The sequence below is a fragment of the Oncorhynchus gorbuscha genome, linkage group LG12 (assembly GCF_021184085.1).
Source record: "Oncorhynchus gorbuscha isolate QuinsamMale2020 ecotype Even-year linkage group LG12, OgorEven_v1.0, whole genome shotgun sequence".
Taxonomy (NCBI): domain Eukaryota; kingdom Metazoa; phylum Chordata; class Actinopteri; order Salmoniformes; family Salmonidae; genus Oncorhynchus; species Oncorhynchus gorbuscha.
Window position 1 is genome coordinate 18,832,216 of NC_060184.1, and position 62,072 is coordinate 18,894,287.

Consider the following 62,072-nt stretch of genomic DNA (forward strand, 5'->3'; position numbering starts at 1 on the left):
AGGTTGAACTGTGTTACATCTCTTTGAAATAATCTGTGCGTGCCATTTATTGTTCAATGGTTTATTTTATTAGCATTGCATGATCATGAATCTCAAAATAATAAAATATAAATACAGCATTGCATTGCTTGCCATCAATTCACAGAATGTTGACAACGAGGCGTCTCTCCATGCAAGTCACGTTCTCGTTATCTTTCCCCGCCCTCCGATATTTGAAGTTATAAATGAGGGCACGCAGCTTCCACTCAATGGAATTGCTCAACCGCATGATACCCTGTTCGGAATGAACTCAATATGGCGGAAACAAGTGGACTAGATCCCAGGTCTCTTGTCCAACCGACACTCAAATATAATGCTGTCTTTTAGATTGTTTAATTAGGAAATATGAGAGGATCGATTCTAAATGTTTTTTTTGCATTCCGGCAGGAAAAATAACGAAAGCTTCAACATTTGGAAAGGACTGTGAGAACCCCACAATGAGCCACCGCCAAGCAACAGGTAACAATCGTGTCAAGTGCACGCTGCAGCGTGATCATTTGTTAAATTTTTACGAAGTTATTATTACGTTGCAATCTAATATCACGTGTTATGGTAGCGCTTTGTTTGTAGTAAATGAAGTGTGTTAAATGTGCTTGCAAATAAGCTCTGTTCTGATGTATTGTCGTGAGGGTAGTTTTGCTACTTATTGGCTGCAGTTGGGTTGGGTGGGGAGGGGGATTGGAAGGCGCCGGACGCTCTGGTTTCTAAGGTTAGTGGAAAAACACCGATGAAATTGTACCCAGGCATGTTTCTAATGTAAATATTCGTTTCGCACAAATACTTTCAGAATTCCAAGTGGCCTCCCCCTCCCTTCCGCTGCCTCCAGATCATGTGTTGAACTCGGGAGCAGTAGTTTTCCCTGGTAGGCTATAATAAACACTCGATTCATTATTTGTATGTTACAATGTGCAAAATGTTTTTTTTTAAAAACAATAACAAATCATGAACTGTAACAATGTGCGCATGAAATGATTGTATTTCTGTCAACAGGTGCCTTTGATCAGCATGGATGTCCTCTGGTTCTGTTCCCTGTGGATTCTCATGGCAGTCTTTCAGATCTAAGCAAATCTGAAGTGGTTGACTTCATACACTACTTTCTCTGTTTGTACAAGTGTGTACCTACAATGTATTGTGTGTTTTTATATTTTTTATGGATGTCTATTTAAGATTGTTCAACTGGAGGTCATGTTGAGCCTCACTGATGCCACTTTGTTTTTTAGTAAGAAACAGGAGAAGGAGAGCTTGGTTTCAGTTGTGGCTGATTTGAGACAAGCCACTCTTAATACAACAAGGTTCATCGCTGAAACACTTCTTCTCCTTGAGGTATCTATTCTATCATTTTGCAGAAAAACATCCATCCAACATCCAATAATTTGAGGGAACATTTCATATTTTGTACAGACAAAGATTTCATGTTTTAGATGGCTTGTAAGGCATTGCTTTACAGTAATGGTCATAGTTGGTTCTTAAAGTAGTGCTATTTAGTACACCTCAATTCACTTTTGCACAATTAAAAATAATAAGTTGATTATGTCTTGGAAGTGTTGACAGTGAGTCTCAGTTTTTTGTATTGCTATGCCCAGTTAAACAACAATGATGTTGTAAAGCACTTCATAGCTCCACCTCGGATTGGCCTTTCTGGTACTCCTAGCTCATTAAGTGTTCTTGTCTGATGTTGCTCTTTAGGGCATAATGCGAAGTGCGTCACTTCCTGCTTGGATGATGGTTATGGGCTAAAATACTGAAGCTGTGGCGGGTAGGGAGATCACATGCTGGATCATATGCCTTCAGTTATTTATTAAGCTCTAGTGGAATTGTATGAGGAATTGCATTATCTGAGCTAAATTGGTTAAGGTGTTTGGAATTCTGCCATACTATTCAGCTGTCTGTGGCTCTTTGTCTGATTACATATCATTTTGAAAATCAAATGGTATACTCTATGTCCACAAGCATACTAATGTGTACATTTGATTTCGTCATTTTTGATAATGGTGCAGTGAGTCTTCATGTCAGTTTGTCCTCATTTGTCATGGCCACTGAAAGAACTGTGGTGCTCACTAAAATTCCAAATTTGGGGAAGACATTTGTGTGCCCCACCCAAGTTGTACTACTAGGTGTGTGATTTTGACTTGTCATTAAGTAATATTGATGAAAATGAACATGAATTTCTCGCCCCATCTAGCTTCATAGGAGGACAGTGCACACTGTATACATAATTCAACCGAAAAAGAAAGATGTTCTGAAACTATTGTTGAAACTTCTGGTACCATCAAAGTCTTATGTTGCTCTCTTTAAGGTAAGATGGGTTTACTGTCTTCACCTTTCATATTGTGTGTGTGGGGGGGTATGTCTAAACATCCTTTTAATACCAACAGAGAGTTCTGCTGAAAGCGGTCTTTGACCTTTCCAACTACATTGATAGAAGCCAGTTGACTGCATCTTTAGGCGGCTACCTGGTTTACTGTCATCGGAGTTGGGTTACCTTTGTCAAGGTTTGTTTCTTACAATCAAATACACGGACTGTTGTCATTTCATCCTGTGGTGTTTTGCTTATTGGTCAAGTGGAAAGTTATGCCAGCTGTAAAATGCTTGTGTCCATTCATTGGCATGTAATCTCAGCAGAATGCTCATGAGTTTTCTTTCAAAGAATTCCATTGACTCGTCACAACTCGTTCTGTAAAATAATCACACTGGACTTTTCTCATGATAAATCTTAGGCAGTACATGACTAGTCATGTCGTGCGTGTAATGTGATTTTCTTAAAAGGACAGTCTTGTTTGCCACAGCGAGCTTTGGCAGTAGATGATCTTAGGATCAGTCATAACTCTACTAATATGTTTAATACACGGCAGCATTGTCCTCCTTTCCCCATCAGGGGTCAAAGGACGACCTCACTGCCTCCTATCCTCTGCTTTTGATTTGTTGTGTGTCTTAAGGATGAAATTAATAAGAGAGCGGGAGAACTCTGCTTCCAATCCAAGATATTTTCTTAATTCTTCCACTAGTGAACATCTGTGGTAGATTCAGTTAATGAATCTATCTGGAGAGATGAGTGTGCAGTTAGTGACTCAACTGTGTCATCTGTGGGTAGAGATTTTTCATTTGTGAATCCATTCATGAGTTTCAGTGATGTGGCCCCTGACCCATTGTTACCTTGGTGAAGCTTGCGCAATTGCAGAGTGCAATCAGTGGACCTCATTACCAAGTGAAAGGCGGCCTCCTAACCATTTGATCATATTCACTCATGTTTGACTGGGTATTCACCCATGTTGACTATTCATTAGTACTGCTGAGGGCAGTCTGTTTTGAGATGCAATGTTTTCTGTTACAATGTTGTGCTGTTACAGTAACTAAATGGACATTCTTGGTAGATTGAGTAGGTGAGCAAACTTTGTTGTTGATTTTGGTTGTCTTTGCCTATTGGTTGGTGTTTGTTCAACTTTGACAAGCATGTGAATAATGCTTTTTTGATGCTGAAGGATTTACTTTATTGTATTTTTCTTTCTACTTAATCTCACCCTCATTATCCTTCTAACTAGCTTCTTGGACTGTTTATGTAGGAGATAGATGGCTTTGTTCAGGAGTTTCTCTCGGTGGTCCAGAGGCTCCCGTCCTCCATCTCCACCCTGCAGACCCTCTCCAGACAGCCTGTCCCCTCTGCCTTCACTGAGCTGAAGGCCTTCTGTTACACCAACGAGGCCAAGTTCCATATGCTTCGGCGGTAAGAGACTCAGTTTTCACCATTGGGCTCTCATTCAATTGGACATAACAAACTACTTTGGGTAGTACATGTGTGCGCCCAGTTGCTCTACATATATATGAAGCTGCTGTACATATGCACACTTTCTAAGTGCTTTCTAAGTGCTTTTAATGGCTTAAGTTACCTGCCTAAAGTTGCAACACCTTTTGAAGGATTTCCTTGAATCTATGGACTCTTGTGCCCCTGCAAAGGCTGAGTGACTGCATATGTACATATTATGTACAGAGGACATGTTGAACTCTACTACCCTTGTGGTGTGTAGGGAGCTGGGGTTGGATGAGCTGTTAAGGCACTGTGAGTGTGTGGTGGAGAAGATGCGCTACCCTGAGAAGAACTCGTGCTATCAGGCCATGGTCGGGACAGCCCTCTTCACCAACACAGCCTTCGACATGCTGCAGAACTACAGCAGGTACTTTACTGTGTGGTAGGCATGGATACTGCTGACGAAGTAAATGTAGGCAGGCTGGCATATGGTGTTTTCCTTAGGAGTAGGGTGTGCATTTTATTTGTTTTTGAAGTATATACTTGCATATTTGACACCAAATTACTTTCTATCTAGACAAATCTGTCAATGGATAGATATTATGCAAGTAATGTACACAGAACTGTTCTATTTCAAGGTTCATAGTATTCTGCTACATTGAGTCTTCTCCCCAGGTTGAAGGTATCTTATTGTTTTTGTTGACAGGATAACTGTGGCTGTGGAAAAAATTGAGTTGCTGTGGCAACAGGCCTTTTCCAAGGCCCACCTCCAGCTACAGGTCTTCCAGCTGCGTAATGAGGCACATCAGGTTTGTTAAAATACATAACAATTACTCTAAAATGTTGTTAATTAGGGCACAAAATAAAAAACATTTTAAAATGCTTTGCAACGGAAAACAAAAATTGGTCTTTAGTCTTTTCCTGTTTGTCAGTTCTTCCATTTGGTGCCTAATGAACATGACCCAGTTGTCTTGCCTTCCATTTTCAGAGGCTTATTTAAATGTTTAATTATTTTTGCTTTATTTACCTCCACTTGCAGTTAACAGAACAGATTAAAAGCCTTCAGAAAGAGAAGCTCCAGCCTTACAGAATAGAGATCTCTAAAGATGCCAGAAGGGCTGAGATGTTAATGTCAGAATTCGAGGCATCGATCTATACCCCTGCCATGGTAAATCTAGGCTACTCTGATATTTTCCTCCTAAGATTGGTGCATTGCTGTATTCGAGTTGCTGTATGGATCCTTAATGACACAGCGGTGGTTTGTCCTCCCTCTTGTCAGGCCCTGGTTCGCTGTTCTGAAGATGTGATCCACACATTAGCTGAGGTTCTGCCTCCTGGTGATGTCCAGACCAGGGAAGAGTGGGTGCAGGATCTGGACAGACTGAAGGAGAACTTCCACGCTGCTGTAGAGCTCCCTCATCAGACCCTCCGAGCAGTCTCTGACTTCTACCACTACTACAGAAAGGTAGTTGTCCACTTGCACTAATGTCTTATGATACCTGATTGTGCATGCCAACTTTATATTATACTGAAGTGGTGATGTAATTGAAATAGACTACAATTAGAAATTCTTGAAATGACAACATTTTACATGTTTAGCTCCTGTGATGTGCATGTGGTGTGTTGTGGTTAGACATTGTCAATTTAATCTGATTTCATAAACTCCATTTCTTTCATCTCAACAGGCCAATAGTTGGTACAACAAAGTCCTGTGTGAGAACTTTCTCCAAGACCTTCTGTGGGGTGTGAACTATGACCCCCTCCCCAGGCGGCGCCACCCGCTGGAGATGCATGGCCCTGTCCCTGTGTGGAGGCAGGCAGTCTGTGACTTCCTGAGAAACAACCCCTCCCCGGACATGGAGGAGCTGGTCCAGCTTGCTCACCTGGCCAACGTCATCCCTGACGCCCACCTACAGCAGACTGGCAAACGGCTATCACAAAGGTGAGAAACTACTGTTGCATAATACTGTTTTATACCACAGTGCAATTTGAAATGGTTTAGGAGGGTATTAACTACAGACTTCCGTAGGTACACTACTCAAAAAATAAAGGGAACACTAAAATAACACATCCTAGATCTGAATGAATGAAATATTCTTATTAAATACTTTTTTCTTTACATAGTTGAATATGCTGACAACAAAATCACACAAATTATCAATGGAAATCAAATTTATCAACTCATGGAGGTCTGGATTTGGAGTCGCAGTCAAAATAAAAGTGGAAAATCACACTACAGGCTGATCCAACTGGTGTAATGTCCTTAAAACAAGTCAAATTGAGGCACAGTAGTGTGTGTGGCCACCACGTGCATGTATGACCTCCCTACTATGCCTGGGCATGCTCCTGATGAGGTGGCGGATGGTCTCCTGAGGGATCTCCTCCCAGACCTGGACTAAAGCATCCGCCAACTCCTGGCCAGTCTGTGGTGCAACGTGGCGTTGGTGGATGGAGCGAGACATGATGTGCTCAATTGGATTCAGGTCTGGGGAACGGGCGGGCCAGTCCATAGCATCAATGCCTTCCTCTTGCAGGAAGGCATCTTCCCCACCTGTGGACGTCGGGCCCTCATACCACCTTCATGGAGTCTGTTTCTGACCGTTTGAGCAGACGCATGCACATTTGTGGCCTGCTGGAGATCATTTTGCAGGGCTCTGGCAGTGATCCTCCTTGCACAAAGGCGGAGGTAGCGGTCCTGCTGCTGGGTTGTTGCCCTCCTACGGCCTCCTCCACGTCTCCTGATGTACTGGCCTGTCTCCTGGTAGCGCCCCCATGCTCTGGACACTACGCTGACAGACACAGCAAACCTTCTTGCCACAGCTCGCATTGATGTGCCATCCTGGATGAGCTGCACTACCTGAGCCACTTGTGTGGGTTCTAGACTCAGTCTCATGCTACCACTAGAGTGAAAGCACCGCCAGCATTCAAAAGTGACCAAAACATCAGCCAGGAAGCATAGGAACTGAAGTGGTCTGTGGTCCCCACCTGCAGGACCACTCTTTTATTGGGGGTGTCTTGCTAATTGCCTAGAATTTCCACCTGTTGTCTATTCCATTTGCACAACAGCATGTGAAATGTATTGTCAATCAGTGTTGCTTCCTAAGGGGACAATTTGATTTCACAGAAGTATGATTGACTTGGAGTTACATTGTGTTGTTAAAGTGTTCCCTTTATTTTTTTGAGTAGTGTATTTGATCTGGTGACTTATCACTGTTTTTGCTTTGACCCTGGCGCTTTCTTTCTTTCAGATGCATGAATCTGTGTAAACTTCTGACCTGTCCAGATGTAGTACCTATCAACGACCTCCAGTCAGCGCTGCAGTGGCAGTATGAGTTTCTGAGAGCCAGCCACAGGGAAGAACCTAGGCCACACATTAACCTGGCTGTAGGCAGAGTACCTGAGGCCAGTCTCAACATTCCAGATGTGACGTTTCGTCACAGTAGAACCTCTGGTTCCAGATCTGACTGCCACACTAAGGACAACATGCACAGCCACGGCTCTCTCTCCAACCTCAAGCACCATCAGGCCCCTCTGGGTACGTCTCCCTCCAGTGCAGTCTCTGGGGCTGTGTCTGCTGTAGGGAAGCCTCCCTCCCTCAGCTCCTTTGACTCTGGCTTTGATGGAGCAGGAAGTGGCCACATGGAGACAGGAGCTGGGCGAGAGGGATGGGAGGGGCCGTCAAGGTTACCAGGCACCAGGGACTCCATCAGGCCCATCACCAGGCAGCCCAAGATCCACGAGGAGAACATCTCCAGCGTGTCTGACGTTGAGGAGCGCAGGGAGGATTTTGACTTTGGCTCCATGGGCAGCACCTCAAGGGCCAGCATTCAGATCATCCCAAAGATAACTGTGGACTCGATGCATTTTGAGATCAAGCTGAAGCGTTCGGCTACCCTGCCCCATAATCCATGGCTCAGTCTGCCTGTGGAAGACCTTGAGAACTCCTACACGGTCACCATCACTCAGAACCCATCACAGTCACCACAGTTACGGGACGTTAAGAACCCAAACCCTTCAGAGTGCTACCACCACAGTGACCAATTATCCAACTGGTCCAGAGACCAGCCCACACAGACAGAGGTACAAACCAACCCTCAGAGCAGAGGGGCACAGCCCAGCGACAGTATCCTACAGGCACAGGACAGCTTTGATGACTCGGAACTGAGTGCCATTCGGGATCCCCTTTCAAGCACCATCACAGATGCAAGAGATGGGCCCAACTACACTGCAGAGAGCAGCCCCACTCTACTCTGGGATACGTATGACTTTCACAACCCCGAACAGGACAGCTGTGAAAGGTAATGACACATTATGCTCTAGTCTCCTGACATGGTCCTCATAGGTGCCCATTGTGCCTAGTAAACTATGAAAGCCAAAGCACTCATCTTGTTGCTGTTTGATTTTTGCAGAATAACCAGCTCCATGACTGAAGTCTCGTTAAATGACTGGGACCTGAAGGAGCAGGAGGGTCTCAGGAAGGTAGAGGAGATCTTGGACCGGGCAGCTGGAATACTAGAGGCATGTTGGTACAAATGTTAAATGGATTGTCTTCATGCCGATGCAATAAATGGTTTGGCTCCTCAGATTTGCACATTACTGAGATTGTTAATAGTGACCTGAACCTAGGGTTGTGAAATTCTAGGAATGTTCAATAAATTCCCTGGTGTTCCAGAAATCCCGGATGGAGGATTCCCAGAATCAGGAGGGAATAAGCAGGAAATCAGAATTCTCAACCAGGATTTCTTGAAATCCAGGGAATTTGAGTTCCTGGAATTTTGCAGCCCTCCCTAAACCATGGTGTAGGCCAATAGCTTGCATTTGTAAACACTTCTCTACCTTTGTTTTTTTTTACAGGAGGAAGAGAATGTGATGGTACAGGAGCAGATATTGGCTGTCCTTCTGAAGACTGAGAGCATGAGCAAACCGTGGGAATCATGGGGCAGTGAAGCGCAGGTAAGTGTGGTAGGTCATGATATAAATGTGTACCTCTAGGTCAGATGTGGATCATGGAACCATTTAAGCTGGTGAACTATGAACAACGTAGACCACTGTCCATACATTACAAATTGGATTCTATAAATTATTTTATTTTTTCGCAATAACTAAATGCCCTTGTCAACAAATTATACCCCCCAGAGATTTGTAAGAAAGTATTGTTTTTAGAAGATTGAAAATTAATTTAATACAAGCTAAGTTTATTTTGTTTGTCGGACTTTAAATCATACTAGATAATCAGCTGATGGGAATCTCCACTTTTATGTTTCTGTTATTAATAATAACAATGTTTTTGTTTTCTAGATGTCCTCCAGTGACCTTAAGGCACATGGTGTCCTGGGCCTTGATGACAGTCTTGCCTCTGCAGACACTGACAACCAGAGTGAATGCAGGTCACCAGAGGCAACTAGTGAAACTGTGGCCTCGGAACACAGCATGGGCCACAATGGACGGCTGACTGAGACTGGGTTGACTGGTCTGATGTGCCCTCAAAGCAGCAGGGGAGAGTTGCTGAAGGAGCTGAGAGGACTGCATGTTCTGGATGAGCTCATCATGGAGGAGAACTTCAAGATCCACCAGCTTCGACGGGCTGAGAAGCAGTGCCTTGATGAAAAGCCCACTCAATCAGTGGTTTCCCGAAGTACGAGCAAGGAGAGGCAGGAGTTTCTATTAGAACTAGCGAGGGAGAAAAGAGAAGTGGAGGGGATGGAAAATAGCCTAGACAAAGAGATGACAAAAGAATGTCAACTCAAGAGGATGAGCAGAACCAGGAAAGTAGTGAAATGCTCAGTAATGGAAAGGACTTCTAAACTTAACTTGGAGGACCGTGCACTCTGTGATAATCTTATATCAGACAATAGGAGCCAACACCACAAAGTGAAGCACTTGCCATCCTTACCCCAACACTCCATAAACCTGGATCCTAATGAATCCCTCAGTATTACTGCAACCCCATGTCCAGATTATGCCAAAACCCCTGTATCACAAACATGTGTTCAAAGTGTAAATGGTCATTCCCCACATGGTGACGTTAATATATCCGGCTGTGGTGATGCCATGGTAGTTGACACCCCCAGCTACTGTGATCTTACTGATCACAATTCACAAGTTTTAACTCTACCACAGATCACTTCTGATTCCAATGAATCTATTGAAGAGGTTGGAATCCAAAGCCACGAGGGTACAGAGAAAGCTGTAAGATCCGGGGAAGCCTTTCAAAGTTGCACACCAGAGACTACCTCCTTTATATGTGAAATGTGCCCTGAACATGGAGCATTTGACCCAGGGGCTAATGCCAACACTTCTGTGCCTAAACCAAGAAAGGCATCTGTTCCTGTGAATGATAAAGGTCAAGAACTCAAAATTCCAACCAAACCCATATATAGAACTCTCTGCCCTGATAGTGATTCTGACCCTAACCCTAGGCTCACACCGCAAGTTGCGCTCAATACTCACCCGAAGCCTAAAGAGCAAAACCTCAAACCTACAAACAGTTCTCCTAATCCTGTTCTGAGTCAAGATGTGAATAAACACAGAAGTGACAACAATGACAATCCCTTCGCTGATCAACAGGCATCCTTATGTAATGACCCTTTGGACTTCCATGAACAGTCAACGCTAGGCGGCTGCTCTATGGGATCAACATTAACGCTTGTTGACTCTGACTGTGTTCAGATAGAAATCCACTGCTCCCAGAAATCTGAGGATGTGTTAACACATTTGGGGTCTAATTCTGAAGAGCTATCTCGTATGTCTGCTGAGGTAACATCTGGATCATGTGAACCAAGTGGAGCTGATGAGTGGAGAGAAGTAGATGTCCCTGATGGGTTTCAGAGGTGTGGTACTGCCAGGAGATCACCTGCCAATCAACCCAATCACCACATCCCCACCAGAGACGTAAGGCTTTAGTTAGACGTCCACATTATTCACCATAGACCTGATTATTATACTTTATCTTTCGGTAAAATGTGAATTGTTAGGCTTTATTTATTTTTTAGATGACCAATTTCAAGACCCCTATTGTGCTGGACACAGGGTCTGGTTTGATGAAAGCAGGGTTTGCCGATCAGGACCTCCCGAATACGATATTCCCAAATATCATCGGGCTGCCAAAATACGAGGTAAGGCAACAGCCAAGTATGTGGCATCTATATTCTTGGGCTGTTGTTTTTCATCACGTTAAGGTTGTATTGGCCACCATGGCTTTCCCTATGTGCAGACTTTCTTTCCAATTTGCCATCAGGAAATAATGAATGGCTACTTGGAACGGGAGACCTATATTGGACATGAGGCTCAACATATGAGAGGAGTCCTGGCACTGAAGTATCCCATGAAGAATGGAATTATACGCAACTGGGATGAAATGGAAAAGGTTGGTGATATATTGTTGACCTTAATTTTATCCAATATTCTGTATGTGCTTTAGTGGTGCGTTTGGGAGTACTGATGAAGCCATAGTATCAGACTGTGGTGGTTTTGACCTCACTGCTCAATTGACTGGTTTCAGATTTGGCACCACACATTCCAGCAGTTGCATGTGGAACCAGACGATCACCCTGTCCTACTGACCGAGGCAGCCATGAACCCACTGGCGGTCCGTCAGCGCATGGTGGAACTCATGTTTGAGTGCTTCAATGTTCCTCTCACCTACGTGGCCATGCAAGCAGTGCTGGCACTTTATGCAGCAGGGAGAACCACAGGTAAAACGAGCACGATTATATACAAATATGTCTAGTCTGTTAACATATTTAAGGCAGTTGTATCCCAGAGTAGAGGACAGTATGCTTTCAAAGACCTGTTTAAAGCTAGAATGAGACTGGTTACTATACATCTACTATTTGGTTGAATCGTTTTGAATATGGCAGATAATCATTAGAGTATCTGTTTCTCCTACTAGGTGTCGTGTTTGACTCTGGGGATGGAGTGAGCCATAGTGTGCCAGTGTTTGAGGGATACTGTTTACCACACGCAGTGCAGCGTTGCACCTTGGCTGGCCATGATGTTACAATGCACCTTAAAAAGGTATTTGATATTAACGCATAATTATCTGTATGTATTTGGGACAGGGATTTGGTCTAAAACAATAGTTCAAAATGATGATCACTTGAAAACAATGTCCATTGCCTGTATTGTGTGCTACTGTCCTGTGTACCAGCTTCTGCAGGAGCAGGGTTTCTGCATGCGCACTTCTGCCGAGATGGAGATTGTGAGGGAGATGAAGGAGAAATGCTGCCTGGTGTCCCAGGACTATGAATATGAGCTAACCTGTGGAGGGTCGGCCAGCAGTGCGATGAATTACACCATGCCTGATGGCCAGGTCGTTCACCTCAGCACAGAGCGGTTCAGGTAACCATCTAACAGGGCCACTGTATCCTCACTCTGAAGACTAAACACTCACCCTAATGAGTTTGGATAATTAAGTGTTCTGCTTTATCTGAGGTAATTGAGACTAAGAACTGTTAAGTGTTTACCTTTGCAAACGGTGCCATTTATTGTTCAGTTTTATGGTGCTACCAAGTAAGCTTTTGGATAGCCACCAAGGGTTGGCTAAGATCTGTTAATCGGTGGTGTCTTCCATCCACAGGGCTCCTGAGATTCTGTTTAAGCCAGAGCTGATTGGACGAGACCATTACGGTATTCATGAGAGTATTTTCAAGTCTATCCTTAGTTCAGACATTGACCTCCGGCGGAGTTTTTTGGGGAACATTGTCCTATCAGGTACATAGTTTTTGTTTTATTAGTTGCTGAATACTTGTCCACTCAACTGCCAATGTCTGAATGTATTTATTTCCCCTGTGAAGGTGGAAATACCCTGTTGGCTGGCCTGCCTGAGCGGCTTCAGAGTGAAATTAGAACCATGGTGCCTACAGACTTGGGGGAGTGTGTGCGGGTGACAAGCCCTAAGGACAGAGATTTCTCTGTATGGTGTGGAGGTGCAGTGCTGGCCAACTTGTCTTCCTTTGCCTCGGCCTGGATCAGCCAAGAGGAATATGAGGAATATGGCCCCCAGATTGTTTTCAGGAAGTGCTTCTGAGCTGGACTCACCTGAAATGTATGGGTGCAAGTTCTTACACATGTGCAATAGAGTATAGTGCCTAGTTTCTACGTCTGTGCTTTTTAAATGTTTTTTTTATAGTTTTCAATTGTGGTGTTTTTGTACTACGTCTTTCATTACTGATGTTCTGCACTGACACTTCCAACGATTTGGTACTTTGAGTGTGATATAAAATGTTTCTAATGTTGTCGGATCAGACAATACTTGAATGTTCTGTTTTATGCTTACTGTGGCAGAAATCCTGTCAAAGGAAGATTAACTTTCTAGCTATAGTGCTTGTCATGAATCCCCTGATCAGGATCTGGCCTTATGTAAAGAAAGGTGACTGATTCTCCTCTGAATGACTCTTAAAAGAGAGTAACTGGGATGGGTGTGCCTCTTGAAATATTAGGGTGTTTTTCTATCCTTTTCTCCACCTTTTTATTTTTAGGAATATGACAAAAGGCACTTGAACCAGGTATTTTGGTGATGGTAGGGAAACCTATCTGTTTTATTTAAGGGCCCATTTTGAGCAATCTTTTCAGTTTCTGAGGAGCTACTACGACAATGCCACTGCTCTAGCAAGGTCAATGACCAGAACTGTATGTAATGCCCCCAATTTGAGTATTTTCTCAGTTCATTTTCCTATTTTAAGTTGAGCTTTCTAAAGTTAATCTTGAAATTGTCTGTAAATATTTATGTTTTAAATTGGCGTTCTAAAGTTGTCTTGAAATAACTTAACCTAAAATGTCCACGTTACATTTTCTGTGTCCACTTGGTGCGATACTGTAGTTTTCCATCCAAGACTTGTAGCTAAATCAATGCAGGTGAAGAGTTTAGTATGTTGATGCCATCATGCCTGAATGGTAGACTGACTGTTCATTTTACTTATCCATTTGAGTTTTCCTTCTGTCTAGAGTCTGCACTTAGTGTTGATTAGGGTATGTTTCATGTACCAAGTATAAGGCCTATATTGCGCAAGTCCTGAATTTAGTGTCATTATTAAGCTGTATACAATCACTGTTTATTGTGCATTGATCCTTAACATACATTTTTGTTTGATTTGGCCCTTGATTCAATGTACTAACAACCTCTATTCTTGACTGGTATGATTTGTTTGTTCACATTTTATTTTCATATTTGACCTTACATGTTTGTTCACAATATATAGACTTTTTTGACTTATGAAAATTGAGTGATCTTTCAACTTTTATGAATGGGTCATATCTGACTTAAATGCATGGTTTTTCTAAGTATTTTGACAGCAAATACCTGAATTTGATGAGTGTTTCATTTTGTTTCATTGAGGCTACCTGTTAGCCATGTTGGCTATGCCCTTACCATTTGATTGCTTTCTTTGACTTTCTATGGATACTATGGACAAGCAATTGGCTTTATTAGTTTTAACTTATTTTTATCAACCCCATTGTATTTACAGTAGACTTACTAGTATCTAGTGTGATTCACTCATTACATAGCTGCCCTTTGATTTTGGCACGATTTTTGCTTGTTCTCTTCAATGTGTTTTTAGAACTGCCATGTTTTTCTACTCTAAAGAAGTGGGGTTGCCATGTGATCTTAATCACAGGTCTTTTTAAATGGAGGTCTGAAGCGTTCCCTGTGGGAAATGAAAAGGCCTTATGAGGGCTGAAATTTGGAGAGGGATGAATAGTCGGCTCATTTGTTAATTCTTGGTGGTCAGAGATATAATTGAAGTCCCCGCCTCTCGTTTTTGATGGTATATTCCATGCTCGAGTCTTGCTATGATTTACTTAAACCAAGTTGTATGTCAGGTCTTTTTTTTTTAATAAATATTTTTTATTTATCTGACTTGCATGTTTCCATTCCATCCTCCATAAAAATTACCTGCAAAGTAATAACACTGAGTTAATGAGAAGATTCACCAGTCAATGTGCATTACATACATACCACTGTTACATCCTGTGGCAGTGTTTCATTGGTGACCATGGCAACAGACGGGGAACTCTGAGTACGCGGTGGGGAATTTGCATGATCTCCGTAGCTTGCAAGCTTGAAACATGTCTCGTGCTCAAGCAGAAAGTGTGATAAAAAACATAATTCGAGAAATCGCCCAAGAATGTGCCGGAAAGGGGCATGCTGTGTCAGAAACATTAGTGGCTTTCATGGTAGGTACCTGGCTTACTAATTAGGAACGTGGCAAGCGTTCGGTAACTAGCCGTGTGTGGTAATGTCGGTGTGTTACGTTGTCTAAATCAATGATTTTTCTATTAGGTAAAAGCTGTTGTGTTGGACCCACGAAATCTATTTAACGTTGATCGGACTCTAACCAAGCAAGATGTTAGGAAACTTGTGGAAGTAAGTGCATTTAATTATAACTAAGACCCTGTGTCCGGTTTGGCTGGTAGCATGCCTGAGATCTTTGCGCAATGGGCTCGACGTCAGTGTTATTCCTTTGCAGTTGTGTGTGGACAAACTCATGGACCAGGGGAGCCCTTCCCTTGACACAATCAAGATGCAAGTCTACTTCGACATGAATTACACATCTCGACGTAAGTGGTTGCTTTAAAATGTTCAAGGAATGCATGAACTTATGATGTATAAGGCGTACTAACTAAACCCTAGCTGTTGGGACATGTGACGTCTAAGGGCATGGGATACTGGTATTGTACTCATTCATCAGTTTAGCCTCAGGTCTTGTTTTGTGTCCCAGGTGAGTTCATTGAGGAGCACCAGCGGGTACTACAGTCAAGGCTAGTCCCAGTGAGTCGAGAAATCACTGACAGCAGAGTGAAAACACGTGAGGATCTGGAGGGCCTTTACCGTAAGATCGTCAGCTATGTTCTGCTGCGCTCGGGCCTGGGTTCTTCCACAGACATCACCACAGTGCGAGAGGCTACAGGTAATCATAAGGACTATTGTATTGTAATTTGTACCACAATTTAAGGATCACTATTCACAAAGGTGGGAAAGGAAATGGTCCATTGTAATTACTGTCCATCGAAGTGAGTTTTTACAATGTGGGAATCATCACATTTTCCAGCATTGATCAGTTTGTTCCTATTTTGCTCACAACTGACTGTGTGTGGTTTTGCAGCTGCCTTACAGAGCGTCTTTCCCCAGTCAGAGCTGGGGACCTTCCTGTCCCTCATCAAGAAGGACAAGGAGCAACAGCTCAATGACCTCAGCATGATTGTGACTGGCATCCGTCTCTTCAACAAAGACAGCAGGAAAGGAGGAGAGGGCATAGACGACTGTAAGTTCCAAAACATCACATATATATTTTTTGATAGGCCTTGATAACTGAAACAATTTTTCAGAGCTCCAAATGTGTATTTCAATTTTGTCCTCGACTTCCATATAGTGCCTGCTATTCTGAATGAAGCCATTCCATCCACCAGTAAAGACATTGAATGGGAGCTGGAGCTTTCTCAGAGTTTGGCCTGGCAGTACACATCCTGGCTGGAGAGGCTCCTGGACCCTGAGGTTGAGACCAGAGAATGTATTGTTCCCCTGGACATGCTTAAACAGGCTCTCTATAATGTACGACAACATGAAGCCTTTCTCAAAGTTATTTTGGTGAGTTAGCTAGAAGGTGATGGGCATCATGACTTCAAGTCAGTACATGAAATTGTCCCTATGAGCAGTTCTTCAAGAGTATTGAGTTGCATAATAATTTTACCCATTATTCTGATTAAATTCCTCACCAGGCAGATGTCATTCTATGTGCAAAGCAAGTTGAAACCCTACAGACTGAACTAGCGACATGTATGAAGCTTTTGAGGGTCACCGTACATTCAAAGACTGCAGTACCCACTGCACAGGTTTTTGTAAGTACAGTATCTTGCACATATATATTTGAGCTGTTTTGTTATGGGGCGGTTTCCCGGACACAGATTACACCTAGTCCTAGACTCAAAAGCTTACTCGATAGATAATCCCCATTAGAAAGTGCTTTTTAGTCCAGGACTAGGCTTAACCTGTGTCTGGAAAAAGGGCCTTTCAATGTCTAAGCCTCAACTCGTGTACTATGTATCCTCTTCCAGCCCCATTTCACAGCTCTGGCAAAGTTCTGGTCAGGTCTTCAAGATGAGATGGTGCTGTTGAGCATCCTGAGTAACATAATGGAGAACCTGCAGCCCTTCCTGGCTGCTCAGTCTCAGCTCTTCCCTGATGGTCAGTTGGAGGACATACTTGGGTTGGAGATAAAGAAGTACGAGCAGAGAATGAAGGAGTCTTCAGGTAAGTACTCTGTGTGCATCCCAAATGGTATACTATTTCCTATGGGACCTGGTATAAAGTAGTGCACTACATAGGGAATAGGATGCTATTTGGGACTGTGGCAGTATAAACTGTGGCGGTATAAACACGGGCTATCACAGCAAAGCACTGCATTTCCTACATCTCTATCATTAGCTAATGATTTTACATGTTTAATTTGTAGTGGATAAATTGTTTTGTTTATTCACCTTGTCAGAAAACCGTATTGACCCCTATGAGATCAAAACACAAGAGTGGCTCTTGCCTGAGACAACAGCCAACTTTGACAAATTACCACTGCAGTACAATGGAATTTGTGGTTATACACTTGTGAAGAAGGATGGGCTTTTACTGCCAGGTATGTGGAGTTTTGGATGTGACAATTGTATACGTTGTTGTACAACTAATGTTCATTCCCCCCCTTATTGAAAATATTCACCAGAAGTGATGTAATATGCCAACTTGTCTTCTAACTGAACATCCCAATGCTGCATATAAAATAAGACTGTTGTTTCAGGCAACCCAAGCATAGGAGTCCTGAAACATAGGGAGAAATACTATGTTTTCAGCTCCAAGGAGGCAGCTTTAAGATTTGGATCCAAGCCAGATGAGTACATTGCCCATGTGGCAGAGAAAGCAAAGCAGTCCCCTGAGCTTATCCAGCTCCTCCAACTCCACCAACAGTTTGCCTGTGTCACTCCATATCCTGAGGTACAGTGCCTTCGGAAAGTATTCAGACCCCCTGACTTCTTCCACATTTTGTTACTTTACAGCCTTATTCTAAAATGGATTAAATAAAAATCCTTAGCAATCTACCTACACACACTACCCCATAATGACAAAGCAAAAACAGGTTTTTAGAAAAATTAGCAAATCTATAAAAAATATAAAACATATTTACATTTACATTTAAGTCATTTAGCAGACGCTCTTATCCAGAGCGACATCATACATAATTTGCTTTGAGACTCACAATTGAGCTCAGGTGTGTGCTGTTTCCATTGGTCATCCTTGAGATGTTTCTACAACTTGATTGGAGTCCACCTGTGGTATATTCAATTGATTGGACATGATTTGAAAGGCACACATCTGTCTATGTAAGGCCCCACAGTTGACAGTGCATGTCAGAACAAAAACTAAGCCATGGGGTTGAAGGAATTGTCCGTAGAGCTCCGAGACAGGATTGTGTTGAGGCACAGATCTGGGGAAGCGTACCAAAACATTTCTGTAGCATTGAAGGTCCCCAAGAACATAGTTGCCTCCATCATTCTTAAAGAAAGAAATTTGGAACCACCGAGACTCTTCCTAAAGCTGGCCGCCAAACCGACCAATCGGGGGAGAAGGGCCTTGGTCAGGGAGGTGACCAAGAACCCGATGGTCACTCTACAGAGCTCCAGGGTTCCTCTGTGGAGATGGGAGAACCTTCCAGAAGGGCAACCATCTATGCAGCACTCCACAAATCAGGCCTTTATGGTAGTGGCCAGACGGAAGCCACTCCTCAGTACATGACAGCTCGCTTAGTTTGCCAAAAGGAACGTAAAGACTCAGACCATGAGAAACAAGATTCTCTGGTCTGATGAAACTAAGATTGAACTCTTTGGCCTGAATACCAAGTGTCACATCTGGTGGAAACCTTGCTGCACCATTCCTACAGTCAAGCATCGTGGTGGCAGCATCATGCTGTGGGGATGTTTTTCAGCGGCAGGGACTGGGAGGCTAGTCAGGATCGAGGCAAAGATGAACGGTGCAAAGTACAAAGAGATCCTTGAGGAAAACCTGCTCCAGACCATTTGGGACCTCAGACTGTGGCGAAGGTTCACCTTCCAACAGGACAACGACCCTAAGCACACAGCCAAGGCACCACAGGAGTGGTTTCGGGACAATTCTCAATGTCCTTGAGTGGCCCTGCCAGAGCCCGGACTTGAACCTGATGGAACATCTCTGGAGAGACCTGAAAATAGCTGTGCAGTAACGCTCCCTATCCAACCTCACAGAGCTTGAGAGGATCTGCAGAGAAGATTGGGAGAAACTCCCCAAATACAGGTGTTTAAAGCTTGTATTGTTATACTCAAGAAGACTTGAGGCTGTAATCGCTGCCATAGGTGCTTCAACAAAGTACTGTAAAGGGGCTGAATACTTATGTAAATGTGATATATATATATTTTTTAATAAATTAACAAACATTTCTAAACCTGTTTTTGCATTGATGTGGGGAAAAAACAATTTAATACATTTTAGAATAAGGATGTAACTTAACAAAATGTGGAAGAAGTCAAGGGGTCTGAATACTTTCCGAAGGTACTGTATGTTCACTAACAGTCATTCTTCCATAGCATCTTCAGAACTTGCAGTAATATTTTTTTACCCACTCTTCACTTAAATGTTGTCTCTGTAGATGCAGTCAGGGGAGAGATTGTTGGTGAAACCCATTACAAAGTGTGACAGCAGCACTCAGACAGACACTCATTTGTTGGAGACCAACATTGTGAAGTCATATGAGTGGAATGAGTGGGAGCTGAGGAGAAAAGCAATCAAATTGGTATGTGATTTTAATTGACTTGAGTGTACTGTTTAATTTTATCAGTGGTAGGTTTACCATGGTCTTCTTGCATGGATCTTTTTTATTCAAAAAGGTTCACTTTTATGTCCTGCCTTTGGCAATGGGCATGTTGTTTTCTTCAGGCCAATCTTCGTAGTAAAGTGACCCACTCAATGCAGACTAATCTAAGTCACATGAGGAGGGATAACGTCACCCAAACCTACCACCTCAAAGATGTTGCATGCCAGAGCAAGAGGGATGGCAATAGCAATGTCCCCAAGCCTCAGGTTTACCTGGCTGGTCTTCGAGGAGGGAAAACCAAGACTACACATATGATAAAAACAAACTTGACCAGATCAGTAAGTGAATAAGTGAATAACTGTCTATCTTCAAGCAATAAAGATAACTTTGATGGAAGTGCCAGTCTATTTGTTTTTTAAAAATAGTTTAACATTGTCCTAGGGGTGTTACTGCCCATAGAACATTGTTGTATGCCAGTAAAAGAAACGGGTCATAGTGTTTGAACTGAGGAAGGATAACATTGTCACGTAGAGTAGGCCAGAAGGCTAAACTGGATAACCTAACCTCTATCAAAATAAAAAGATGGCGGAACCGCAAAAGTTCTTCTGTGCAAAGGTGTTTATTTACAAGTGATTCCGGAACAAAAAAACAACAGTACTGCCATCAACGTCTACCTTATGGGACAGCTTAAAAACAATGCTGCCCCATCCATAGCTCAATCCAAAACAAAAACCTCCACCATCTCTGGCGTTTCTGATGTCCCTTGTGTCTCTGAGACTCCTTGGAGCGGGTGCTGCAGGTTGTGGTGGGCCCCCTTTACGTGCATTAAGATACTGCAGTGCAAGCTTGGCCGCCATAAGCCCGTCCTTGGGCTCGTGCTCTCGGACCCAGGTTCGAATGTCGTGTGGTAGAACTTGTAGAAGTTGCTCGAGGATGATGACCTCCCCGATTTCGTCCTGTGTCTTCTCCCCCGGTCGAACCCATCGTCGGTAGAGACCCTTGAGGCGGTGGTACGTCTCTGTCGGCGACTCACCCGATGGCGTTGATGCAGCTCTGAAGCATTGACGGTAGGTTTCCGGTGAGATGTCAAACTTCACCAGCAGCGCTTCCTTCAAGCCCTTGTAGACATTGGACAGCCCCTCATCCATTGCTGTGTAAGCCTCTAAGGCCTTGCCCGTGAGCAATGGGACAAGCCTGCAGGCCCACTCTACCTCAGGCCACTGCCACGTCTTAGCCATGCGCTCAAACCTCAGCAGGTAGTTTTCAATGTCCTCCCCCTGCTGGTATGAGGGCATCTCTGGCTCCTTCCTCAGGAATGCTGGAAGATGGACGTTAACACTGCTGGACTGGTCTCCTGGTGCTGGCCTCATTACTGCTTGGGGTGCCTGCTGTGGAGTTGAAGTCCCTGCTGCATCGAGCCTTTGTCGTCCTGGTGTTGGAAGACCCAATCTTGGGCTCTCACTGATGAGTTCCGCCTGGTGGGGAGCTGTGAGGATAGATTGGCGTAGGCCACGTAACTCCTGCTTGAGGTTACACTTGGTCAAAACAGTGTCTGACAAAACTGTCCACATAACTGACTGTAGGAGCAGGCATGTGCACAAGACACACAGCCTGTCATAGGCCAAGTTCGAGGGGTATGACCTCCGGTGGCACGGCAAACTCCGATTTGAAAACAAATGCACCCAAAACACCCCGCTCATTATATCCTGGGAGAAGGTTGCAGGAGCTGTCATTAGCGAGCACATTCAGTGACAAACTAGGATCCAACTGCAGCTCTGGATGTCTTCATTGCATCAGTATGCTTTGACCCATTCAGTATAATATATTACGGTTGAATGCTTTAGTATTGCATGTTATGTTTGATTACATTAGGCTGCCAATGGAATAGTGGTCGTACAATATGAATTATAGGACGTACAGTGTCTTACATAATGTTTGCACCAGTATGAATTGACCCGTTTAGTATTATATATTATGGTTCAATGCTTTGGTATGATATATTACGTTAGGTTGCATTACATTAGCCTTATTCTATTGATAGCATATCAATGGAATAGCAGTCGTACATCCTAAAATTCGTATTATAATGTACATTATCCGACATCTTGATTTCAACCATACAAATGCTTAGAACAAACTGTTTGTGTATAGTGGTTAAACGACAATCCAGATTTATTTCTGCCTGTTGGAGTGTTTGTCCGACCTCTAAGGTGTTTTAAATGCCAAAGAATGGGACTTGTAGCGGCTCTGCAAAGGGAAGAAAATATGTGCCAAGTGTGGAGGGGAACAAAATAATGGGGGATGGGATGGATGTATGCCGGGTGCAGTAAAAGGCTAGAGAGGCCCAAAGATATAAAATCACTCATAATGTATCTTATGCAGAGTCTGCAGGGCAGATTGGTGGAACTAAATCAAATGTCATTTTTATTTAACCTGGCAAGTCAGTTAAGAACATTCTTAATTACAATGACTGCCTACCCCAGACAACGCTGGGCCAATTGTGCGCCGCCCTATGGTACTCCAAATCACGGTCGGTTATGATAGTCTGGAATCGAGCCAGTGTCTGTAGTGACGCCTCTAGCACGGAGATGCAGTGCCTTAGACTGATGCACCACTCAGGAGCCCATAGAATTGTTTTTTTGTTATCCTTCAGTGGAATGAGTTTTATTGCTAACGGTCAGGAGTTTAACAAATATGTAATAGATTTAGAGATCAATCCTGATGTGGTATGTGTTCAAAAAACATTGCTTAGACCACATCTTGATTTTATTTGTTCAATCAGATCTGATATATCAACTGCACAGGATGGCAGGTGTGTTACGTACATAAGGGAAGGTGTTGTATATCGTAATATTACTCTCCCATATGAATGTGTGATGGCGGAAATCTACAGTGCAGGTAGTAATAAGGTTATTTGACAAGTGTGGTAAAAATGATCTGTAGCTATATATATACAGTGCCTTGCGAAAGTATTCGGCCCCCTTGAACTTTGCGACCTTTTGCCACATTTCAGGCTTCAAACATTAAGATATAAAACTGTATTTTTTTGTGAAGAATCAACAAGTGGGACACAATCATGAAGTGGAACGACATTTATTGGATATTTCAAACTTTTTTAACAACTCAAAAACTGAAAAATTGGGCGTTCAAAATTATTCAGCCCCCTTTACTTTCAGTGCAGCAAACTCTCCAGAAGCTCAGTTAGGATCTCTGAATGATCCAATGTTGACCTAAATGACTAATGATGATAAATACAATCCACCTGTGTGTAATCAAGTCTCCGTATAAATGCACCTGCACTGTGATAGTCTCAGTGGTCCGTTAAAAGCGCAGAGAGCATCATGAAGAACCGGATTTGGATACAAAAATATTTCCCAAGCTTTAAACATCCCAAGGAGCACTGTGCAAGCGATAATATTGAAATGGAAGGAGTATCAGACCACTGCAAATCTACCAAGACCTGGCCGTCCCTCTAAACTTTCAGCTCATACAAGGAGAAGACTGATCAGAGATGCAGCCAAGAGGCCCATGATCACTCTGGATGAACTGCAGAGATCTACAGCTGAGGTGGGAGACTCTGTCCATAGGACAACAATCAGTCGTATATTGCACAAATCTGGCCTTTATGGAAGAGTGGCAAGAAGAAAGCCATTTCTTAAAGATATCCATATAAAGTGTCGTTTAAAGTTTGCCACAAGCCACCTGGGAGACACACCAAACATGTGGAAGAAGGTGCTCTGGTCAGATGAAACCAAAATTGAACTTTTTGGCAACAATGCAAAATGTTATGTTTGGCGTAAAAGCAACACAGCGCATCACCCTGAACACACCCTATCCCCACTGTCAAACATGGTGGTGGCAGCATCATGGTTTGGGCCTGCTTTTCTTCAGCAGGGACAGGGAAGATGGTTAAAATTGATGGGAAGATGGATGGAGCCAAATACAGGACCATTCTGGAAGAAAACCTGATGGAGTCTGCAAAAGACCTGAGACTGGGACGGAGATTTGTCTTCCAACAAGACAATGATCCAAAACATAAAGCAAAATCTACAATGGAATGGTTCAAAAATAAAAATATCCAGGTGTTAGAATGGCCAAGTCAAAGTCCAGACCTGAATCCAATCCAGAATCTGTGGAAACTGAAAACTGCTGTTCACAAATGCTCTCCATCCAACCTCACTGAGCTCGAGCTGTTTTGCAAGGAGGAATGGGAAAAAATGTCAGTCTCTCGATGTGCAAAACTGATAGACATACCCCAAGCGACTTACAGCTGTAATCGCAGCAAAAGGTGGCGCTACAAAGTATTAACTTAAGGGGGCTGAATAATTTTGCACGCCCAATTTTTCCGTTTTTGATTTGTTAAAAAAGTTTGAAATATCCAATAAATGTTGTTCCACTTCATAATTGTGTCCCACTTGTTGTTGATTCTTCACAAAAAATACAGTTTTATATCTTTATGTTTGAAGCCTGAAATGTGGCAAAAGGTCGCAAAGTTCAAGGGGGCCGAATACTTTTGCAAGGCACTGTATTACACACATACACCTGTTCTGAAAGGCCCCAGAATCTGCAACACCATGAAGACCAAGGCGCTCTCCAAACAGGTCAGGGACAAAGTTGTAAAATAATATCTGAAGATTTGAACATCCCACGGAGCACCATTAAATCCATTATTAAAAAATGTAAAGGATGTCACCACAACAAATCTGCCAAAAGAGGGCCACCCACAAACTCACGGACCAGGCAAGGAAGGTATTAATCAGAGGCAACAAAGAGACAAAATATAACCCTGAAGGAACTGCAAAGCTCCACAGCTGAGGTTGGAGTATCTGTCCATAGGACCACTTTAAGCCATACACTCCACAGAGCTGGGCTTCGCGGAAGAGTGGCCAGAAAAAAAGCAGTATATATACTGCTCAAAAAAATAAAGGCAACACTTAAACAACACAATGTAACTCCAAGTCAATCACACTTCTGTGAAATCAAACTGTCCACTTAGGAAGCAACACTGATTGACAAATTTCACATGCTGTTGTGAAATGGAATAGACAACAGTTGGAAATTATAGGCAATTAGCAAGACACCCCCAATAAAGGAGTGGTTCTGCAGGTGGTGACCACAGACCACTTCTCAGTTCCTATGCTTCCTGGCTGGTGTTTTGGTCACTTTTGAATGCTGGCGGTGCTTTCACTCTTGTGGTAGCATGAGACGGAGTCTACAACCCACACAAGTGGCTCAGGTAGTGCAGCTCATCCAGGATGGCACATCAATGCGAGTTGTGACAAGGTTTGCTGTGTCTTTCAGCGTAGTGTCCAGAGCATGGAGGCCCTACCAGGAGACAGGCCAGTACATCAGGAGGCCGTAGGAGGGCAACAACCCAGCAGCAGGACCGCTACCTCTGCCTTTGTGCAAGGAGGAGCACTGCCAGAGCCCTGCAAAATGACCTCCAGCAGGCCACAAATGTGCATGTGTCTGCTCCAACGGTCAGAAACAGACTCCATGAGGCTGGTATGAGGGCCCGACGTCCACAGGTGGGGGTTGAGCTTACAGCCCAACACCATGCCGGGCGTTTGGCATTTGCCAGAGAACACCAAGATTGGCAAATTCACCACTTGTGCCCTGTGCACTTCACAGATGAAAGCAGGTTCACACTGAGCACATGTGACAGAGTCTGGAGACGCCGTGGAGAACGTTCTGCTGCCTGCAACATCCTCCAGCATGACCGGTTTGGCGGTGGGTCAGTCATTTCTTTGGGGGGCCACACAGCCCTCCATGTGCTCGCCAGAGGTAGCCTGACTGCCATTAGGTACCGAGATGAGATCCTCAGACCCCTTGTGAGACATATGCTGGTGCGGTTGGCCCTGGGTTCCTCCTAATGCAAGACAATGCTAGACCTCATGTGGCTGGAGTGTATCAACAGTTCCTGCAAGAGGAAGGCATTGATGCTATGGACTGCCCCCCCCATTCCCCAGACCTGAATCCAATTGAGCACATCTGGGACATCATGTCTCGCTCCATCCACCAAAGCCACGTTGCACCACAGTCTGTCCAGGAGTTGGTGGATGCTTTAGGTCTGGGAGGAGATTCCTCAGGAGACCATCCGCCACCTCATCAGGAGCATGCCCAGGCATTGTAGGGAGGTCATACAGGCACGTGGAGGCCAATTTGTAAGTCGCTCTGGATAAGAGCGTCTGCTAAATGACTTAAATGTAAATGTTAAATGAGGCCACACACACTACTGAGCCTCATTTCGACTTGTTTTAAGGACATTACATAGAAGTTGGATCAGCCTGTAGTGTGGTTTTCCACTTTCATTTTGATTGCGACTCCAAATCCAGACCTCAATGGGTTGATAAATTTGATTTCCATTGATAATTTTGTGTGATTTTGTTGTCAGCACATTCAACTGTGTAAAGAAAAAAGTATTGAATAAGAATATTTCATTCATTCAGATCTAGGATGTGTTATTTTAGTGTTCCCTTTATTTTTTGGAGCAGTGTATATATGTGTGACAGATCATGTGACACTTAAATAAAGTCCACCTGTGTGAAATCTAACTAATTCCGTGACTTCTGAGGGTAATTGGATGCACCAGATCTTATTTAGGTGCTTCATTGCAAAGGGGTTGAATACATATGCATGCACCACTTTTCCTGGGGGGGTTTTCAGTATTTTTTTAAAACAAGTTTTTAAAAATTAAAAAATTCACTTCACCAATTTTGACTTTTGTGCTTCATTGAGGGGTCCATTACATGAAATACAAGTGAAAATCCATTGAAATTACAGGTTGTAACGTAACAAAATAGGAAAAATGTGAAGGGGGGGGGGTGAATACTTTTGCAAGGCACTGTAGATGCTAATGGTACTATTGTCGAAGATATGATGGAAACAAGAACATTAATATGTCTTAATGATGGGTGTGGTACAAGAGTTGTTGTTAGAGGGGTTACATACTGCCTGGACCTCACAATGGTTTCTAACTCTATTGCATGTGTGTGAATGGAATGGGATGAATGATTCTACTGTTGGAAGTGATCAGTTCCTGATTTTGTGTACCATGAACTGTGATGTTAATTTGTTGATTTTCAAAGGAAGAGCGCTTTTAGAACGCAGGATCATTAAGTCTGTCAATATAAATGCATGGAGACAGTTCTGCTCTACAATCGGCAGGGGTACTGAACTGGGGGATGTATGGTCTATGTTGAAGAAGATGACTGGAAGAAGTAAGCCCAATCGAGTTCCAGTTTTGGTTGTGGGTCAAAAAATGTTCTTAACTGATAGAAAAAGCTGACTTGTTGGGGAAGACATTTGCTAGGGTACATAGTTGGGTTAATTTGGCTGAAGTATATAAGCAACGCAGGTGGGAGTTTTTAAATGCTCATGTTTATAAGAAAAGGGATATTGTTGACTCTTCCTTGGATGCTGTTTTTACCATACATGAGATGTGTTCAGCCTTAATAGGCTGTGTATATACAGCCCCAGGTCATGATCAATTGTGCTGTGATGCTTAAGCATCTACCTGATGAGGTCAAATATGTTTTCCTGGGCTTATTTAATCAGATTTGGAGTGAGGAGCTTAGACCTTCTGGTTGGAAAAGTGGAGTAATATCACCTTTTGTAAAACCTGGTAAGGACCCTTCATGCACTGATGGTTACAGACCAATAGCACTGACCTCTAACTTGTGTGAACTGATGGAAAAGGTGATAGAGGTTTATTGAGTCGATGTCAAAGTGGATTCCGTAAAGGTAGATCTACTTTGGATGCATTAGTAAAGGTGAGAAATGAAGTTGAAAAAACTCTGGTCTGGTCATAAAAGAAGTAGTGGCTCTTTTTTTGACATTGAAAAGGCTTATGACGCTATGGAGAGAAGGTCTACTAATTTAAGACGAGACTTGGTATTGGTGGGAGATTATAACTGGGTTTTGGCTGCCTAATTTAATTGCTCTTCAAGTTAAAATAGGATCAGTTTTATCTGATACGGGTGTTTCTGTATGGACAGCCTATGGGGGAGGATTTCTAAGTACAACTATTTGGGTCTATGGTTCAATGAGTTATATATATGGAAAGGTCATGTCATACATGTTGAAACAAAGTGTAAGAAGGTGGTGAATCTTATGCTCTCGGTCTCTGGTTTCGAATGTGGTGCTGACAGACCATCGTTAATGGATATTTATAGGGCTCTGATCAGGACGACAATTGATTGCAGGTGTATAGTTTATGGAACAGCGGCGAAGACTTGGCTTCAGAAACTGGACAGAATCCAGTAAATAGTTTAAGGATATGTATTGATGCGTTTAAATCAACATCTATGTGCTTTACTAGTGGAGGCAGGTGAGATGCTTTTGGATATATGCCGTAAAAAATTGTTATTAGCTTTTCGGGTAAGGTTGAAAGGTTGTGAGGTTGAGCATCCCATTGCTACTGTTCTAGATGATTGTTTTGCTACATTTCACAGATGGATCCAAGGACCCAGTTAGTGGGCATACAGGAGCAGGTGTTTATGTTCCTGAATTTGATATGCAGTTGCACAGGGCGGTGCACAATTGGACCAGCGTTGTCGGGGTTAGGCCGTCATTGTAAATACGATTGTGTTCTTAACTGACTTGCCTAGTTAAATAAAGATTAATAAAGTTGGCGGCATGCACATTTAACGTTGGTTTGCGGACTGACAAATAATTGACAAACATCAAGAGCATGCTTGACATTTATACATCCGGTGAAAAATCCGTCTCATTGTTCTATTTGTGATTCGCTTGGTGACAGGCGGCTAGGCTCCGGGACTGCAGCTGGATGCATCTTAGATGCAGACAGATCACAATGGTTTGAAGTCTGGTTCGTTCAACGTTAAATACCCATTCATTTTACAACTCACCATAACAATCAAGTTAGCTAACCATGGCTAACGGTAAGTGAAATTTGCAATTCTTAGCTACTTGCAATGCTAACGTTTAGATGGCTAGCTAGTCTTTTTTTGTTTCGAAACTAAACTCAGTAAGCTAGCGTTTAAATCAGTAATATTATTGGTTGTGAATTTATTTGCTAGCAAGTTAAACAAAGTGTTTTATGTTGCTAACGGAAAAGAGTCGTCTCTGAATCATGGAAGCGCAAATGCTATGTAGCTAGCTAGTTAGCCAGGTGCAGATTTAGCAAGGTGGATCTTGCTAAACCAATCCCCCGGCTGCAAAGATTGTTTTTGTAAACGAATTCAGAAAATAACGAATCACGTCAAGTGTCTGTCCACATTAGCCCTTTCAAACTGCATTGTTAAGCTTTTATCCCTGGATTCACACGTGTGTATTCCAAAGCCCTGGGCAAACGGACAAACGTAACTTGCTGATGCGACCAACACTCAGCCACGCGACCATTTGTTACATGCAAGGCATTTATTAGCATATTAGGTCCCCTTGCTGCTAGCATAGCATTTTGTTTCCAATAATGAATGTTTGAAAACATTGCTGCCTCCTTTCCCTGACCTCGGAAACAAGGTTTCACTTTTGAAATGTGATCTTGCCCCTGCACAGAGAATGTTGTTAACGGACGAGACATCAACTTTTCTGATCCAGGCAAAAGCATGCAACAATATTACCATCCATGATAATATCTGGGTAAATGTTAACAGAATAAATGACTGAAAACCGACGGAAATTGAGACCTGTGTGAAGCTATCCACAATAGTGGAATTTGCGTTAGAGAGAGAGAGTAGGAAAAACAGCAGGTCCGGGACAAGGTATGCTACTCGGTGACACTCACAGAACACAACTGTAGAGTTTGTAAACACATATTCGCGTCTTAGCTAATTATTTGAAAAACGAACTGCTTCAAAGACAATGTAATCCATGATGGACTGGCATAGTTGTTAATTACCTATATTATCCTAATGGTGATGCACCTTTACACATTTAAATCAGCCCAACGCCCGCCTTGATATGTGCCAAAAATGCATCAAGTCAATCGCTTGGCCTGATATCAGTATAAATACAGTAAAGTACACACTAAAGAGTAAAAAAAAACATGTAAGAAAAATTGTGTTAAAAAAAAAATAGGCACAACTGCAGACTTCATAGAATAGGCCAGGGCCTACCTGTAAAATGGGAGGGGTCATATCCCCTTAACCAGAGAAATGGGACAACATTTACACACACTTTGGTTGAACTCATACCTTGGTTGACTCAGCTTGGCGATGCTACTTTCAGCTTGATCTCAATTATTGGAGAGAGGCCTCATTGCTTTATCAGGTATGAAGGGTGTCAATGGTGCTTTTGTTATTGGTCAATTTTGTTGTAACTAGTACTCTTTGTATGTTGGCCTATGTTAATTTAATAGGCCTACATTAAATTGTATTGGTAACATACACATTTGAGCAGATGTTATTGCGGGTGTAGTGAAATGCTTATGTTTGTAGCTCCAACAGTGACATGAGTTGGGGTCAATGTGAATTGAAGTCAGTCAATTCAGGAAGTGATTTGAATTTAAAAATGGAGAGAACTTGACATAAATAGCTTCTCCTTGTCTGCTTATTTAGAAGTAAATGGAAATAGATAAACCTACCTCTATTGCATTGGAATATAATTTCTCAAATTGACCCCAACCCTGAGGCCTAAATTCAACACTTAAATGAGATGAGGATCACACTGCGCAACATGTCTTATGGTTCCATAGGCTCTCCAATTCACCTTCATTTACAGTTTTACTCTGTTCAAGTAGACAGTTATCAATAGTTTGTTTCTTTGTTATTAGTCATTCAAAATGTACATGCCTACGGTATTTGGCACCCTCTGCTGGTGATTTGCATGATGTGCAATGATACGTGTAAAAGGAGGGCTGTGATTGCCTACTATGATCCATTTTATAGAGAAATTGGCATAACTTTAAAACTAGCAGAGATCCAACTCTGGAAATGTGATATGCCTGTAGAGTATGTTCAACAATATATTGTAACATTCCCATTCAAAATATTAATTTTTAGTCATGACTTAAATCAAAATACTACTCTTATTATAGGGCAAGCGGTAAAGCTTGATTTGACATGTCATCAGTGATGTGTAGCCCAAAATCATGTTTAATGACATTTAATCTTTCAATCATGCAAGACTTCATGTATGCATATGGTTCCCGCCATAGAGCTAATAATAGGCCCCAATCACCACACAACCCCCACCCCAAGTGCCACAAGACGCACTTGCCGTGGCTGAGAGATCTTTGGTGAAGAGGCAAGAATTGGTTTAAATTGTATAACTGTTTAAATTATTTAAAACATTTGACAGACTAGAAATAAGGATGTTCTCTTTTGTATTGCACGTTCCTTGGTTTAATAGTTGAGTTTTATTCCCCCCTTATTATTTGTATTTCACAGCAACACCTACAGTCCACAATCTTAATTTAGTTTGAGGATATGCATTTCTAAAATGTTTATTATTACAAAAACTTTCTTTCGTTAGTTTGTCCTGGTGGTCGGTATTTCTAATCTTCGTGCCTTAGTGGATATTGTGCCCATGTCAAACCGAGCTTGGTAGCTTAATGTCCACTCTCCTGGAGGCAGATGTTTATGGGATTGTGTTACCACAAGTTCTTGTCCCTGCCATTGTCCATCCATCGATCAGGCAGGGAAAAGGTTTAAAGAACTCCATGATGCTCTGTTCAAGTGGACTGAGTAAATCCTAATTACCATTACTAGTAGCATAAAGGAATGACGTAAGTGAAAATCACAATTTCCACGACCATGTTTTGCAAAGGACTAAAACCCTGGAATGTCACATGTAATTATTTGCAGGTCTTTGTACATTACTTCCCACGTTGCATTGACGTTGTAAAGGATCCAAAGTACCAGTAGCAGCTGGCATTGGAGTATGAAGACCAAGCATGGGAGCTAGGTGTGACTTGTGCCTTCCCACTGGTTCCCCTGGTCCCACAATAAAGTACAACTGAGTGATGATTATGGGATTGCAATTTTGGCCACGCTGATCACACTTCGTTTGAGGGACTGCTGTGCATGGCTGCTGCTAGGCCTACTTCTGCTGGGATTTAAAGTGTAAGAAGATAACTTCTCATTTTAATCATCACTTTTTCTCATTTTTTTCTGCTTTTCTGCATAGTCCAGTCAAATTAAGTGTCTAATGCATTCATTTCAGGATGGGAGTGGAGGCAAGATTGGCCTACTTCTTGTGCACCCCCAGCAGGACCCCCTCTTGCAGCACCACCTGCTTCTCCAATGGCTGGCCTTGTGATCCACAGAGTAAGATGTTAGAATTGAATGTGATTGTTCCTTATTTTCTCTGCACTTTGCACTTGTGCACTATCCAGACCAGAAATTATAGGTGTCTAATACCTCTATTATTACAGCATGGGGGTGGAGGCAAGGTTTGACACCCAGCGGCTGTCGTTCCATCAGTTCAGCCGTGTGGAGGCAAATGAGTACTTTCAGCCGACTCGCAGGGTATGTTATTTACTGTTATTGGTAGAAATATCGTCAATATATGTTTAAGTGTGCATGTGTTGAAAAGTATTTAGTAATCAATGCGAAACCTAAAATATCCATATCATTACAGGGTAAAGTGAACAGTGCGGTTATTTGCAGCCCCAGGATCACCCTTGATGGTCAGTGTGACAGGGAGGTGGACGTTTGGTCACCTTTCTACCACACCGATCTTCTTTTTTTTACTAATCAACTGCTCAACATTACCAAGACTATTAGAATCTGGTCGAGAACCAAATGTGTAACAGCCTGCAGCTCATAAAGAGCAGGTGGGGGCAGCCCTGATGGGTGAAGAGAAGCCCTGATGGGTGAAGAGAAGCCCTGATGGGTGAAGAGAAGCCCTGATGGGTGAAGAGAAGCCCTGATGGGTGAACTGTTATTCTTCAATCTACTATATTCTACATTTTCTTGTAAATATTTCATGGGTGTATGTTGATTTGTGTATTTTCCAGGAGCTTGCTCGGTTGTCTTATTAAAAAGAGAACAGGGACGAATTTGTCAGTTTCTCCTATATTGGCTCAAATTGGTTACTGTTTTTTACTTCCCTCTGGAAAGTTGTTTCTTTAAATAAATACTGAATAAAACATTTCTGTTGCAATTTGTTATTATTGGGTATCTTAAATACTGTCACCGAGTAGGCTGATAACCGTGGACCTAAGATCCATAGGTAAGGCTGTACATTGCAAGATAAATGTTCAATACACTGTTGGTTGAGTAGTGAACTTAATGTGGCTAGTTTCACACTGTTTTCAAAGTCCCCCAATAAGTGCATTGACCATAATATTTGTGAAAACTCTTCACAGTTATGTCCCGTGGGTGTCACTTATATAGACCGATACCCCATTTCATGGGTGAACAATCTCTAGATTAGGCTCTACTGTCCAATATGAGTTCAACAGTCAACACTTATTATAGGCTTAATGTGGTTAATTTCACACTGGTTTTAGTGTTGCACTGTAAGAGCTAAGATGCTAATATTTGTGTAAACTCAGTTGTGTTGTGTGGGTGTCACCGAGTAGGCTGATACCCCATTTCATGGGTGCACAATCTCTTGTATATGCTGTGTAGTATGCCCCCAATGCAGATGTGGGGATTTCAAAAAAATGTCTGTTAATTAACAATTGTATTTCATTTTGGATTTGTTTAGCCATATCTAGTCCAAATATGGCTTGATTCTACTGTTTGGAAGGCTCCTGCATGGTGCAGCGGTCTAAGGCACTGCATCTCCGTGCAAGAGGCATCACTACAGTCCCTGGTTTGTATCCAGGCTGTATCACATCCGGCTGTATTTGGAGTCCCATAGGGCGGCGCACAATTGGCCCAGTGTTGTCCAGGTTTGGCCGGGGTAGGCTTTCATTGTAAATAAGAATTTGTTCTTAACTGACTTCCCTAGTTAAGTAAAGGTGTGCATCACTTTCAATGGGGGACTTTCATTTTTAATGCGAAACCCAAATTCCACTATTGTGACTTCCTTATTGTGGCTAGCTTCACACAGGTGATATTGAGCATTTGCTGCCCTTCCAGCTGTAGAGTTGGGAGACTTTTGACACACCCACTCGCCTGCTACCCATACTTGGGAGTTTGTTGCTTCAGTTGGCTAGCTCCCTATGTGAGAAGATGTTAGCCAGCCTGCATAACACCTGTTTTTGTTGGCCATAGCAACCAATGTATTTGCACAGATGAAAGTATTTATTTTTTTTGTCCGGTTTTTGTTTAGTTGGAAGGATGAAAGGGTATACATTTACTTATCAAAATAGCTACAGAGGCATCACTGCATATGCAAATTAAGTGAAAGTGCAGCTTTTGTGATTGGACAATGAAAATGAGTTATTCTGACCCTTTTCACACTGGCTATTTTTGCATCATGTTTCTGGGGTCCCGAAAGTCCCAAAAAGTCAGTGCTAACCTTGCTCCTGAGCAGAGCCAACTAGCCCTGGACTAAGGTTGGTGCTAGCCCATTTTAGAATGTTCCAAGTGTGAACACACTTAGCCCCAGGCTAAAATCTCCCTTAGCCCAGGACTAAGCAGGCTCTTAGCCCTGGGCTAAGGTGCAGTGTGAACATGCCTAGTATGTGTGATTTCTGGTTCCTTGCCTCACTGACCTACTTGCTGTCAACTTTACACTTTCTGCTGTCAAGATTCTGTCCTCTCTCCACAGAGCCAGTGAGTGTGGTGTTCAAGGTGTACTGTCTGTCAGTGATGACAATGGTGGCAGCAACTTACACTGTGGTATTACGATACACAAGGACCATATCATCAACAGCTATGTACTTCTCTACAACAGCAGTATGCGTCACAGAGGTTATTAAATTGTTCTTGAGCCTTGGGATGTTGACCAAGTAAGTAGGCTTTATCTAGAGCCCAGCTTTGCCACCTATTCTATATCCTGTGTTTTTATGACAGACCAAATAATGTTCCTAATCCATGTGTAAACTAAACAAGTGATTGCTATCCAAGTGGTCTCTGCCTTGAATACATATATAGAATACCCTTGAAGGGATTGACATAATAGTTTGCCATATTGCCCAGGCAAGTGACCTGAGCAGTTGCAAGTTGAGCCTTGCCCTCTGGTAGCCCCATTAGGCAGATATATATATATGTATATATATATATATGTGTATATATATAGATGTATATATTTCTTTTACACTGATTACCAACATGCAAAGTATTCCAGTAGTCCTATTTGTTCCTCCTCCTGTGTGTAGGTGAAACTAGCTACTTTAATTAAACTGATCATAATCTTCGAGCAACCAAATAATACTCCTGACTTGCCCGATAGGGGAGTGCCTTTCAGACCTTAAATGTCAATCTCTGCCTTGTATTGAGTATTTTGTTGAAAGAATTAATGCCCTAGTTGCTCAACTTTTGTATATGTTTGTTTTAATTTTCACCTTTCAGAGAAGCTGGCAGCTTTGGCAGGTTAAAAGCATCCATAGTTGAACATGTGTTTCAGTGTCCAAAAGAGCTGCTGAAACTGAGTGTTCCCTCTGTGGTCTATGCGATTCAGAATAACATGGCCTTCATAGCCCTGAGCAATCTTGATGCAGCTGTGTATCAGGTATTAACTTGAAATTAAATGATTTCTTCAGAAAACTGCACATTAATAATTGACTTGTATACTTCCTTCCTGGTTCATATGCTCACTGTTCAACTGCATCTCCCTACCAAGGTGACCTATCAGTTGAAGATCCCGTGCACAGCCCTATGCATGGTCCTAATGCTGAACCGCTCTCTCAGCAGGCTGCAGTGGTTGTCTGTCTGCATGCTGTGTGGGGGTGTTGCTTTGGTCCAGTGGAAACCTGCAGAGGCCACTAAAGTCCAGGTACCCTTGGTATTTGTCTAGCATTCTTTTTTAAAATTTAATCTGCATTAATCTAAAAACACCCATTTGATGTCAGAATACTTATTGTACAAGGGAGACCTTGCCAATGGGCATGTCAAGTGTATTGATGATGTTCTTATTAAGCAATAAGGCACGTGAGGGTGTGGTGTGTATATAGTGCTTTTGTAAAGTATTCAGACCCCTTCACTTTTTCCATATTTTGTTACTTTACAGCCTTATTCTAAAATTGATTAAATACCCCATAATGACAAAGCAAAAACAGGTTTTTAGAACTTTGTTCCGTTCATCTTTCCCTCGATCCTGACTAGACTCCCAGTCCCTGCTACTGAAAAATATTCCCACAGCATGATGCTGCCACCATGCTTCACCGCAGGGATGGTGCCAGGTTTCCTCCAGATGTGACGCTTGGCATTCAGGCCAAAGAGTTCAATCTTGGTTTCATCAGACCAGACAATTTTGTTCCACATGGTTTGAGTTCTTTAGGTGCCTTTTGGCAAACTCCAAGTGGGCTGTCATGTGCCTTTTACTGAGGAGTGGCTTCCGTCTGGCCACTCTACCATAAAGGCCTGATTGGTGGAGTGCTGCAGAGATGGTTGTCCTTCTGGAAGGTTCTCACATCTCTGCAGAGGAAGTCTGGAGCTTTGTCGGAGTGACCATCAGGTTCTTGGTCACCTCCCTGACCAAGGTCGTTCTCCCCCGATTGCTCAGTTTGGCTGGGTGCCAGCTCTAGGAAGAGTCTTGGTGGTTCCAAACTTCTTCCATTTAAGAATGATGGAGGCCACTGTGTTTTAGGGGACCTTCAATGCTGCAGACATTTATTGGTACCCTTCCCCAGATCTGTGCCTCAACACAATCCTGTCTTGGAGCTCAATTCCTCCGACCTCATGGCTTGGTTTTTGCTCTGACATGCACTGTCAACTGTGGGACCTTGTACAGATAGACTTTCCAAATCATGTCCAAATCAATTGAATTTACCACAGGTGGACTCGAAGTTGTAGAAACATCTCAAGGATGATCAATGGAAACAGTATAGCAAAGGGTCTGAATATGTTTTTATTTTCTGTTTTCGCTTTGTCATTATGGGATGTTGTGTGTAGATTGATGTGGATAATTTGTTTTAAATATGTATTTTAGAATAAGGCTGTAACCTAACAATGTGGAAAGAGTGAAGGGATCTGAATACTTTCTGAATGCACTGTATTGTGGTTATACCACGGCTAAGGGATTTTCTTATGCACAACGCAACGCAGAAGGCCTAGATAGTATATTGGCAATATACCACAAACCCCTGAGGTGTCTTATTGCTATTACAAACTGGTTACCAACGTAAACATGTTTGTTTTGTCATACCTGTGGTATATGGTTTGATATAAGCCAATCAGCATTCAGGGTTCATAATGTCTTGTTTAGAATCCAAGGATTTGATAAGGATGTTACACGTTCTAATCTTATCAGGTTGAGCAGAACCCTTTTTGGGGGTTCATGGCCATTGCTATTGCTGTATTCTGCTCCGGATTTGCAGGTAATGTATCTTAAGTTTTATCTTCATACCTTTTAATATTCCATGATGATAATGGCAGGTTATATTTAATGGTGTCACTTTGTGTTTGAACAGGTGTGTACTTTGAGAAGGTCCTGAAGAGCTCAGACACATCCCTATGGGTGCGGAACATCCAGATGTACCTGTCTGGCATCGTGGTCACCCTCGCTGTTGTTTACATGACTGAGGGTACTCAAGTTATACAGAAAGGCTTCTTCTACGGTTACACGCCTTGGGTGTGCTTTGCAGTTTGTGAGTCATTTTAAGCTTGATACATAAACAACTATTTTGTTTTTTCAGCAGCAGTTGTCAAAGTGCTATATAGATACCCATCCCAAAACCCCAAAGAGCAAGGCAGATTTTTATGCAATTAAGGTTCTTACTTTTCTACCATGCCTGGGGATGTTTTTTTTCTAACCTGAATTTGTCTTGTACATTGAAGTTACATTTATTTTATCCTTCCAGTTCTGGCCAGTGTGGGTGGTTTGTACACATCAGTGGTGGTGAAGTACACAGACAATATCATGAAAGGCTTCTCTGCTGCAGCCGCCATCGTTCTCTCTACTGTGGCATCTGTCGCTCTGTTTGGGCTACAGATAAGTGAGTTGAGCAATCCGATCTCTGTGGGCAGGGACTATCATGAGTTACTGTTCAGACACTGGGCTTTGACACTTGTTACTATATCGTATAAAAATAGAATCTGACCAACATATTTTGGCTGTGAGTGAATTTATAGTCCATTGCAGGTTTTCAGTAACCATTCTCTTTACTTTCAGCTGTTAACTTTGCCAGTGGAGCAATGCTAGTGTGTATCTCCATATACCTGTATGGACTTCCAAAACAAGACACCACCAAGCTTCCAAGAGCAGACACAGATGCCAAGCAGAAACTAATCACTGTTTGATGCCTGGAAGAACTTAAACGTTTATGGCCTTTCCTGACCACTGAGCTGGACCTGCCCGAGGCCCTCTGTTGCGTATAGAATAAGAGCGTCGGCAAGGAACTTTAATTTATCATTAATGCTGGAGCATAAATTAAGGGATTTTAAAATACACTTCAATATTCTGTGGCGATTGTGGAGCCGAGACATAGAAATGACCTGTTTTTGTTGACTGTGTTACTGCTGTTAGTCACGGACAATAGTTACGAATCTTTGTCAGTCATTCCACTTGTCACAGTACTAAATGTATATACACAGCTGACATTGTTGTAGCTGTCATTATCTATAATACAATCTTGGGTCGTCTGTTTTGAACATTCAAAAAACATTTGTTGACCTTCAATGTTAATGGCAATAAATCTGAACTGATATGCATTGCCAGAGATGTTAACTACAATTTATGAAAAACACCACAATGTCAAATCAGAACACCCTTTAATGTATAGCTTTTATTATTTAGCTTTTCCCAACCCAAGTCCATTAATCTACATAGCGAACAAAAGTCAAGCAAAACTACATAATGTACATAGATTGTACTGGTGAATGACTAACCACAACTGATCAAAGGCCAGGATGTCCTCTTCTGGAGTCTAGGCCAGAAGCTTCTTTAGTTTATCCACTATTTTGTAGTGACCACCACCCCTGCAAAGATGCATGTTGATTTGCTAAAAAATGTGGCATCTTTGCAAACAAACATTTATGGAACAAAAACTGGCAGAAGAGTCGTAGCCTGTGCCAGTCTGTTTGGGCTATAATGCCAACTTGTTATTCATTGTCTGGGCTTGACAAGGACAGCAATCTAGTTGGCAAGAGCACAAACATCTGCGACAAGCCTAGCAGAGTTGGGAATTGCAGGTCACTAACAAAAGGCATCAGAAAAAACCCTGAATAAATATCAATACAGCAATGAAAACAGGCCACTGGTAGAGTAATAGGTAGCAGAGATCCAGATATGCGTTGCCAGGAGCAGGCCAAGGCTTCATCCAAAATTGCATCCTATTCCCTCTATATAGTGCACTAATCTATAGTAGTACACTATACAGGAAATTGGGTGCCATTTGGGACACATACCAAATTCCAGACGAAGAGAACGTAGTTGCCACTGAGAGAAGTTTGAGGCAGCCTGTGCCCACAGGGGAGATATGTCACTGCTACGAGTTCAACTAGACCCACTGAGTCCCTGGAGAATACCGTTGGCAGAGAATCAGCTGAGGAGTTTTCAGCGATTAATAAAATGGGGAAACTGGTATCACATCAAACATCGGGTTTCACTCAGGAAACATCTGGAGAGGGAGAGAGAGCAACTATAAATACAGATTAATGGAAACAAAGGTTAACATTCAGCATGGTACAGAATTGACGGGTGTTTATCAAGGGGGAGGCATGTCGCTGATAAAGTTTGTTACTCACAGCTAGCAGGTTGCTCTCCAAATCGCCGCATTAGCTGATCGTGAGTGAACTTAACGAAAGCATCATATTGCTCTGCAGAAAGAGCAAAAGGTCAGACAAATGGATTGTGCAATACCTTCTTCTGCAGAAAACAAGTCACAGAAACAGTTTCTCCAACATACCTGCTAGTTTTGTTGTCAATATCTCATCATACTCTTCCCTTATCTTCTCCTCTCGTTCTTTAAGCAGTCGTTCACATATCATCCCAACCTGTCTCAAGGTAAACAGAGGCTGCTCTTTTCTAGATGGGGAGATAGTACCTGTATGGAGAATGAGAGTATATTATCAGGGAGAGCGTTCTCAAAACACTTACCCTAAAATAATTCTGACATTAAATGAAGCCAAGGGGCATACAACTGCAAGCTAACAAAAGGGATAGAAATTGTTGTGAGACAACCAATGGTATCCAGTTGATGAAGACCCTAAGACATGTCTTTATTCTTACTGATGTCCTGAGTAAAAGCAGACTGGACATACCTGGCAGACTGGATCCACTAAGGATGGAGCTATGCGATTGTGACTCCAGGGGACAACAGACCTCTGTCTGCTGAATGCTGTTCTCCAGGTGCCTTCGCTTCTGCATCCGTTTGTACTCTTGTTTGATATTGTGCAGGATTTGCTCTGGATTGGAGAACAAGGGCAATAGTTGGTTAGGGCAAGTTAATCAATTATTCAAAATATCATTTGCACAACGTACTCTAGTAATATACTTTGTTAGTGTAGTTATACTTAAAGTAACTAATCACAATATGACCTTAATTTGAGAAGAGAAGCAGTAAAACTACTTAGCCACTTCCCTAGCAAATGAGAACACAATCCCAAACACTCCCGAGACAGTTCCTGTGCACAGCCATTTGAGAGAACAAGGGGTGTGCCAATCCTAGCCATGTTAAGAGTATTATGGTGACATGGCATCATCCTGTTGCTGGTAAAGTGTTTCAGCTAAATGTAAAATGATGCTCATTTAAAATATCTAACGTTAGCTACAGTAGTTAGCTTAGTTTGTTGGTTGAATGTTTATGACCGACCTAGCTGCCATGCTAAGTGGCTAGCAAACAACATTTATGGACAGTTAGTATGTCTGTCGCTACCACAAGCTAGCCAACAACACATGCAAAGTGTTTACAAGCTTATCAGTATGTAAATTACTAGTTGTAACGTTAAGCCAATTGAGTTTTCCTAGCCAGCTAACGATTTGTCAGTTAACTTCACACGAAGGTACCCCAACAACACATTTCATGAATAAATTCCCATGCCTGCCTCAAATCTAGTAGCTATGAAATGTTGCTAACCGGTGGTGAGTCTGGATGACACTTCTCCAAATGGCGAGGGCTCCATACGCAGATATTTCTGGGGTGATGAGGTGTACGCGGCTGGAGACATTGGGGCGCATCTCCTCCTTTTGGGGGACGCCTGGTTAATCAATGGATCGAAATCCATAGTCCTTTTCAAAGTAGCCCCACAAGCCATTCCGTTCACAATATCTTCTCGCTATAAAAACGAGAAAGCTGTGGTTTTCGCTATCAGAGGGCACAACAATCAGAGTTCCTGTGACTGGGCCGTTCTTCTCCGACTAACGTTACCTCAAGGAAAATTCAGACGAGAAACAAATGGCGTAGTTGTTTCGCCTATGTGAGTCTTAATAGCATCCAAATCGCAAACCCTGTAATGGCCGAGTGTTAGTTTAAATTAATTTAGTCAATCCTTTTATATTAATTATTATATACAACCAGATGATAGTAGATTCGGACACGTATTTCCTTCTGCCAAAGTCGTTGACAAATTCTTTCCTTGATGACAACCAACATGGCGTCAAATTCTGAGCCAATGGGCATGCGCAATTAATGATTGTTATGTTGGTATATGTAGTGTATTTGCCATACAGTTTTCATTCGTTCATATCCAATAGTTGGGCTTTTGCACTACATTCCCCACAAACCATGAATACCAAAACCACCTACCAAATTTAAATTCTCCAGTACGTTCAAATGATTTGAAGAATTTGAATAAAGCTAGTTAGTTCATTATAAAGTATGGTCTCATTTCTGAATGTGCAAATCGGATTCAACTTAATTGTATTGTTCTTGTACATACCAGTTATGTGGTAGACCTATTCTCGATTGTTCAGGGCCCAGTTTCCCGATAGTGATGTAATTTAGGTTTATAGGTGTTTTAAAGATGTATCTTCTCTACAACGGCCAAAGATCACAACACACCATGAGAACGGTCTCTAAATGCTTGTGCATGCTTCGGTTAGGCTGGGCCACCCAATTAGACTACAATCAAGTAGGGCCGCTAGAACGAATCAGTTGGATGGGCCTTTGATTTCCATAGGTGGACACGTTTTTCACAAGACCTCCGGTGTTAATATTAAAGACCATAGGCAGCTCGTGAGTTTCAAGGTTGTGGAAGATAACAATTTATCCTACCATTTATACGTGCCAATTATGATTGTTGTTATATGCGCATTTTCGTGGAACAATTTAATTTCAATAATAACGTTTTTGTTTATCCTGATAAGTGATGGATCTTTCAATCACACATATCTCTTCTCTGCCTGTCTGCACCCCTTTCTATCTGTCTTGACTTGTCCCTAGCGAACTTGCAACATTGTATCAACTAGCCTATTCAGAGTTTCCAGCACCAGTGAGCTCATGACAGACTGCCGTCATATATGACAGACTGCTGTCATACACTGGATATATGGAATCATCAGATCATCGCTACAATATCATTGTATTTCTTCTTTCGTTCTTTAAATTTGTTAATTATATTAATTTAATTCGTTTGATTATTAATATATTAATGTTTTAATATTTTTATAACTAGATTCGTCTCTTCACGTATGCGAGCCTCCTCCCAACGTTCACCTACAAGTGCCGGCTCTAGTTGGTTGCGAGATACAGAATAATTAGTAACGTTAGTATAACAATTAGTATAACATACAGAAGATGAAGAAAGAGTATTTCCACAGCCCCACGAGCTTTTTTCGCGATTGACGAAAGCATGATATTTGTAGTACTTTTGAAGGTTTAGCATCAGGTTTAGGTTTCCTGAACAGCTTTTACGAAAGTTGAGTCGATGTGTAAATTAACGTTACCTTTAGCAGACTGTTAGCTTAACATTATGTTTACATCTGTGCTAGTAATACACGCATATACAGTGCAGTGTTGTAAGTTACAGTATACGAATGTTTAGCTAATGTGGGGTAACTACTAGGCTACAGCTGTCAGTGTTAAGAAAGTTAACATTCAGCAATTTGAAATCCATTAACTCAGTTAGATTTTCTTACTTGAACTCAAAACGAACAATTGTTTATTATCAATTTGTTAACGTTACTCAAAAGATTACCACAATTGGCAGATAGCCTGTTTGCTATCGTAAAAAAAGTGTGAGAAAGTATAGCTAGCTAAATGACTTACTGCAGAGTAGGGCTAACGTTAGCCACGATCTGACTTGTAATTTAGGCTGGTAGTTGATTTTAAAGTACAGTCACGATAATGGGGATTTGTAATTAAGATTGAGATTGGACAAAAATGTGGGTAATTGGATGCTTAGATGTAACCATAGACTATCTTTTTTTGCAGTGTCAATTAAACATTAAAAGAAAGGGAGAGATACCAGACTTATTTTTAAAGAAGCACAAACAGGCAGATCAGGTGCAAACTGACCCCAGCCCATGCATCACTACTGGACCCCACAGCAGCTCCCTAGCTGAGTGTGGTCAGACTTCACAAGGACCAGTCTACCACCACCACCACCACCTACCAGACAGTCAGTCACATGCCCAGTTCAGAATTTAAGTTTAGCTTCAGTTTGTAATAGGTAATTTTGTCAGATTAAGCCTCTCTCCAAAATTATGGTTGATGATTCATGTGTGTTCTTGTTTTGATGGCTGTGCCATATTTATTATACACCAATGGTTCTTGTGTTATTTTAATGTAACTGATGTATCAAGGGATGCCACAGAGACCTCTGGCTCTGAGCAAGACAGTGAGCCAGAGCTGCCAGGAGATGTCATCGAGCCCCTTGCAACAGCGTCAAGCACCAGATATGCTGTTCCAAAAGGACCCAATGGTAGGCCAGGCCTATACTTTAAACTATGCATTTTAGTTAGCAGCTGTTAGTATCTAATCTTGTGGATCCCTTAATTATACATTTCCAGAGAGATATGACACATTATTTAACATGTATTTCAGACATTTCAAGATCCAGAGAAGAGGGTCCTGTACAGCCGTGTTTGAAAACATTTCCCAGAACTCAGCATGGTACTACTAGGAAAAGGCCTTTCAACAGCTCCTGGTACAAGGACAATTCATGGCTTGAATATTTGTAACTGGAAAACGGTCATGTTTAAAGATTCTGAATTTAAGCTCCATTCGAAGGCAGAGAATCACTGCAAAATAAGTATACAAACAGTGTGTAAAATCCAGCCAAAAACAAGCTTAAGATTTTACAAATCATTGATGATGAGCACTGTAGGACAGAAAAATAGTGACCAAAGTGATGGTGAGAGCTTCCAACGAGCTCTCTTTAACAGGTGCTTGACAGACGTTTTTCAAAGAAGAATTGCGAGATAATGCAAGGGGTCCAGTCTCACAACCCAAAGAGTACAACATTCTTGAATGAGGAGCCTCTGTTTGCCTTTGCTCAGACCTTTGAGTCAGATTTAGAGGACCTCAAACATGAGGTTCATCAAACCAAGTGGCTTCTTGATAGGAGAGAGAAAAGTGGAAGGGACAGACCGTCTACTATTCTTTACTTTGTTGTGTTTCTAGAACCTTATAAAGAGGTATTCCATGGGCTATTTCGACTTTGTAAGATTTCTGTTGTTACACCAGTCAGCAGTGCTTCTTGCGAGAGAAGCTTCTTAGCATTAAAACGGATTAAAACCCACCTTAAGACAATAATGGTTGATGACAGGTTAAGTCACCTCGGAATTCTCAGTGTTGAGTCAAGGAGGGCATGCTCCCTCAACATGTTTGTGAAACATCTAGCCAGTTCTCACCAGAACCGCAGAATTATGCTGTTTTAAATCTACCTAGGATAATTTGGCACTTAGGCGGTTCCTCTGGTCATGATTAAAACCTGCACTGTGTACTATCTAGTACACTGATAAAAATGATAAATTCCAAAGGTAGCATGTCACAGATTTAATTTGTTCTTGATTAGCCCAATTCCAAATAGTTTCTTTGCTATTAGTAAACATAATATATATGAGCATTAAATATGATACTGTAAGTTTTTAATATTGATGGACACCAAAATTATTTTCATTTTCAAGTCCATTTCTGATGGATACCTGTTATGTCAAATTGCAGTGTTTAAAAATGTTTTAAAAAGGAAATTAACTATGGAATTTATGTAACACACAAATGCTATCTTATCTCCTTGGGGCTTGAGCTTTATTTTCTGAAAATATTTTGATGTTGAACACGTAGACTCAGATTATATATTCATGAAAACAGTGACTCAAGTCTCTGCAGTATGTGAGTACAGTATTGTGTGTGTGCGCGTGTGTGTGCGTGTGTGTGAGAGAGAAAGAAAGAAATTGAGCTGCAGTTCTGAGGTAGAGACACTGACTATTCATAGTATGTTAAAGAATTCTAGTGAAGTAACCCTTTTGGACCACACTATCTGCCACATTGAAGAACTCTGGGTTAAGTTAATTATCACTTCTACCTCTAATCAGCAATCATAGGATTCATTCATGCTCCTTAGATGCCAGGTTAGGGTTACACACACATTTTCTGTCCTGGTCTCCCTGAACTAGCCTTGGCCACCCCTTGTATAAAATTATAGTTTCACCACTGATCCCAAATAGGCATAGGCCAACACACTTGGGATTTGAAACAATCCACAGCTATGAAAAAAGAAGCTAATGATACCTGGTGAATTATTTTGAAGGAGGATTATTTTGAAGAAGGATTTTATTTAGACAGGAGTAGTTATATAATTTTGGCAAAACATCAATTTTACTTTAGGGGAGTCCAGCATTCTAACAGTGCACTGTGCATCCGCTAACTCTCCTTTCCAGTTCGCAAGAGGCTGAAACCATAGATCTGTATATAATAACGAGATACTCATGTCTCCGCCCTAATAAGGGGAGTCTTTGTCCAAAAAGCGGCAAGGCCGATGACAATTTTAGGTCTGCCATAGAGACGCATTGGGATTATTCTGGACAGTTTGGCGAGTGAGCCCTCTCGCTTGCTTCTTCCTCGTGTCACGTTCTGACCTTAGTTCTTTTATTATGTTTTTGTTTTAGTATGGTCAGGGCATGAGTTGGGTGGGTTGTCTATGTTCTTTTTTCTATGTTTTGGGATTTCTGTGTTAGGCCTGGTATGGTTCTCAATCAGAGGTAGCTGTTTATCGTTGTCCCTGATTGAGAACCATATTTAGGTAGCCTTTAAGTTGTGGGTGATTATTTTCTGTTTAGTGTGTGTTGCACCTGACGGAGCTGTTTCGTTTGTTCTCGTTTGTTACTTTGTCTTTAGTGTTCAGTTCAGTTTATTAAAAGGATGAACACTTACCACGCGCATTGGTCTGACATTTCTTACTCCTCGCCAGAGGAGCACAAAGACGAACGTTTCAGAATCACCCACCACCAAAGGACCAAGCAGCATGGCAGCAGCAGCTGCCAGAGTCTCCCGTCTGTCCTGAGCTGCCAGTCAGCCAGGAGCTGCCGGAGCCGCCAGTCAGCCGGGAGCTGCCGGAGCCGCCCGTCAGCCGGGAGCTGCCGGAGCAGCCAGTCAGCCGGGAACTGCCGGAGCCGCCAGTCAGCCGGGAGCTGCCGGAGCCGCCCTTCCCTCCGGAGCTGCCGGAATCTCCCGCCTGTCCGGTGCTGCCGGAATCTCCCGTCCGTCCGGTGCTGCCGGAGTCTCCCATCTATTCGGGACCCGTGGCTTGGGTCCCCAGTCCGAGGTCGGCAGCGAGGCACGCCGCGTTAAAGAGGCCACGGAGGCGGGTAAAGAGGCGAAGAAGGACTGTGGTGGAGTGGGGTCCACGTCCCTCACCGCAGACAGACACCCACCCAGACCCTACCCTATAGTTTTAGGTTTTGCGGCCGGAGGCCGCACCTTTGGGGGGGGGAGGTACTGTCACGTTCTGACCTTAGTTCTTTTATTATGTTTTTGTTTTAGTATGGTCAGGGTGTGAGTTGGGTGGGTTGTCTATGTTCTTTTTTTCTATGTTTCGGGATTTCTATGTTTGACCAGGAATGGTTCTCAATCAGAGGCAGCTGTTTATCGTTGTCCTGATTGAGAACCATATTTAGGTAGCCTGGTTTTACTTTTGAGTTGTGGGTGATTATTTTCTGTTTAGTGTGTGTTGCACCTGACGGAGCTGTTTCGTTTGTTCTCTTTTGTTACTTTGTCTTTAGTGTTCAGTTCAGTTTATTAAAAGGATGAACACTTACCACGCTGCGCATTGGTCTGACATTTCTTACTGCTCGTCAGAGGAGGACGAAGACGAACGTTACACCTCGCTTCTGAAACTATTACATTTCACCTGAGAAAGCATCTTTGTGAGCGAAACAGCTACAACAGCCTTCACTCTTCTGGAAAGAATTTCCACTATATGTTGGAACATTGCTGCGGGGACATGCTTCCATTCAGCCACAAGAGCATTAGTGAGGTTGGGCACTGATGTTGAGCAGTTAGGCCTGGTTCGCAGTCGACATTCCAATTCATCCCAAAGGTGTTCGACGGGGTTGACGTCAGGACTCTGTAAAGGCCAGTCAAGTTCTTCCACACCTATCTCGACAAACCATTTCTGTATTGATCTCACTTTGTGCACAGGGGCATTGTCATGCTGAAACAGAAAAGGGTCTTCCCCAAACTCTTGTCACAAAGTTGGAAGCACAGAATCATCTAGAATGTCATTGTATGCTGTAGCGTTAAGATTTATCTTCACTGGATCTAAGGGGCCTAGCCCAAACAATGAAAAATAGCCCCATACCATTATTCCTTCTCCACCAAACTTTACAGTTGGCACTATGCATTGGGGCAGGTAGCGTTCTCCTGGCATCCACCAAACCCAGATTCGACCGTCGGACTGCCAGATGGTGAAGAGTGATTCATCCCTCCAGAGAACCTTTACACCACTCTAGCCGACGCTTGGCATTGCGAATGGTGATCTTAGGCTTGTGTGCGGCTGTTCGGCCATGGTAACCTATTTCATAAAGCTCCCGACGAACAGTTGTTGTGCTTATGTTGCTTCTAGAGGCAGTTTGGAACTCGGTAGTGAGTGTTGCAACTGAGTACAGACAATTATTAAGCACTACATGCTTCAGCACTCGGCGGTCCCGTTCTGTGAGCTTGTGTGACCTACCACTTTGCGGCTGAGCCGCTGTTGCTCCTAGACGTTTCCACTTTACAGGCCTTACAGTTGACTGGGGCAGCTCAAGCAGGGCAGAAATGTAATAAACGGTGCCACGTTGAAAGTCACTGAGCTCTTCAGTACCGGCCATTCTACTATTAATGTTTCTCTATGGATATTGCATGATTCTGCCCAATTTTATACACCTGTCAGCAATGGATGTGGCTGAAATAGCCAAATCCATTCATTTGAAGGTGTGTCCACATACTTTAGTATATATTCTGTATGTACATGAAGGCAGGGTAAGGTAACTAGGCATCAGAATAGGTAATAATATGTTTAAAATAAAGAACAGAGCAGCAGCAGCTACTTATGAGTGTCAGTGTGTGAATGTGTGTGGGAGTGTCAATGTAGCATGTGTGAGTGAGTGTGTGTATATGGTTTGTATGTACACTACCGGTCAAAAGTTTTAGAACACCTACTCATTCAAGAGTTTTTCTTTATTTTTACTATATTCTACATTGTAGAATAATTAGTGAAGAGAACTATGAAATAACACATATGGAATCATGTAGTAGCAAAAAAGTGTTAAACAAATCAACATGTATTTTATATTTGAGAATCTTCAAATAGCCACCCCTTGATGACAGCTTTGCACATTCTGGCATTCTCTCAACCAGCTTCCCCTGGAATGCTGTCCCAACAGTCTTGAAGGAGTTACCACATATGCTGAGCACTTGTTGGCTGCTTTTCCTTCACTCTGCCGTCCGACTCATCCCAAACCATCTCAATTTGGTTGAGGTCGGGTGATTGCAGATGCAGCACTCCATCACTCTCCTTCTTGGTCAAATAGCCCTTACACAGCTTGGAGGTGTGTTGGGTCATTGTTATATTGAAAAACAAATGATAGTCCCACTAAGCCCAAACCAGATGGTGTTTCGCTGCTGAATGCTGTGGTAGCCATGATGGTTAAGTGTGCATTGAATTCTAAATAGTGTCACCAGCAAAGCACTCCCACACCGTAACACCTCCTCATGCTTTACGGTGGGAAATACACATGGGGAGATCATCCGCTCATCCACACCGCGTCTCACCAAGACACGGCGGTTGTAACCAAAAATCTCCAATTTGGACTCCAGACCAAAGGACAGATTTCCACTGGTCTAATGTCTATTGCTCGTGTTTCTTGGCCCAAGCAAGTCTCTTCTTCTTATTCGGATCTTTTAGTAGTGGCTTGTTTGCAGCAATTAAACCATGAAGGCTTGATTCATGCAGTCTCCTCTAAACAGTTGATGTTGAGATGTGTCTGTTCCTTGAACTCTGAAGCATTTATTTGAGCTGCGAATTTTTAGGCTGGTAACTCTAATGAACCTATTCTCTGCATCAGAGGTAACTCTGGTTCTTCCATTCCTCATGAGAGCAGTATCATAGTGCTTGATGGTTTTTGTGACTGCATTTGAAGAAACTTTAAAAGGTCTTGAAATTTTCCGTATTGACTGACCTTAAAGCAATGATGAACTGTCATTTCTCTTTGCTTATTTGAGCTGTTCTTGCCATAATATGGACTTGGTCGTTTACCAAATAGCGCTATCTTCTGTATACCCACCCACCTTGTCACAAGACATCTGATTGGCTCAAATGCATTAAGAAGGAAAGATATTCCAAAAATACATTTGAAAAAACTCCCATTCATATATTCCGTTTAGCATAGCATAGAACAGGGGTACTCAACTCTTTACTCTACAAGTTCCGGAGCCTGATGGTTTTCTGTTCTACCTGATAATGAATTGCATACACTTTGTGTCCCAGGTCTAAATCAGTCCGTATTAGAGGGGAACAATGAAAAAATGCATTAGATCTGGTTTCGAGGTCCAGAGTTGAGTTTGAGGGGCATTAAGGCTCGATTGACCTCTTTACTGTATCTATCTTTGAACGACAACAAATACTAAATTGAAGAATCCCTACTGTTGACCAATGACAGAGGAAGGGGAATGGACTTCGGCTCCGAATTTCGGCTTGCCTCAAGAAAAAAATATGTGTGCACAAACGTTCAAATATTTTTTTTTCTGAAGACCAAGACATCACAAAATGGCATCATAATATATGCAGGAACTGTTCCGAACTGTTTCGTACATGAAGCATGCGGACGCCTCTTAAGTGCTTCGTTGGAGCACGTGTCAATACTGATAGGATCAAAAGAAAGTTAGCGCTGCTCTCAGATCAGCTTTCTCAATTCAAATATTTAAATTATTTCACAATACTGAGGATGGATCAGCTCATATAGAGCGATATTACCACCTATGGCTGCAAATATTGAGGTGGCTTATTTTAATGTTTACACAATAAAAATGCACAAAATCACTGATTTGGAACATCATTGAGCAAGATACACATAAGGAACATATTGAGACAAATCACAGAAAGTAGCCTACATGTAGCAAAATAGAACTCAATTGATTGAACATGAAATCTATTTCAATATGATTAAAAACACCTATAGCCTACTGTTTATATTTTAATGCAGTCATATCGGTTTTCATTTGAAGCATATTTTTGTATGTTGCTTGTTAATAGGTCTATCAATTGCAAAAACATCAACAACTTTGTATTTGCCTCAAGAATGAGACAGCCTTTAGGGGGGAGGTCAGAGACCTGGCCGTGTGGTGCTCGGACAATAACCTCTCCCTCAACGTGATCAAGAGAAAGGAGATGATTGTGGACTACAGGAAAAAGAGGACCGAGCACACCCCATTCTCATCGATGGGGCTGCAGTGGAGCAGGTTGAGAGCTTCAAGTTCCTTGGTGTCCACATCACCAACAAACTAACATGGTCCAAGCACACCAAGACAGTCGTGAAGAGTGCACGACAAAACCTATTCCCCCTCAAGAGACTGAAAAGATTTGTCATGGGTCCTCAGACCCTCAAAAGGTTTAACAGCTGCAACATCGAGAGCATCACTGCCTGGTACGGCAACTGCTCAGCCGCCGACTGCAAGGCACTACAGAGGGTAGTGCGAATGGCCCAGTATATCACTGGGTCCAAGCTTCCTGCCATCCAGGACCTCTATACCAGGCGGTATCAGAGGAAGGCCGTAAAAATTGTCAAAGACTCCAGCCACCCTAGTCATAGACTGTTCTCTTTGCAACCGCACTGCAAGCGGTACTGAAGCGCCAAGTCTAGGTCCAAGAGACTTCTTAACCAACCATCCCGTTTAAAAAAAGTACAGATAAGAATAAGAAATAAAAGACCAGCAGTAAAATAACAACAGAGAGACTATATACAGGGGGGTAACAATACAGAGTCATGTGCGGGGGCACCAGTTAGTTGAGGTAATATGTACATGTAGGTATAGTTATTAAAGTGACTATGCATAGATGATAACAACAGAGAATAGCTGCGGTGTAAAAGAGGGGGGGCAATGCAAATAGTCTGGGTAGCCATTTGATTAGATGTTCAGGAGTCTTATGGCTTGGTTGTAGAAGATGTTAACTAACTATAGTTTTGGCAAGTCGGTTAGGACATCTACTTTGTGCATGACACAAGTAATTTTTCCGAATGTAATTTTTCCAAACGTAGTTTGGTGCGAAAGTGCAAATCAATCCCAGAACAACAGCAAAGGACCTTGTGAAGATGCAGGTACAAAACAGGAAACAGGTACAAAAGTATCTATATCCACAGTAAAACGAGTCCTATATCGATGTAACCTGAAAGGCCGCTCAGCAAGGAAGTAGCCACTGCTCCAAAACCGCCATAAAAAAGCCAGACTACGGTTTGCAACTGCACATGGGGACAAAGATCATAATTTTTGGAGAAATGTCCACAGGTCCAATGAAACAGTGGCCATCACAAAGCCCTGACCACAATCCCATAGAAAATTTGTGGCAGAACGGAAAAAGCGTAAGCAAGAAAGTAGGCCTTACAAACCTGACTCAGTTACACCAGCTCTGTCTGGAGAAATGGGCCAAAATTCACCCAACTTATTGTGGGAAGCTTGTGGAATGCTCCCCGAAACATTTGACCCAAGTTAAACAATTGAAAGGCAATGCTACCAAATGCTAATTGAGTGTATGTAAACTTCTGAACCACTGGGAATGTGATGAAAGAAATAAAAGCTGAAATAAATAATTCTCTCTACAATTATTCTGACATTTCACATTCTTAAAATAAAGTGGTGATCATAACTGACCTAAAACAGGGAATTTTTACTAGGATTAAATGTCAGGAATTGTGAAAAACTTAATTTAAATGTATTTGGCTGAGGTGTATGTAAACTTTCGACTTCAACTGTAGGTATTTATAGTTGTCCAAATATTCTAAGTCAGACCTGTCCACAGTAGTGATGCTAGGCGGGCGGGTGCGGGCACCGATCGGTTGAAGAATATGCATTTAGTTTTACTAGTGTATAAGACCAGTTGGAGGCCACGGAAGGAGTGTTGTGTGGCATTGAAGCTCGTTTGGAGGTTTGTTAACGCAGTGTGCAAGGAAGGGCCAGATGTATTCAGAATGGTGTAATTTGCGTAGAGGTGGATCAAAGTAAGAGCAACATCATTGATATATACAGAGAACAGAGTCGGCCCAAGAATTGAACCCTGTGGCACCTCTATAGAGACTGCCAGAGGTCCGGACAACAGGCCCTCAGATTTGACACACTGAACTCTATCTGAGAATTAGTTAGTGAACCAGGCGAGGCAGTCATTAGAGAAACCAAGGCTGTTGACTCTGCCGATAAGAATACGGTGATTGACAGAGTCGAAAGCTTTGGCCAGGTCGATGAAGACTGCTTCACTGTACTGTTTTTTATTTTTATCGATGGTGGTTATGATATCGTTTTGGATCTGTAAGGTATTGTATTCGGCGCATTGTACTCGGCGCATGTGACTATTAACATTTGATTTGAATTGTTCTGATGTTATCCGCGGTCACAGAAAGATGGATTAATCATGTAATTATATGTGTAGCTGAGATCTGTGTATTAAAAAACCTTTACAGGATCGGTGACCCACCGTGGAACAGTTGAGCTAACGTAGCCTAATATAATTACCATGAGGTTGTAAGTAAGAAGAAGATTTCCCAGGACATAGACATTTCTGATATAGGCAGAAAGCTTAAATTCTTGTTAATCTAACTGCACTGTCCAATTTACAGTGGCTATTACAGTGACAGAATTCCATGCTATTGTTTGAGGAGAGTGCACAGTTACAGAAAATGTATTAATAAACCAATCTGGCACATTTGGGCAGTCTTGATACAACATTTTGAACAGAAATGCAATGCTTCATTGAATTAGTCTTAAACTTTGCACATACACTGCTTCTATCTAGTGGCCAAAATCTAAATTGCGCCTAGATTTCTACATCAGATATTGGGCTTTCTCTTGCATTTCAAAAATGATGGAACAAAACATAAAAGGAATGTTTTCTTATTTGTATGATCGTTTACCAGATCTAATGTGTTATATTATCCTAGTCCTACATTAATTTCACATTTCCACGAACTTCAAAGTGTTTCCTTTCCAAATGGTATCAAGAATATGCACATCCTTGCTTCAGGTCCTGAGCTACAGGCAGTTAGATTTGGGTATGTCATTTCAGGCGAAAATTGAAAAAAAGGGTCCGATCCTTAAGAGGTTGTAAGTAATGCAGGAGGGCAAAAAAACATTTAATGACGCACTTAACTGTTCTAATATTGGTCTGAGGCCGGCGTTGGATTACGAGCGTTTACAAGTGCAACCTTAATAAAGATGGCTTTTGGTAACCGCTCAGATAATTAACGATGTTGCTACCAAGGTTCTAACGAAGAACTCGGCCTTAAGATGCTTTTGGGAAAACTGGCCCTGTCCTGCAATGTGATTAATTTACCAGCAGGAAAAAGCATCATGAAGTTTCCAGGAGATATATTAGGCTATTACAGCTCATTCAACAGCTCATCCCACAGCTGTTTCAAATGATTGGAGAATAGTTCAATATTCCTTCAATGTGTCTTTCTTATGTAGGACATTCCCATGTATGTCAGTAGTAGGCTACATACTTTCAGTTTAGTTTAGGACTGGCCCCATTGTGTTTGAGGTGCACTTCCTTCTCTACTTACATCTCATTTGCTTGTCCATGGGTCCATGTTCAGATGTAACTGAACTGACATCCTATTAAATCATAGTCATAACATTGCCTCTGTCATATGTCTCCGTTCAGCTGTACGTCTGAACTGTTCTATAAACAGACAAGGTATAGCAGTGCTAATAGCACTGGTTCAAAGTCCCATGTAGAGGGCCCTATATGTATCAAGAGTCTCAGAGTAGGAGAGCTGATTAAGGATCCGTTTTGACCTTTTAGATCACAATGAATGAGATTACATGGACAGTGGGACCTAATTTTTAATCGGAGATGCATTATACATACAAACCCCTGGCCCTGTATTTGGCCATAGTATCATTATTCATTCACCCTGCAGGATTGTTCTGATAAACCATCTTCCAACAAGGCCTATAATGTGGACAATGAAGAATTGTTGGGAAATTCCCATGCTGTTTGAATGTGAGGGCAGTGTTTTATTTAGTCCAGAAGAGGGCGAGAATCCGCTTCAGGAATCACTGCTTCCCTTCCCTTCACGGAAAAGAAAAGATGTGTCTTTCCTTCCAGCCATTTTGAGATGGAGTAATAACACATCTGACTTGATTGATGTAGGTGTAGAAGTTATATGGGTGATTGCTTACACTTCTTTGTGTTAGATCTAACACCATGTTATCAAAGATTACTTCAAAGGAAGGAGGGAGGAAGGAAGGAAGCATGTTGTTCAAACATGACCTAGGTGTCCGCTACTACAGTTTATGAGTATATCAAATTGGTTCTATTGTGATTTTCTTGCCTTTTGTAAGCTGAACACACTGTACTTACAACTATTCACCAAATAAAAATGAACATGGTCAGCAGACATCATAACCAGCTGTGACTTTATTCAAAAGCTTGGAAACATTACATTGCAATACGGAAGAAAAAGAATCCTGCAGATGATTTTTTTCCACAGACAATCTTCAGATGCCACCACTGTACAGAAGCCACTTGACAGTTGACATTTGATCTTCAACACTCAACAATACAAGAGGCAGCAAAGCACACTGGTAAACAGCTGTCAGTAGTAGTTTAACACCAAGATAAATGTCTAAAGAACAATTGTGCTAACTGAGTCATAGTTCTAGATTAAAATTCCTATATAATCTAATTGAAAATGACATTTTCATCAACACTTGTAAAAGGCTCATTTCCATACAATGCATACACAGTATAACTTCCATTCTAACATGTTGTCAGTTATAATGAAAGGCTTGCTTTTGATAAAAATACTCAGAAAACCAAAAAGTTAACAGGCTATCTTATTTTTTAGTTAATCCAAAAGCTGAGTTCTCGGCCTGCTCTAGGGTAGCTGTTGTCTCCTCAAATATCAAAAGAATCCGCGTCAATAGTGCTAAATTATATGTATTGACGGTAACACTGAAACAATTTGATAAGATTGACAGGTTGACATTGTTTTTATCAAGTTGTAAGGTTATTCACAAATGTACTGAATTGAATGAAAACCACTTAAATCATCTGAATTTAATCTATGGCATGATTATTATGGTAGTGTGGCCACCACTTTTCAGAACTGCATTGTATGTAACACTGTACAATTGTTTGGTGTACATTCATTTTTATTGAAAAAATACTACTATAGCCAAGAGTAGAGAGGAAGAAGTGAAAGACAGAATAAATGTGATTTTTTTGTTGGGAGGAGTTACGTATCAGTCTGTCAGTACCTACATTACAGAGAATTCCATTGTAGATTTTTGGCTTATTAAACACATCTTGCAGATGAGCTTATTATGGCTTCAAATGACAAATTGATGTCATTAAATTGAACAATGTGGTTTTCAGATTCATCCAGCTTCTGTATGAAAGATGACTCCCAACAATCAATGGAGCTGTCTACACAAAGTCAGGTCAGGCTTTATTTATCCTAAGCCTCGGTTATTTCTGTATTAAATAATAAACTCAGACAGGTACTAAAAGAAAATACATGAGTAACTCTGTTGCTTTATGAATCATACATGTCTTAAATAAATACATATTAAAGTTATACCCTTATGTAAATTAATGTAAACTATTCACAAAACATACTGTATATTTGTACATGATGCCTGGACAAAGTCAATGCCTCTTCTGGCTGCTCAAAGATTTGTCTTCTTTATGGTACGTACACATATTGACATCTTGATAACACATACTTCTAATCAAAAACTTCAGTAGCCCCTTATCCCATGAATTAAGATATCATTGTTTCAGAACCTGAATTCACAGTACAAAAATATACTAAGCCTTCATGAATTCACCATCAGTACTATCTACAGTTTGATCATCATTAAGTCTATGATCAGCAGTAGACTTACGACAGTCTTGGATAGGTCAAACACATTTTGAGTCCATCCACTCTCTTCATCACCTTTACAAATCAATTTGGCACTTAGGCACTAGAACACTATACTAGCACACATCATAAACATAAAACAATGAAGTAATGAACTGTTGAAGCGTTTAGCTATTTGTGTCATTTATTACATCCTGTGGAAGGTCCACCACCTTGTGAGAAAGTTTCCTCTGAAACAGATAAGTTGCACAATATCGCTGTGGCATGATGATGACCAGCTAAACAGCTTCTGCAGATGTCTCAGTGGAGACAGACATAGTCACTTTGGCTATTTTCACAGTGGTCTTCACACAGCTCTCTGCAGCCCTGTTGGCAGCGATGTGCCTGCTCTGGCAGTCAGACTCCAGGCTATTGTCCAGCTGCTGGGCACTGCCCCGGCATGCCTGGCATGAGCTGAGGAAGGCGTGTCGCAGGTCCTTGCTCCTCAGGGCGTAAATGATTGGGTTGACTGTTGAGTTGAGCAGACAGAGCATGCTGGCGAAAGCAAACACTGTCTTAATATCATCATCCATCTTCCAGAACAGGTCGTAGACCATGATGGCCAGCACAGGGCCCCAGCAGATGACCAGCACCACCAGGATGAGGACCAGGGTCTTGGCGAGCCGGATATCCATGCGCGTCTGCTCAGGGCGCATGGTTTGCACCTTCGTTCCGTCTGCTGAGTACACCACCAGGCTCTTCTGGGAGGTGCGGCTCAGCATGCGCACCGCGTGGTGGTGGGCCTTCCACAGGATGTACATGTAAGCGTAGATGATGAAGAGGACCAGCACGCTGGTCACCCCGATCCAGAAGATTAGATACTTCTCATCGATTAGCGGGAAAAGGTCTGAGCAGACCGAGTTGAGCTGCTTGCAGTTCCAGCCCAGCAGAGGGAGCACTGCGAAGACGATGGAGATAGTCCACATCACGCAGAAGGCGATGACAGCCTTGGTCCGCGTGACGATGCGCCTGTAGGCCAGGGGTCTGTGGATGGAGATGTAGCGGTCTATAGCAGTGAGAAACAGGCTTCCCACAGAGGCTGTGAACGAAGCGATGACCCCACCTAACTTGAAGAGGAACACATTGGGGCTGTCCTTTCTGTGGAACACATGGAAGTCCAAGAAGCTGTAGACGAAGATGACGCTGCCAAGCAGGTCGGCTACAGCCAGGCTTCCTATGAAGTGGTAGGAGGGGCGGCAGCGCAGTGTGCGGGATTGGAGGATCACACACAGCACGATAAGGTTCTCGAGCACAGTGAAGGTTCCCAGAGTGAGGGACATCACCGTCACTGCCAACTGCTGGCTAGGGGTCAGGATCATGAAGCATTCCATGTCCACAAAGTTCTCCGCACACTGGATTCCGGTTCCCTCATCACCAAAGCCGCTACTGTTGCCAAACAGGTCTGTGGCATTGGTGGGGAAGAATGGAATGCCTTTTAGGATGAGTTCTTCATCTCCAGGCACCTTGTCTGGGAAAGAGTTACTGCGGAAAGCAGGTAAAGGCTTCTGGACGGACAATCCACCCTTAGTGAAGTCAGTGTTGATGGTGGCGTCATCATAGCTGGCATCATTGGAGCCAAGGTACAGCAGTCCAGAGGTTATAGTCCGGAAGGTGGTGTCTGCCACACCATCCAGCACAGACTTCATGACTGGGCCTGAGAGGTGAACACTGGGGTTTAAGATGATCTCTGGTTAACCTATGAAATGATAAGAGAAATGTTTGTGTTTATGCCTTAACATTGAACAGGAGAAATTGGAAAGCACAGTAAGAATTGTGCCCTTTTATGACAGTTAAACTGTTAAAGAGTTGTCGTTTCAAAATGGCATTTAATCCTATATTATTTGCCAAAATTAAACTATAATTTAGATTGGGCTTTTTCTCACATTGCTTGAATGAGCAAAATCATCGGGGTGTTCTAATTACAAACTTCTAACTGGTAACTGCCAAAATAAAGGAAACATAAGTAAATGAGTGAAACAAAGTATACTGAAAGCAGGTTCCTGAGCTAATTAAGCAATTAACGTACCATCATGCTTGGGGTCATGTATAAAAATGCCCAGTTGCCCATGATTTTAGTTACCATGACTAGAAGTGTGCGTGTGCGTGTCTCTCTTACCAGATCTCAACCCAATGATCACTTATGGGAGATTCTGGAGCAACGCTTGAGACAGCTCTTTCCACCGCCATGAACAAAACATCAGAAGATGGAATTTCTCATGGAAAAATTGTTGAGACACTAGAATCTATGCCAAGGCGCATTGAAGCTCTTCTGGTGGCTCGTGGCAGCCCAACGCCCTATTAAGACGCTTTATGTTGGTGTTTCCTTTATTTTGGCAGTTACCTGTATATTTAATTCTATAAAATTTGAATTGTCTAATGATGATCAGTAGAGGTGTCATAATCATTAAAACACAGTGGCACACCAAATAAAATCGTTTTTTAAATTTACAATTATAATTCATTATTACATTTTTGCTAATTTAGCAATGCAGAAAAATTGACATATTTCTTACATAGAATTAAGCATAATGATTATGGCTCTATATGGCAGGAAAACGGCTTCAGGTGTTTGAAAAAAATCGAAATTCTCCAACTCCCGGACCACCTCCAGCCATCCTTACGTACTTGGTGCCTCCTCAGATTTTTGGGGTGCATTTTTATTCAATTTTTTTAGGTTAACCATTAGGAATGGTCAAAGAGAGTTCACTGTTACTTAGCTGTTGCCCTGCATGTCACACAGAGAGAACAATTCCATTCCTATCAGATAAGTCATGTGCAACAAGAGGCAGTCTATTTTGTTTACGTTTGGCCAAGCTAGGCTATGTCGGAGATCACTAAATGCAGCTCCTCTTATACATTCCCTTTACAGTCATTCTCATGTTTAGCAGTAGCCACAGGATGGTGCACAGGTGCAATCATACCGAAGCTGATGGGGTATTATACTGTTATCTAAAAGGGAATAAACATGTATTTACCTTAAGGTTAGGAGTTAGGTTAAAGGGTTAAGGATAGGGGAAGGTTTAGCTAATATGCTAAGTAGTTGCAATGTAGCTAAAAAGTAGTAAGTAGTAGAAAAGTTGCTGAAATGTTAGTTGTCCATGATGATATTCAAACCCGCAACCTTCAGGTTACTAGAAGTTCGTGTTATAGGACACCCTTCCACGATGACCAACCACACTCCTTTCGTTTTGGAATTAAGTAACCTTCTGTTTTATGTAAACATACCAAATGTAACATATCATACTAATTTGAGGTTTTCGGGTTTTACTTTCACGATGTTACGTCTAGTCTATGAGACCAGCATGTATTATTTGTTAATTTAGGTTTCGCATTTATTTTTTACATTAATTAACGGGTTATTCTTCCTCAAGTATAGATCTACAATTCGATGCCGTTGCTATAGCCCACAAAAGCCTCTCGTTTTTGTACGGTGAAATTAATGAAAAACTCATTTTGAGTGCCGGCACCGTTTATATGTAGGTGCAGGAACTCTGAAATACTTTTGAGCTAATATTCTAAGATGTGCATGAACTCAAGCAGTAGAACATTTGAAGTGCCACAGTCCTCGGCTCCAGTGGGCTTTATAATAACCTAATTAAAAGTCTTTACCTTCACATTGCTCGCACAGGTCCCTCCACCCAAAATGTATCCAACCATTAATCCAACCTTGACTCGTAATACCTGACAAAAGAACTATAAATGTAATCATTAAAACAAGGAACGTTAAAAACATTTACAATTATATAGAAAATATATTTGTCTAACGATCTAGTTATTCATTGGTTAATACGGTTTATTGATGGGCGCTCAGAATGGCATCTGCTCTCTCATGTGCGCCTCCCGCAGTGGACCTAAGTTGCGGCTGCTGCGATGTCTGAAGTCTCTCTCTGTGTGTGCATATTTATGAAGCATCACTTTCGAAAGCCACATCACGTGCTGCGAAACGCGCTCTCCATAGATTTATATAGCCAACCCCAAAGCAGCCTTCAACTGTAAGAACAAGGGAACATGCATACACAATAAACGAATTTTGCACTTGGACAAAACGATAGCTGCACATACAGGTACTTTAACAGGTTCAGTGCATTAGGGCTCAAATAGGTTTACATACGGATAAGCTTGTATAAGGCAAAAATATACATTTCTCATGATTTCAATGTCTATGATGTGTTATAATGAAACATTACATTCTATAATATTCTTTAAATTGAACTTGTTTGAACTTATTGCTCATTAGGCTACTTATCTATATTTTTCCAATCAAAATATTGCTTTAAACAAGCTCATTTGAATCACACCAGTGAGTGATCCGTTAGGTGATTTCCTGTCAGTGGCACACACTGAATGTAAATGATGTGACATATGCAGAGTGGGGCAAGGGAGAGTAGCCTAGACATCTTCTGGATTCATTATTTTGATGAATCACCTCAGAAGTACCATGCATTGTGTAGTCCTCAACAGCACAGTATGTTATGTCAAATGATAATTTTGTATCATTAGCCTGTGTTTTTCTTTAGACATCTGTTTCTTTCCAGACTGCTACATGTATGTTTTTCCCGTCTCTGTAATGTTATTGATTAAGGATTATATAGGCCAGAGAAGATGAAAGGACAATGCCTTTGGGATAGCTCATTGTCAGTCTTATGATCAATTACTGTAGATATTGACCTCAAAGGGCAGATATCTAAGAGGGCCAACTGGGCACAAACTGGTTGAATCAACCTTGTTTAAACATAATTTGTCAACGTATTGTGATGTGAAATCCACATGGAAAATACATTGGATTTAAAAAAAGATCAATCACAGGATTATGTCATCATGTTAAGCAAGTTTCAACATGGACAAACCTTGTCTGAAATATGTTGAGTTTTTACATTTAAAACAAGGTCAGATCTTCAACATTACATCCAAAATCAGAAAAAAACTATAGGCTACGCAGCACCTCCTACTGGAAAATGTATCTATGTACAGCTACCCTTTGGCGTCCCATTCAGGGTTTTATCCAATCCCAGCCCTGCTTAGCTATGATATTTGTCCAAGTTAAAGAATAGGACTAAATCTCCCAAAAATGTAAATGCACTTTAAATAAAGTTCTGATTTGATTTTGTCCTACTTTTTAAAGTTGAGATGGAGATGTAAATTCAACATGTCAACTATTAATTTGAAGACAAACTGGAATTAAAACCAGACTAAATCAGTGGCACAGATGGAACTATCCAAGCAGCAGATACATCTCCTTCAAATGTTTATATTTGGTTGCATTGTCAACCAAACACAATTCAATATTACTTTTTAATACAGTAAATAGCCTACAGTTAAGGCTAGCTTAAAAACTAATGTAACATTCAACCTTAAAATGAGTAACACATCCCTGGCCACATTCTGAGGTTAATGTAACTATACATTTCTTCTTATGTGATCATATAACTAAAGTGTCGCAAGTTCAAGATAGCAAGGTCGTCACAGTTCTGTGGAGATTGTCAATTTCCATTGGAATTTGTTTGTGCTTTTATATGGTTGAACGCATAGGGATTACAGATGGTAAATTCAACTAACTTTTGGCTGTCTAATTGAGTGGGTGAATATAGGTTGTAATCTCATTGATCAACCAAATATTACCCATTATCCAAGTTGAAATAACGTGGCGTGCCAGCGAGGGGGGAGGAGTGAGGTGCATGGGCATGTTGATAACCAGTATACAGTGCCTTGCGAAAGTATTCGGCCCCCTTGAACTTTGCGACCTTTTGCCACATTTCAGGCTTCAAACATAAAGATATAAAACTGTATTTTTTTGTGAAGAATCAACAACAAGTGGGACACAATCATGAAGTGGAATGACATTTATTGGATATTTCAAACTTTTTTAACAAATCAAAAACTGAAATATTGGGCGTGCACCTCCCATGAAGAGGTGTATCCTTCAGTGTTGATTGTAGGGGGGGTGAAGAATACAAAAATTGTAGTTA

The 62,072-nt window shown here is 41.9% G+C and overlaps 5 protein-coding genes across 10 annotated transcripts; 3 read left to right on the forward strand and 2 right to left on the reverse strand.

Moving 5' to 3' along the window:
* Positions 1-254: 254 nt before the first annotated feature.
* LOC123990651 lies at positions 255-14,639 on the forward strand. Its single transcript, XM_046291368.1, has 24 exons — positions 255-323; positions 427-498; positions 827-901; positions 1,030-1,150; positions 1,260-1,362; positions 2,222-2,335; positions 2,415-2,531; positions 3,600-3,760; positions 4,062-4,208; positions 4,488-4,590; positions 4,821-4,949; positions 5,061-5,246; positions 5,467-5,723; positions 7,030-8,079; positions 8,191-8,299; positions 8,636-8,734; positions 9,080-10,672; positions 10,774-10,896; positions 11,019-11,147; positions 11,283-11,475; positions 11,673-11,797; positions 11,931-12,121; positions 12,360-12,493; positions 12,577-14,639. The coding sequence occupies exons 2-24, from the start codon at positions 477-479 to the stop codon at positions 12,807-12,809; spliced, it is 5,514 nt and encodes a 1,837-aa protein (XP_046147324.1). The 5' UTR covers positions 255-323; positions 427-476; the 3' UTR covers positions 12,810-14,639.
* Positions 14,640-14,774: 135 nt separating this feature from the next.
* Positions 14,775-20,019, forward strand: cfap206 (cilia and flagella associated protein 206). The gene is made up of 12 exons (XM_046293215.1): positions 14,775-14,956; positions 15,063-15,146; positions 15,250-15,340; positions 15,502-15,690; positions 15,886-16,044; positions 16,153-16,367; positions 16,499-16,618; positions 16,835-17,030; positions 17,266-17,406; positions 17,566-17,759; positions 19,444-19,587; positions 19,731-20,019. Exons 1-12 carry the CDS (start codon positions 14,849-14,851, stop codon positions 19,956-19,958), a joined length of 1,869 nt encoding a protein of 622 aa, XP_046149171.1. The 5' UTR covers positions 14,775-14,848; the 3' UTR covers positions 19,959-20,019.
* Positions 20,020-26,780: 6,761 nt separating this feature from the next.
* On the forward strand, positions 26,781-38,280 carry LOC123990652 (CMP-sialic acid transporter-like). 5 transcript variants are annotated; one of them, XM_046291369.1, is made up of 12 exons: positions 28,046-28,511; positions 31,377-31,634; positions 31,735-31,838; positions 31,946-32,039; positions 32,152-33,423; positions 34,237-34,417; positions 34,980-35,139; positions 35,251-35,403; positions 36,880-36,946; positions 37,040-37,216; positions 37,430-37,564; positions 37,741-38,280. In XM_046291369.1, the coding sequence occupies exons 5-12, from the start codon at positions 33,276-33,278 to the stop codon at positions 37,866-37,868; spliced, it is 1,149 nt and encodes a 382-aa protein (XP_046147325.1). In that variant the 5' UTR covers positions 28,046-28,511; positions 31,377-31,634; positions 31,735-31,838; positions 31,946-32,039; positions 32,152-33,275; the 3' UTR covers positions 37,869-38,280. The 5 variants fall into 5 exon arrangements, with proteins under 5 accessions (XP_046147328.1, XP_046147326.1, XP_046147327.1 ...); XM_046291372.1 differs by lacking the exons at positions 28,046-28,511; positions 31,377-31,634; positions 31,735-31,838; positions 31,946-32,039; positions 32,152-33,423 and adding an exon at positions 26,781-26,828; XM_046291370.1 differs by lacking the exons at positions 28,046-28,511; positions 31,377-31,634; positions 31,735-31,838; positions 31,946-32,039; positions 32,152-33,423 and adding an exon at positions 27,094-27,232.
* A 42-nt stretch (positions 38,281-38,322) lies between these two features.
* LOC123990653 (akirin-2-like) lies at positions 38,323-41,168 on the reverse strand. The gene is made up of 5 exons (XM_046291374.1): positions 40,646-41,168; positions 39,831-39,974; positions 39,476-39,613; positions 39,315-39,386; positions 38,323-39,187 (listed from the first exon to the last, which is right to left on the reverse strand). Exons 1-5 carry the CDS (start codon positions 40,821-40,823, stop codon positions 39,177-39,179), a joined length of 543 nt encoding a protein of 180 aa, XP_046147330.1. The 5' UTR covers positions 40,824-41,168; the 3' UTR covers positions 38,323-39,176.
* A 13,431-nt stretch (positions 41,169-54,599) lies between these two features.
* Positions 54,600-59,986, reverse strand: LOC123990654 (cannabinoid receptor type 1A-like). Of its 2 annotated transcripts, XM_046291376.1 has the most exons (3): positions 59,897-59,986; positions 59,716-59,799; positions 54,600-57,802 (listed from the first exon to the last, which is right to left on the reverse strand). In XM_046291376.1, exon 3 carries the CDS (start codon positions 57,750-57,752, stop codon positions 56,346-56,348), a length of 1,407 nt encoding a protein of 468 aa, XP_046147332.1. In that variant the 5' UTR covers positions 57,753-57,802; positions 59,716-59,799; positions 59,897-59,986; the 3' UTR covers positions 54,600-56,345. The 2 variants fall into 2 exon arrangements, with proteins under 2 accessions (XP_046147332.1, XP_046147331.1); XM_046291375.1 differs by having other exon boundaries at positions 59,716-59,963.
* Between the last annotated feature and the right edge of the window lie 2,086 nt (positions 59,987-62,072).

What these genes read in the sequence shown, in the direction of transcription:
- LOC123990651 (XM_046291368.1), top strand. Translation starts at nt 477, where the DNA reads ATGAGCCACCGCCAAGCAACAG. An exon ending in AAACACTTCTTCTCCTTGAG is followed by an intron (nt 1,363 to 2,221) that starts GTATCTATTCTA and finishes CGCCCCATCTAG; the next exon opens with CTTCATAGGAGGACAGTGCA. An exon ending in TGCGTAATGAGGCACATCAG is followed by an intron (nt 4,591 to 4,820) that starts GTTTGTTAAAAT and finishes CTCCACTTGCAG; the next exon opens with TTAACAGAACAGATTAAAAG.
- cfap206 (XM_046293215.1), top strand. Translation starts at nt 14,849, where the DNA reads ATGTCTCGTGCTCAAGCAGAAAGTGTGATAAAAAACATAATTCGAGAA. An exon ending in AAACATTAGTGGCTTTCATG is followed by an intron (nt 14,957 to 15,062) that starts GTAGGTACCTGG and finishes TTTTTCTATTAG; the next exon opens with GTAAAAGCTGTTGTGTTGGA. An exon ending in AGGAGAGGGCATAGACGACT is followed by an intron (nt 16,045 to 16,152) that starts GTAAGTTCCAAA and finishes ACTTCCATATAG; the next exon opens with TGCCTGCTATTCTGAATGAA.
- LOC123990652 (XM_046291369.1), top strand. Translation starts at nt 33,276, where the DNA reads ATGGTGCAGCGGTCTAAGGCACTGCATCTCCGTGCAAGAGGCATCACT. An exon ending in CAGAGGCCACTAAAGTCCAG is followed by an intron (nt 35,404 to 36,879) that starts GTACCCTTGGTA and finishes TAATCTTATCAG; the next exon opens with GTTGAGCAGAACCCTTTTTG. An exon ending in ATTCTGCTCCGGATTTGCAG is followed by an intron (nt 36,947 to 37,039) that starts GTAATGTATCTT and finishes GTGTTTGAACAG; the next exon opens with GTGTGTACTTTGAGAAGGTC.
- LOC123990653 (XM_046291374.1), bottom strand. Translation starts at nt 40,823, where the DNA reads ATGGCTTGTGGGGCTACTTTGAAAAGGACTATGGATTTCGATCCATTG. An exon ending in TAGTGGATCCAGTCTGCCAG is followed by an intron (nt 39,614 to 39,830) that starts GTATGTCCAGTC and finishes TTCTCCATACAG; the next exon opens with GTACTATCTCCCCATCTAGA. An exon ending in ATTGACAACAAAACTAGCAG is followed by an intron (nt 39,387 to 39,475) that starts GTATGTTGGAGA and finishes CTCTTTCTGCAG; the next exon opens with AGCAATATGATGCTTTCGTT.
- LOC123990654 (XM_046291376.1), bottom strand. Translation starts at nt 57,752, where the DNA reads ATGAAGTCTGTGCTGGATGGTGTGGCAGACACCACCTTCCGGACTATA.